This window comes from Nipponia nippon, unplaced genomic scaffold (genome assembly GCF_047370975.1).
Source record: "Nipponia nippon isolate SJK-2023a ecotype South Korea unplaced genomic scaffold, ASM4737097v1 scaffold_45, whole genome shotgun sequence".
In the NCBI taxonomy this organism is placed as follows: domain Eukaryota; kingdom Metazoa; phylum Chordata; class Aves; order Pelecaniformes; family Threskiornithidae; genus Nipponia; species Nipponia nippon.
The window spans coordinates 915,912-984,289 of NW_028262364.1; the positions used below are offsets into that span (position 1 = coordinate 915,912).

The following is a 68,378-nucleotide window of genomic DNA, read 5'->3' on the forward strand; positions in this document are numbered from 1 at the left end:
CACAAGTCCTGCCAGCAAACCTGCTCCAGTGTGGACTCCTCTTTACGGGGTCAGAGGACCTATGAGAAGCCTGCTCCAGCATGGGCTCTCCAGGGGGTCACAGCCTCCTTCAGGCCCATCCACCTGCTCCAGCGTTATCCTCCACAGGCTGTAGGTGGATATCTGCTCCACCGTTATCCTCCATGGGCTGCAGGGGAACAGCCTGCCTCTCCATGGACTTCACCACAGACTGCAGGGGAATCTCTGCCCCAGCTCCTGGAGGACCTCCTCCCCCTCCTTCTTCACTGACCTTGGTGTCTGCAGAGTTGCTTCGCTCACATATTCTCACTCCTCTCCTCCAGCTGCTGTTGCACAGCAGGTTTTTTCCCCTGTCTGAAAGATGTTATCCCAGAGGCACTAGCAACATTGCTGATTGGCTCAGCCTTGGCCAGTGGCGGGTCCATCTTGGAGCCAGCTGGCATTGGCCCTCTCAGACATGAGAGAACCTAGCAGGTTCTCCCAGAAGACACCTCTGTGGCTTCCCTGCTACCAAAACCTCGTCAGACAAACCCAGTAGAGAGGGTGCAAAGAAGATGGAGCCAGGCTCTTCTCAGAGGTGCCCAGTGACAGGACCACAGGTGATGAGCACTGGCTGAAGCCCAGGAGCCTGTGTCTGAAACTTCAGGAAACACTTTTTTTACTGGTTAGGGTGACCGAGCACTGGCATGCATTGCTCAGAGAGGTTGTGGCTTCTCCCTCCTTGGAGATATTGAAAAGGCGTATGGAGAGCGTTTAGGAGGAAGAGAATTGGAAGCAAGCAGTGCAGCCCACCTGGCTGGGAAGGTGGTTACAAGTGAAGAGTGGAGCAAGTTGGGAGAGAGGGAGGGAAAGAGAAAGACAGAGCACATCCTCAGCCAGGGAAGCCCTTGGGTGACCAGCCAAGGATTGTAGGGCTGGGAGCAGCTGGGCCCCTTCCTGTCAATGTGAACCCAGGCAACCCCACCAGTTTGCCCCAGGCCAACATCACTTCCTTGCATTAGACCCATCCAGGACTTGAGCTGCGCCTTCTGCTGGCACTGACACATTCTTGCCCCAGAAAACCTGGGGCCTCTCAAGACCAGCACTCAGAAGAAGCTTCTGTGAGGCAACGAGTATGGCATTAGCCAGGAAATGAAAAGGGAGCATCCTGGAAAACAACCACCCAGCCCATGTCATTAGCCGGGATGTTTTCCGTTCGTCATGAGCACCTTGGAAAATTGCCACTTGCGTAGAAGCTACGTGTGGGCCTGGGGCAGGTCAGGGCCACCATAAAAGCCAGCCCAGCTCCTCGCTCCCTCATCCCCTTCTGTCACCTCTTTCTCCTCAGGAACCAGGTGAGTCTGAAGCTCTTGCCCCATCTCCTCTTCTCTTCCTGCAGATGTGTGGTCCCCCATCCTATGCTAGGTTGTCATGAGGGGTTGAAGACAGGTGAAGGTCTGACTCCGAGAGTGATTGGCTGAGTGAGCTCTTAATTGAAGAAGTAGGCAGCAGCCTCTTTGGGCTTAGTGACACTTTGACCATGCCTGGGTGAGGCCAAGAAACCCTTCTGCGTCACTGCTTCGTTTCTACCTCCTGGCTCAGCAGGCGCCTTTGAAATGCTCGTGGTAGGGAGATGGACTCCTGGCAGACTGCTCCTCACATGTGCCTGTGCTCTGATTCCTCCCTGTACTCTCCCCCAGGTGCACCTCCACCCTCAGGACATGTCCTGCTACAACCAGTGTCTGCCCTGCCAGCCCTGTGGTCCAACTCCGCTGGCCAACAGCTGCAATGAGCCCTGTGTCAGGCAGTGCCAGAACTCCACCGTCGTCCTTGAGCCTCCTGCTGTGGTGGTGACCTTGCCCGGACCCATCCTCAGCTCCTTCCCACAGAACACCGTTGTGGGATCCTCCACCTCCGCTGCTGTTGGCAGCATCCTCAGCTCTCAGGGAGTGCCCATCACCTCTGGGTGCTGTGACCTCTCTGGCATTTCCAGCCGCAACTGTGGCCAAAGGTGCCCCCCCTGCTAAAGCCACTGGTGACAATCCAGAGAAGGAGCAAGGAATCCGGGCCTAGATTCTGGACTGAGGACAGAGCTCCTGGCCATCGATTTTGGAGAAGCTGAGCATGCAGTGCTGCCCTTCCGGAGGAGGTGCAGCTGGGCCTCTCTGAAAACATGGAGTAACTTGCTTGCCTTCCACTCTCTCCCATCTCTTTCCTCTCTTCTGTTCTTCTGTTCTTCAGTTCTTCTTCTGACCCATCTCCCTCCATGGGAGACACCGATGGATGCCCTGTGGGATCTCCACTGTGGGTGATGGGCACAGACTTTCGGCAGCTGCCAGTGATCTCCCACCACCACCAGCTTCCTCTCTAAGGGAACTCATTTCCTTCTTGACAGGCATTGAAGTTTTCTGCATCACAGCCTCTGCCTCCACATATTCCTCTTATTGGTGGACGTTGCCTTGAGTTGCCAAGGAAGAAAGGTATTGCCTTGGCTGTCGGGGGGTAAGGTGAGGGAACAAGCAAACACAGGGCAGTGGGTCCCTTCCCATCCCTGTCTCTTGCAGCTGAGGAAGACATCCTCAGCTCCTCCACAGCCAGTGGCCATCAGGCCCTGCATTCTGGCATCTCTCCTCAGATGCCCCTTGGCCTCAGAGCATGTCCTGCAGATGGGGAGCCCAACCACTGCTGTCCCTCAGTGGGGAGCTTGGTGCTGCCGGAGGCTCTGAGAGGTATGCAATCTCCCTTGTGCAGAAGGGAGATTGGCCTGCTTTGGATAGCCCTGTGCTGGGAAAAGCAGCTCAGTCAGAAGATGGCCCCAAAGGATGCAGGAGTTGGGTTGGTGTGATGGAAAAGCCTTTACAACAGCCCCAGATCTTCTCCTCCTCATCCTCCCACCTGTCTCCAGAATGAAGGGGCATGGCCCAAGGGCAAGGGTAGCAAGGAGAGGTCACCGCTCCACCCTTCACCCCCCAAACAGTTCCCTGCACAGCCCAGCAATAACACCGATGGGCAGGGCTAAGGCACCTCCCACTTTGATGTGGAACTCTGCCTGCTCAGGCCACACAGCAGGGCCCTCGTGCCTCCCTCACACCCCCCCAGCTCCCACCACACAGGGCACCCCAAGGACAGCAGCCAGTGCCCAAGCCCCCACGGCTGCTCGCTGGTGCCTGGCCTTCCCCCAGGCATGAAGCAGCTTTCCCCAAGGCCAGCTCTTCTCCCGGCAGGGCCTGTTGACCACCTCTGCCTGGTGGTCTGCTCCCCCACTGAGATCTTGGATAGAGCTGTGCAGCGTGGTGCCACTGCAGAAGAAATGAGGCAGGGCTGGGGGAAGTCCACGAGGGAGAGAATGAGGGCTCCAAGGATGGACAGAGTGCACTAGGAAGAGCACGTCCTCCACATCCCAGCACACAGCCACGCACCAGCTGGAGGGTGCACAGGGTGGTTCTGACTATGCTCCAAAATTGTTAGAATCATGCAATTCCAGGAAGGACTCTTGCCAGATGGCATGTTGTTGATGTTTTTCATCTTACTTTGGACTCTGACCTCTGAGGGACACATCCTGGAACAGCTGTTCTAAGAGACAGGCCTGCAGCAATACCTGAAGAAGCAATGTGCAGGAGAGAAAGACATCAAGCTAAGAGCAAGGAACCATTGCCCAAACAGCCCCCGCCTCCTGCATTGCCCATTTCCTCTCCAAAGCCATGTGCAGAACAACCACAGAAGCCATAGTGAAAAGGAGGGAAGCTGAGATCCCCCATTCCAAGTCCCTGCTCAGAGCAGGTCTCGTTACATCAGGCTGGTCAGCGCTGTGTCTGTCAAGGCTTGAAAACTTCCAAGGCCGGAGCCTGCACAACATCTGTGGACAGTGCATTCCAGTACTTGAGAATATTCAGGGTCAAAAAAAGGTTAGAAATCAATGGAGTTTCTACTAGCTAAGTAGAATTTCCCAGCTTCCAAATTGCATCTGGAGCCCTGCGACTGCCCTGGAGGCTGCCACTGGACTCACTCCCACATGTCAGTACCTTTCCTCCGTACCAAGGAGCCCCAAACTGAACACAGGACCCCAGGCACGGTCTCATGAGTGAATCAAGAGAGGAGAAGGATCACTTCCCTGGGTCTGCTGGCTGCACTTTTGCTAAGAGGTCGCAGAGTGCAGCTGGTCTGCCTTGCCCCAAGGGCACACTGCTGACTCACCTTCAGCCACTGGCCACCAGGCATCCCCTGCCTTCCCAGCTGTCTCACCTATAACCTCTGCCTCCAACACGGTCCAAGCTACATCAGGAGATGAAAGGTGCCTGTCCCCAGAGGAACGCGTTGCTCTTGCCTCAGGCCTTTGGAGAAAAGTCCTTTTTTCTTCTGTCCTACCTGGATGGTCAATTCTGGTGGGAACTGCAGCACGGACTCCTTCTGCGTGTGATCTGTAGAGCCAGAAAGGTATTTCAACTTTGCCTGCCTCCGTATCCATCTAGCTATCACTTCAGCAGCTTTCTCACTGGACTCATTCTCCGTCTCACTTTCTATAAGCTCCCAAAGACTGATCCATGTCTCTGAACAGTCTGATATTGCAGGCTTGACATTCAGCCGATTCCGAGATGCAAGGCAAGAAAAGGATTTTCCCTCCTTGGGCTAATTTGGTCAGGGAATAAATCACAGGAGCAATGAGGCCTCCAGCCAAGAGCCATTCCCTCCAACAACAACCCCCAGTGGATGCTGAGGGAAGCATAGGAGCAAGACAAGCAGGTAGGATACTTCTGCTGAGTATCCACTCCTGTGTCCCAAGTCCATGGGCATGGGCTTGCCTGAAGAAGTCGCACCCATACACATCTCAACAGCTTTCCTCACTGGCACACAAGCTGGGGAGGCACAGACCAAGCCTAACCATTACCCACAGCATGATGTTGCCCTCTGCTTTACAGACAGGCTCCATCCATCCCTTCGGGTATCCACATGGAGAACCCCTGGCTGCTTGTGCTGCCCTGAGCTCCAAAGGCACCATCACAGAGGCAAGCATGCAGTCTGGCCATTTGGAAGCCCATTTGAGGAATGGCTGGAGAAGGGATCCTTTGCCAGTTCAAGACAGGGGCCTCTGCCTTTGCAGAAACCGGGTTTCTCTCTCTGCTTCTGAAGCTCAAGAGACTTTGAACTCAGACTTTGAACATCTGAGTCAGCTAGTAGAGCTGTGCAGGCTTCCTGGGGACCAGCTGGACAGAAAACTCTCTGGCAACATAGCAATTCTCCTCCTGGCTGTCTCTGAGAGGCGATCTTGGCAAATGTGTCTTTACAAGGTGTGTACAAGCTTTCATCCTATCTCCAGGACTTCTCCTGCACACCAAAATGCTCTCCATTTGGTGTGGAGGGAAATCCTCTACAACAGCCTACTAGCATAGCTCTGGAACCTATGGAGAAAACCTGAAGGTTTTGGCCACATCTGCTTCCTCATCTCATGTCTGTGTTGAACTCCAGCTCCTGACTGTGCGGGATGGCTTCCGAGTACCGGAATAGATCCCCTTGGGGGAAACGATGGAGAAGCTTGGAAGAAGCCCGATTCCGATGACAAAGCTTGATGCTGGTGCCAGTACTGATGCTGCTGACAATGCCTGGTGGCAGGGGAACCTCCCCGGGGCCCATGGCCGGGCAGGGCTGGGTGGGGCAAGGTGGTCCCGGTGAGCAGAGCAGCAGACCCCCACGGCAGGCATGGCTGCGGCTGTCATCAAATCATAGAATCATAGAATGGTTTGGGTTGGAAGGGACCTCGAAAGACCATCTAGTCCAACGCCCCTGCCATGGGCAGGGACATCTCTCACTCGAGCCGGTTGCTCAAAGCCCCATCCAACCTGACCTTGAGCACTTCCAATGATGGGGCATCCACAACTTCTCTGGGCAATCCGTTCCAGTGTCTTACCACCCTTATTGTAAAAAATTTCTTCCTTCTGTCCAACCTAAATCTACCCTCTTTCAGTTTAAAACCGTGTCGTGGTTTAAAAGTAGCCAGCAACTGAGCACCACAGAGGTGCTAGCTCCCTCCCCCAGTGGGATGCTGTAGTGAGAGGACAAGGGGTAATGGTCCATCACAGCAGCAACTGCTGAGCTCACCAGCCAACGATGCAAAATCCTGACACATGCCCATGCTTTTTCCACACACGGTACACATCTATGATGGCTGCCTGGTGGCTAACAACAGCAGCAGCAGCTTTAGCCTAAGCAATGCTGCAGCTGCTTTCTGAGAAGCTTTCTACCAAGCCCATCTGGCTGGCACCTTGCTTCCTGATGCTGCGCTTGCAGAGCACAGCCAGGAGCTGGACTCCTTCCAAGGGAGGCAGGTCACAGGTGGGGGGAGCTGAACGGGAGCTTTCCAGGCCAGGTGAGGACCCTTGGAAAATGCCAGTCCTTCTGGGAGGCTCTCAGGGCACCAGGCTTGTCCTCCTGGTGCCTGTGCAGTGCTGGGCACACCCTCCTGCCAGGACTCCTGTGGCTCTGGAGGCTGCTCCAGTGCTAAAAGCAGATGAGGAGACAGACTTCTCAGCAGTGCTGCTCCATGTGCTCTAATGAGCCAGGTTAACTGACGGATGCCAGGGCTTGGCTCAGGCGGTTTGAAGTCTTCTCCTGATGCCACCTGCTACTTAATATTGGTTTGGCTTTTGAAGAGAGGGTATTTATCTTAAGGCAACTTCATCAGGCCAGCTTCCTTTCTGGCGTCCCGGCCTCAGCCTTTGCAGCTGCAGGGCATGTGGCTCACCCCAGACGCACCACCCTTGGCTCCCGTGTGAGCGTGTCAGGGCAGCACCTCTCCCTGCATTGAAGCTGGAACAGGTCCCAGACCTCCACAACCACCCTACGCTGATCAGCAGGGATGGGCTGCATCTTGTCAGACTTTGGGATTCCTTTGAGTTGTTAGGTGGGAACCCCTGGAGCTGCAGCAAGAGCTTTGTCTCTCATGCACAGACTTTGCAGGTGGCTGGGCTGAATGTTCAAACAAGACCCTGTGGCTTGGGCCCCAGTACACCTTCTCTCTTTCCTGCAATGAGAACACAATCGATTAAACTACTTCTGTCCAACCCCCAAAAGCCCCAAAGCCCTCTGCTGTCATGAAATCCACCATGGATGGCTGGTGCCTGATTTACCTTCTTAGCACTGGGCTTTCAAGGACTTGTGGAAAGTTGTCAGGGGCACAGAGGCAGAGAGGTGGCCGGTGCAGTCCAGGTTTTCAGCGTGTGGGGAGAGGCTGTGCTTCCTCATGTGCATATGCATCTGGCTGTGCCTGTGGGCGTATTTGTGCCTGGGTGCTTGCATTTGTATGTTCATCTGCAAATGCACATGTGAGAGTGAGTGTCTGCCGGGGTGTGTGTGAACAAGTGCATTTCTGTGTGTGTCTGTGCATGTGGTTGTGTACACGCACAGTTTTGCAGGTGAGCAAGTAAGTGTGTGTGGTGTCGGTGCGCACGTGTGTGTATGGGCATCTGTCTGTGCAGACGTGCCTGTGTATGTCTGTGTGCTTGTACATGAGCATGTGCATATGTATCTACATGCAAGTGTGAGTGTGCAAGTGTGTAGAAGCACATGCAACTGCTGGAAGGGATCAGCCTGGAAGCACAGCCCATGTCTGCCTTCCTCTCCTTCTGCTCTCTCCTCTCCCTCCCACCTCCTTGTTGCCTTCTGATCCCCTTTGGCCTACCCACGCCATTCTAGGGGGGATCTGCTGCACCCTTCCCTCCTCAGTGCAAGCCAAGGGACGCCCTGCAGCAACTCTGCTACAGCCAAAGGGCACCACATCTCGACTCTCGCTGGTGCTCTCTTCATGCTGGCACTCCACTCGGAGTGACTTTGTTTTCGTCCTTTGTGTCATGGAAGTTCTGCTGCAGCCCAGCCTCTTTCTTTGTGGTGTCCTTCCCTCTGTGGACACTCTCCCAAGCGCTCAGTGAGCAAGGTGTTAGTCTAGGGTGATCAGAATGGAGGCAAAATGGAGTTCTTCACCTTTCCGTACTCTGGTACGGGGAGTGTGGGACACAGTGCTGTGGGCCCTTGGAAGGCCCAGCTGAGATGAAGTTAATTTTCCCCATAGACCTCATACTGCTGTGCTTTGTACTGATAGCTGGAAGGGTGTTGGTAACACACCAGTGTTATGGCTGCTGCTGAGCAGTGCTCGTTCAGCATCACGGCTGTATCTTGGGAGAGGATGTAGCCAGGACAGCTGACCCAGACTGACCAAAGGGATATTCCATACCGTATGACGTCCACGCAGTGATAAAAGCTACGATAATGGGGGAGGGGAGGGCATTCGTTGTTTTACAGTGTTGGTCGTCCCGAGCAACAGCTATGTGTGCTGGGGCCCTGCTTCCCAGGGGTTGGCTGGACATCGCTGCTGATGGGAAGTAGAGAATAAAATCTTTTTGTCTTCCTTTTGCTTTTCTGCACCTGGCCTTTACCAATGCTTTCATTAAACTGTCCGTATCTCCACCCACGAGCCTTTCATTATATTTCCTCTCCCCTGTCCAGCCGAGGAGAGGGAGTGATAGAGCAGCTTTGGTGGTCTCCTGGCGTCCAGCCAGGGTCAACCCACCACAAAGGCACTGTTCCTGGGAAGTGAGGAAGGCTGCTCCAGAGCCAGTGGCCTGCCTTGCTTTGTCTCTCCCTAGAAATGCCTGTCCAGGAATTTGGTCTGGCCAGCGGAAACCAGGGCAGTTACCACCATGCAGAGCGCCTGGGCCTTTGGCAATTGGGGCTGTTCTGTGTGATTTGCTTTGCCCCTCAGGCACAGACTTTGCACTTGGACTGGCTGAGCATCTGGAGAGAACCTGATGGCTTGACTCAAAGCCCGTTTTTCGCTTGATTGACTAGAGCAAAGAAGCCCACAAATCTCTACTAAAATGTGCTCTAGGGGCCTCTGAATGCGGCTGGCGAGTGCTTGATGTACTTAATTAGTCCTGGGCTCACAGGATTTTACTCACACTGGTTATGCAGGGCTGAGAGCAAGCCCCTGGCATCCTGATTCCCAGCAGGCTCTGCCCTACAGTCAGGATCAGCCATCTCCAGAGCCACCAGCACTGGCAGGTTTCAGAAAGAGGAGCTTGCCCTGCAGATGCCTGGGTGCACAGGGGAAGCAGTGCTGCCAGGGCAGAGCTGAGGGCCCCTGCACCCAGGATCAGCCTTGCACAGACACATCCCCGCCCTCCCCGGCCTTGTTGCACGGCCAAGGAAGCTCCCTGCACCAGGGGGTCTTGCCCAGCACAGAGGTACAAGGCACTGTCAGAGACCTCGACTTCCTCCAGGCTGTATTTCCCCGCGGTGTTCAGCAACGCGGTGAGACGGCCGCTCTGCTTGGAGCCAGCTGCTGCCTGACACGAGACCAGCTGGAGAGTCTGGCCTTTTGTCTGCTGGTACCAGAGCAAACCCCCAGAGCTGGAGGTCTGCTATGTGCGGGTTGTTTGGATGGTGTCTCTCGGCTTCACTGTGACTTGTCCTCCTTGCTGGGTGACGGTGCTCTGCCCCACGGTGCCTGGAAGAAAGCAAGGGTCAGCAGCTGTGCAGGGAAGGGGTCTGGGAAGCAAACCAGGAGTGGATGCAAAACCCTGGTGGAGAAGGCTCCCTGTCCCTTGCCCTGCAGTAAATTCCTGAGGCGTGGGGACAGGCAGGTGGAGAGTTGTTTTGGGCAGGAGCTCAGAGCTCTCAGCCCCGTGTGGACCCTGAGGAGAGCTGTGCTCGCTCCCTGCTCCTGCTCCCTGCTCCTTCTCCTCCCGCCCAGAGAACCAGGGAACAGCCTGTCATGCCTAACATGAGTGTGTGTGCTGGCACCAGCTCCCCTCCAGCTTGTTGAGGTGCCCGTGGAGCTAGGGCAAAAAGATCCATCCTGCTTCCCCAGCCCTGTCATCTCAGAGGGCTCCTAGCTCCCTGAGCATACACACAGCTGAGCTTGAAAAGAGGGAGCCCTGGCTGTTTTGTGAACCAAGAGAAAACTGGAAGCTATGGCAGGTATGTGCCAGGCAGGAGACAGAATGGGACAGCCTATGAATGTCAATGGGATGAGAGCTTTATAGTCCCTGGGGCAGCTTTGACAAACTCTGCTACTTTGCATTGGAAAGGGAGAAATGTGGGGCTGCAGAGACAGCTCAGGTCTCCTATGGTGACATCCTGTGGATCAGAAGAGAGAGGCAGGGAGAGGTGGACTGAAGGGGAGAGAAAAGCAGGAGAAGGGCTGTGAGGTCTCTCTCCTCTCTCCTTTTGTACAGCAAGAGCGTCTTGAGAGAAGGTGTGCAAAACCACAAATGTGAGGTGACATTTCCCAGCACTTTCCTGTAATTTAAGAGTAGTTCCCTGCATGATCCTGATAAGGCTGGCAAGGGTTTCCTGGGGAAAAGAAGAAGTATGCATTTCTAGGAAGCCAGGACTTACCCAGCAGTTGTCCCAGGAAAGCGGTGAGGACGAGATATCCGAGGTGCATGGCGAGACCGACCCACCTGTTTGTTGAGTGAGAGAGAGTCAGAAAACCACCTCCCAGCCCCGAGGTAACAGAGCTGCCAGAAACGACTCTCTTCCTCTCAAAGGAAGAAGCGGGGAAGAGAAGTGATCTGTTCTTCCTGTGCCTGAAAGGCTCCTCCTGGGTTTCTCCCTCCTCCAGCAGCAACACCTGTGGCTCCCTCAGCCAAAGCCTTTCTCAACATTTCCACAAGGAGGGCTCCTGGGGGCTCCGGGGGTCCCAGTCTTGGGAAGAGGCTGTTCCCAAGCAGCTCACAGTGGAGTCCTCACCTCCCCAGCTACAAGCCCCTGCTCTTCTGCACACCCGCTGCTGGGCCATTTCGGAGGTCAGGGGTTTCTTCCCCAACGAGCTTTCATAGCTTCTCCTGGGGGCCTCAGCTCTCTGGGGATGTTGCTCTTTCTTCTGGGAACAGAAGTCTCTTCTGTTTCACTCCCTTCTCCCCTTTCTTTCCTCAGCTGCCTGGGAACAATGTCCCTCCCTGAAAACCCCCCAAATAGGAGAGGAACCCTGCTGTGCAACAGCCCAGGGGTTCTGGCTGTGTCTTGTTCTGCTGGGATAATCCACCGTGCGAGAGAGGAACCTGGCTCCAGCGCTGCTGTTAGATGCCACAAACGCAGAGATGACAAGGCCAACCTGCTCCTACTCTAGGGGAAAGGGTGAGGGGTGTTGTGGTTTAACCCCAGCCAGCAACTAAGCACCACCCAGCCGCTCGCTCACTCCCCCCCCAGTGGGGTGGGGGACACAATTGGAAGGGTGAAAGTCAGAAAACTCGTGGGTTGAGATAAGAACAGTTTAATAATTGAAGTAAAATGAAATAGAATGGTGGTAGTAGTAGTAGTAGTAGTAGTAGTAGTAGTAGTAGTAGCTGTAGTAATAATAATAATAATAATAATAATAATAATAATAATAATAATAATAATAATAATAATAATAATAATATAATACAAGAATAATATGCAAAGCAAGGGATACACGACACAATTGCTCACCACCCACTGACTGATGCCCAGCCCGTTCCTGAGCAGCGATCACTCCCCCCCTGCCCAACTCGCCCCAGTTATATACTGAGCATGACATCATACGGTATGGAATAGCCCTTTGGCCAGTCTGGGTCAGCTGTCCTTCCTGTGCCCCCTCCCAGCTTCTTGTGCGCCGGGCAGAGCATGGGAACCTGAAAAGTCCTTGACTGGTGTAAGCACTGCTTAACAACAACTAACACATCAGTGTGTTATCAACATTATTCTCATACTAAATCCAAGACACAGCACTATACCAGAGACTAAGAAGAAAATTAACTCTATCCCAGCTGAAACCAGGACAAGGGGTCAGCAGGGATGAGGGATCAGTGGGTCACCCCCACTCCCGGGGAGCACATGGGGCACCCATTGGAGTGCTGCACTGTGAGAGGTGGGGATAGGGTAGCCCTGCGCCCCGGAGCTGAAAGGGCATGTGAAGGGGTGGGGGTACGGCGGGTGGGGACCCCTACTCCCCTGCCCTTTCCACATGAACTCCAGAGGGATCCCATGCACCAGTCATGGCAGAGGTAACAAACTGCTCATTATCGTTAAATCAACCTGACCTGAGTAGGCACAGATCTGTGCTGCGCTGAGCTGTAGATGTCACTTTGCAAACTTGGCAGCATTGCCACAAACACGTCCTTTTCTTGATCCAGGTGTGAAGCACCCTGTTCTCATATAAATGTCTTTTTGCTCAACGGTACAAATTAGGAGTGGTTTATTCCGAAGAAAATCCTACAAAAACTGAACAGACGACAATGCCAGCGAGTCTCAGCACAGGCAGGATTTGCACTAGGTGCTAAACCCCAACCTGAGCTCCACCTCATGCTCCATAACTCGGGGTTCCCAGCATCTGAAGGGCATCACGTCACCCGTGCTGTCCACTTTTACCTTCTTGTGCGATCTCCAATTAATGGTATTTTAATCAACACTCTGTGGAGCAAGAGTCCCATTCCTACTGGGATCTAGCTACAATCACGCTCCACCCTCATCATGAAAAAAAACACAATTCCAAATTTCTAATAGGAATTTCTGCTCCTCCAGGTTGTGTGCATTGCCTTTCTCTCTATTACTGTGCTCAAGAAGAGTTGGGCTCCATCTGGCTCTTCATCCTCCAGCCAAGTGTCAGAAGCATCAAAAAGCTCTCTCTTAAGCTTCTCTTTGGAAGGCTGAAGAAGGCCAGTTCTCTCAGACCCTCCTCATGCCTCGTGTTCCAGAAACACAGAGCTGGTAAAATTGGAAGGGACCTCTGGAGGTCAGTGGGTCCAAACCCCACCTCAAGAAGGGTGCCCTAGAGCTGGTTGCAAAGGACCACATCCGGGTGGATTTTGAGTATCTCCAAGGATGGAGACTCCACAACCTCTCTGGGCATCCTGTGCCCGTAGTCTCTCACCCTCACAGTGAAAAAGGGTTTCCTGGTGTTCAGACAGAGCCTCCTTTGTTTCAGTTTCTGCCAAATACCTCTTGTCCTGTCACTGGACCCCATGGGGAAGAGCCTGGCTCCGCCTCCTTCACAGCCTCCTGCAGGTATTTGTACACGTTGATGAGATCTCCCCTGAGACTTCTTTTGCCTTTGCTGAACAGGCCCAGCTCTCTCAGCCTTTCTCCAAACCAGGGATGCTCCAGTGTGTTCATCCTCTAAGGGGCTCCTCACTTGACTCTCTCCAGTACGGCAATATTTGGTAATATCAGCCTGTGACATGTTTTTCCTTCCCCAGTTGCTGGCACTCAGACCTTGCTTACACCCCAGTCCCTCCAGCTGCTGGCACTCAGACCAACAGGCCCTGTGACCAGTCACCCCTTCTCCAGTTGCTGATACTGCTAGCACACCCCCTGGCCCATCCAGTTGCTGGCACCCAGCCCTACAATCCCTATGGCCATTGCTTGTTTGCTCACATCTCTCTCTCACACCAGTCTCTCCAGTTACTGGCACTCACAGATGGGAAGTTGCACAGAAGGGTGGTTAGGAAAGGATTTGATAAGAAGGCAGGGGGGACTGTTGCGATCAGGCACAGGGCTCATCCCAACAAGTGCACTGACCAGCCCCTGATTAGGTGCAGGTACCTCTTTTCATCCTTCCTCCTCTCTGTTGCCTCCCCTTGCTCCTCCCCAGGCCCCTCTTTCCCCCCACCTTTGACCCTGCCCCTAAGCGGTCCTTAACAGCTCTTGCCTAGTCCTGCAGGATCCCCCTCAAACATCCATCATCCTCCTGTGCCTCTTGTCACTTCCTGCCACTTACAAAGCTCAGCCTGTCCCACTTCAAAGCTACACCTGCACGTTCCTAATGGCCCATCAATTAGCAGCTGCAGAGCTCTGGTCTCCCTCCTTGTCTCCCTTATCACTTACTCAGAGATGGGTGTCCTGGTGTGCTTTCTTTATCACTTGCCCTTTTACTTCTGCTGCCCTTTGAAAGGAAAAGGCACTTGATCTGACAGCCTCAGTGAACCAGCCACTCTCACCTTCCTCATGCCCTGACAGCGGCCTCTGCTCAAGTTCCTCAGGTGAGCGCGTTCCTCAAGGTGCTGAAAGGCTCCTGGCCCCAGAGACAACTGGGTCTTTTGAGTCAAGGCTCTGGGGGGAAGCCCCATGTTGAGCTCAGTCTTTGAAGTGTCTCCCTGCAACCCCTGCAGCAACACTAAGCCATGGCAGTCACTTTTCAGGATGCCCGAGAAGTCACAAACATGAAGGAAAGGGAAAGCTTGGCCAAATGAGCAATCAGTTTCAGATGTAACGTGGGTATGCAAAAGAACTCGGGTCACTTGGAATGTGTGGAATGAGATGGTCTGCACTCCCAAATTCCAGCTTCTTTATTTTTGACCCACCCCATCTGTCCTGCATTTCCTGCAAGACCCTGAAACCTCTCTCACAGGTCTTTGTGCAAATCCCAGCATAAGGATGGAGCTGAAGTGCAAACCATCGCTTTCTTACCCATCCAGGTTGGCATGGGGCTTCTCATCCACCTGCCAGTACCTCACAGAGACACTTGTCGCCAGGTGCCTCACTCTCTTTGCCTCCTTCTCTTTCCTTCTGGCCCATCTCTCCTTTGGACATATTCCTCATCCCCTCGCTTCCACAAAGCCTGAACTTTCTTTGTCACCTCAGAAGGTCTCACTGCCAACACCTGCTGTTGTGGCCTACTGAGGTGACATCACTCCAGTCCTTAGAACATGTTGGCCTGCACATCCCGGGAATGCAGCTACCAGCAGTTTTAGTGTTGGGCAGAGAACCCAGAAGGACTCAGGGCCAGAGGCAGTCCCCCAGGCCAAGCACTGCTGAGTCCTCAGAGCCATGAAAAGCAGGCAGACGGCTCAAGCAGTGGAATATGAACTCTGGTCCAGTGCCTGCCTGATGGGTCTCGCTCACCTGCTGAGGCTGTCACTGATCCTCAGGTGCAGGGCTAGGAGGACATTTTCCTTCCTTGGGCTTCTCTGGCTAGGAGGTAAAGCCACAGGAGCAGTCATGGCTCCCACCATGAGCCCCCTTCTCCAACACTGCTCATTGCTGGACACTGAGGGAAGAGTAAGAGCTGGACAAGCAGCTGGGCTACGTCTCCTGAATACTCACTGCTGTGTCCCGTTCAGTTTCAGTGGCTCAGGGTCGTTCCTGAGTCTGCTGTGGCAATGCGGCCTCGTGGCAAGGAAGGCCAACAGCATCCTGGGCTGCAGTAGGAAGAGCGTTGCCAGCAGGACAAGGGACCTGACCCTTCCTCTCTACTCAGCGCCGGTGAGGCCACGTCTGGAGTGCTGGCTCCAGTTCTGGGCTCCCCAGAAACTGTGACCCTTACTGTGTTGCAGGTTTGCAAGGGCTAAAGGCTGGTTTTACAGCACTGGGTCGTCCTTTTTGGGGCAGTGAGGCCACAGCTGGGCTTCTCACCGCCCTCCCAGTCAGAAGGTGCTTGAGCATCCTCTCAGGCAGACATACCCTGGTGTCGAAGCGCTGCCTCTCAGCTCCAGGTCTCATGGCCAAAGACGCCTGGGGCACCTGAGAATTCCTGTAGGAGCCTGAAGGAAGAGATCAAGCAGCCTGCTGTCAGGCAATAGGAGGCTGCAGGCTCTTCTCCTGCTTTTGGCTCCTCCTGGACATTACAACCAGCGCAACCAGCCCCCAGCAAGGGAGCAGTGTCCATGCTGAACTTCTCCTGCCATTCAGTGCTCAGCCAGAGACAGGGGCCTGCACCCACCTTTCTCGAGGATGGAGACAGACCCCCTTGAAGCCTCCGACATGCTCCCTGTCCCCATAGGGGATTCCTCTCCCCACTTAAACCTCTCAACTCTGAGCCACTGTGGCACTGAGCACTTGAAGGCCTGTGACCTCGACATCCCCTTCTCCTGTCAGTCTGGAGCCTGAACTCCTGACTCCACGGGATGACTTTGTGACGCGAGCAGGATCCTTTTGAAAGCTCCGGGAAAGCCTGTAGCTGGAGGACTCCGTTTTAAACAGTATATCCGAGCTCTTACAAAGTAACCAAATGTGAATCCCCTTCTGGATGGTCTTTCCTAAGTCAAGCTTTGCATTAGCAACTCAGCCCTGGAGTCCCTGAGTTTCCAGAGCAGAGGAAAGCACCTGCTCAGGGCTCCCTTAGCTGAGCCAGTGGGGAAAGGCAGCAGGCCGAGCAGAGGCCCTGTATGCTCCATGCCAGCAGTGGCCGGTCCCTGCAGCAGGACCGAGGGCTGCCCGGCTGCCCGGGGGCAGGAGGAGCTCTGCTGCCCGCCTCCCTGTGCAGAGCAGAAAGGCGCTGCTCCTCTCCGGGAGCCAGCTGGGGCGGCGGCTGCACTCACTCCTGCCCGGGCACCGCCGGACACCGCCACCGCTCCACTCGCGATTCCTGCCTGCCGCCGCCTCTGCCAGTGTGGCAGGGGATTTCTGTCTGCGTGCCGCTGGGAGTGCGGGCATTTCCTAATTGCGCCATTCCTAATTGTCTACTTCAAAAGCCCAGAGAGCCTGTTAGCGGTAATAGCAGCCTTGGGTGGAGATCGTGGTGCAGGTCCTTGGGAAGGGCAAAACCACTGGGCATCTGTCCCCTCTGAGACGCCTTTCTGAGACACTGCTGGCAGGCCTTTCCAGCCAGGCCAGAGGATGCCACGTTACCCAGAAGGCTCGGAGCCCTTTGTGGGGAAGCAAGAGAGCCCTGCGGGAAACCCCCTACTCCCCTCCCTGCCTGGCACAGACCGTCTGGGTCTGCGTTGGCAGCGCTGCCCGAGGGGGGCTCTTTGGTGCCTTCAGGAGCACGGATCCGCAGCAGCCCTCAAGGAGAAGAGGTGCTGAGCCCCGGCACTGGCTCCAAGGAGGACCTGGCGGTGGCGGTGGCGGTGGCGGTCGGGCGGGGGAAGCGTCCCGGGGCCCGGGGCCCGGGGCCGGGCGGGGCCGGGCGGGGCCGGGCGGGGCGAGGCGGGGCCGGCGGGCGGAGCGGCAGCGCCCCCTGGCGGGCCCGGCCGGGGCTGTCCCCCCGCCCCCGCCGGGCCCGCCCGGCCCCGCCCGCGCCGGTTCGTGCCCGGCCGCAGCCCCGGCTCCTCTCCCCGTGGCTCTCATGGCGCAGTAATACACCGCCGCGTCCCCGCGCCGGGGCCGGGCGAGCCTCAGGGCGCTGGACCGGCGGTCTGTTGCCACCGACATCCGCCCCGGCGGGTTCTCCACTGCTTTCTCTCCAGTGACACCTGTTACAATGTGATGCGGTGCCTGGTCTGGAAGCTGACGGTACCACTGAACACTCCTGGTCCCCTGAAAGTTAGGGAGTGAGCAGTTGATGCTGATGGCGGTGCCCTCGGAGGTCTCTGCCGACGGCTCCTGCTGCACCTGGGCTCTGCCCGCAGCCACTGCCGAGAAAGGAGAAGGAAAGGCCAAAGATCACCAAAGGTCGCCGAGCTCCGATGCCTGTTTTCCCCGTTGGACGGTCAGGAAGAGTGGCCGTGAGACACAGGCAGAGCAGAACGGTTGGGTATAAAGGAAAGAAAGAAGGAAAGCAAGAAAGAAGGAAAGCAAGAAAGCAAACAAGCAAGCAAGAAAGCAAGAAAGCAGGCAAGCAAGCAAGAAAGTAGCAAGAGGGAAGGAACCACTAAATATTTTGTATGGAAAGACACAGAGGAAAGGAAGGAAATGGGAAGGGCTGATGAAGGAAGAGAGCGATGTGTTTGCTGAGGGAATGTGGGATGGCAGCAGAGGGAGGGAGGGACGGGAGGGTGGCTCGGGGGCAGAGGTCCGTGAAGAAGCCAGAGGGGACGGCAGTCTCGAGGGACCTGCGGGGGCCACCCCAGGCTCAGCCCCGGCCCCGCGCAGCCCCCGGCCCGGTCCCCCCCAGCCCCGCCAGCCCCGCGCACCCAGCAGCACCGCGGCCAGCCCCGCCAGCCCTGCGCCCCGCCACCGCCGCATCCCGCCGCTGCGCCGCCCGCGCCTCGCTGCCCCCCGCCAGCCCCGGCTCTCGGCTCCGGCCCGGGCGCCTCCTTTCCGCCGCCTCCTCCCTCCCCCTCCCCTCCCCTCCCCTCCCCTCCCCTCCCCTCCCCTCCCCTCCCCTCCCCTCCCCTCTCCGCCGCCGCCAGCTCCGTCCCGGGGCTGAGCCCTGCGCCGCCGCCGCTCGTGGGCTCGCCCGGCCTCTGACGGCGCAGGGGCTCTGCACGCCCACCGCTTTGCCTCCTGCCAAATGCACTCTCCCCGGCCTCCAGCAAGGACGCCCCAGCCACAAGAAGCCTGCCCAGCGCCACCTGCAGCCTGGGGCAGCCCCAGGGCCTTGGCCCAGCACATGGAGCAGCTTCCCAGAGCTGTCTCCGAGCTGCGGGGCTGGAAAGAGCAGCCACTGCTTTCCTGCGGATGGCAATGAGCAGCTTGAGAGCCTCCCTTCAGCTGCCTCTCTGCAGTCCCAGCACGATGCTGAAAAGTTGTGTTGTGGCAGAGGGGGTGTGAAGACAAATGTGAGGGACCTCCAGAGGTCATCTAGATCAACCTCCAATCGGAACAGATCCTATTAGATAAGGTTGCTCAAGGTCACATTCAGTCCAACCTTGAACAGCTCCCGGGATGGAGATTGCACAGCCTCCCTGGGAAACCCGGTCCAGGTCTTCTGATTTCTTTTAGCCTACTGCTTAATCAGATTTTTGCATGTTCTAGTTGCTGTCCTTTGCCTCTGCTTCTTGAAGGGACTCCGTGTCGGCTGGACCAGAGTCTAGGTCCATCGTCTCTGTCTCCTCTGAACAAGTAGTTGGAGAAAGCAAGAAGGTCTCCCCTGAGCCTTCCCTTCTCCAAGATGAGCAGGCCCAATTGTCTTGGCTCTTCTCGCATTGCCAGACCCCTGTCCACCTTGGTGACCTTTGTTGGTCTCGCTTCAGTATGTTGATAGCCTCCTTGGACAGGGGAGCCCCAGCCTGGATGCAGTACTGCAGATGTGGTCTCACGAGGGCCAGAGGGGCAGGGTCACTTTCCTGGACCTGCTATCAGCGCTTTGGCTACCACAGCTCAGGATGCAGTTGGCTGCCTTTGCTGCAAGGGCAGGCTGCTGTTCCATGTGTCTCCTAAAGCCATGCATCCTTTCCTGTGGCTCTGCTCCCTAGGCAGCGAGTCCCCAGCCTGCATGACCAAATGGGCTGGCTCCTCCTCCAAGTGCAAACCCTTGTCCTTGCTCTTTTTGACCTGCATGACGTTCCAGGCAGCTAGTTTCTTCATGGTCACTAGTCTTTGAGCCTGGTAGTCCAGCCAATTTTCCACCCCGCCTTGTCATCCTCTTCATAAGCCCATTCACCACCAGTTTGTTCCTAAAGGAAGTATGGGAAGAGGGTGTCAAAACTCCTTCTGAACTCCAGGTACACAGGTCCCCTGCCCTTCTCTTCTCCACAGTGCCCATAAGCACGGAGGCTGGCCCTCAGCTACACTAGAGCCTCAGCTCAGAAGCAGCTGCATGGAGAGGGGAATCAGCCCTGCCTGAGCTCCCCCAGAAGGCCTCCCTGGCAGGGATCGCACTAAGGTCGCTATGGGGAAGGGCTCAAGTCCTCAGCTGCATTGTCCCAAGTTGTGTCATTGCCACAAAGGCTGAGGAGAAGGCTGAGGTACTTAGTGCCTTCTTTGCCTCAGTCTTTAATAGTCAGACTAGCTATCCTCAGGGTATTCAGGCCCCTGAGCCAGGACGTGGGGATGGGAAGCAGAACGAAGCCCCAGTAATCCAAGAGGTAACAGTTGGCGACCTGCTCCTCCACCTGAATGCCCACAAGTCTATGGGGCCAGATGGGATCCACCCGAGGATACTGAGGGAGCTGGCGGAGTTGCTCACCAAGCCACTTTCCATCATTTACCAGCAGTCCTGGTCAGCCGGGGAGGTTCCTGATGCCTGAAAGTTAGCAAATGTGACACCCATCTACAAGAAGGGTCGGAAGGAGGATCCTGCGTACTACAGGCCGGTTAGCCTGACCTCGGTGCCGGGGAAGGTCCTGGAGCAGATCGTCTTGAGTGCCATCACGCAGCCCGTGCAGGATGACCAGGGGATCAGGCCCTGCCAGCATGGGTTCATGAAGGGAAGGTCCTGCTTGACCAACCTGATCTCCTTCTATGACAAGGTGACCCGCTTGGTGGAGGAGGGGAAGGCTGTGGGTGTTGTCTACCTGGACTTTAGTAAGGCCTTTGACACTGTCTCCCACAGCATTCTGCTGGGGAAACTGGCTGCTCATGGCTTGGATAAGTGCACTCTTCACTGGGTAACAAACTGGCTGAATGGCCAAGCCCAGAGAGTGGTGGTGAATGGAGTCAAATCCAGGTGGCGACCAGTCATGCGTGGTGTTCCCTAGGGCTCAGTGTTGGGGCCAGTTCTGTTTAATATCTTCATTGAGTGCACCCTCAGTAAGTTTGCAGATGACACCAAGCTGGGTGGAAGTGTCGATCTGCCTGAAGGCAGGAAGGCTCCACAGAGGGACCTGGCCAGGCTGGATGGATGTGCTGAGGCCAACTGCATGAGATTCAACAAGGCTCAGTGCCGGGTCCTGCACTTGGGTCACAACAACCCCAGGCAATGCTACAGGCTGCAGGAGGAGTGGCTGGAGAGCTGCTTGGTGGAAAAGGACCTGGGGGTGTTGGCTGACAGCTGGCTGAACGTGAGCCAGCAGCGTGCTCAGGTGGCCAAGAGGGCCAATGGCATCCTGGCCTGTATCAAGAATAGTGTGGCCAGCAGGACCAGGGAGGTGAGAGTGCCCCTGTACTCGGCACTGGTGAGGCCGCACCTCAAGTACTGTGTTCAGTTTTGGGCCCCTCACTCCAAGAAGGACATCGAGGTGCTGGAGTATTTCCAAAGAAGGACAGCGAGGCTGATGAAGGGTCTGGAGCACAAGTCTTACGAGGAGAGGCTGAGGGAGCTGGGGTTGTTTCGTTTGGAGAAGAGAAGGCTGAGAGGAGACCTTATCACTCTCTACAACTACCTGAAAGGAGGCTGTAGTGAGGTGGGGGTCGGTCTCTTCTCCCAAGTAACAAGTGATATGACAAGAGGAAATGGGCTCAAGTTGTGCCAGGGGAAATTTAGATTAGATACTAGGAAAAATTTCTTCATGGAGAGAGTGGTTGGGCATTGGAACAGACTGCCCAGGGAAGTGATGCAACCACGGTCCCTGGAAGCATTCAAAAACTGTGTGGATGTGGTGCTTAGGGACATGGTTTAGAGGTGAACATGGCAGCTAGGTTAACAGGCTGGACTCGATGATCTCCGAGGTCCTTTCCAACCTTAATGATTCTATGACTCTATGATTCTAAGCTGGACCAGAGCCCAGGCAGACAAACAATCAGGAGGGCAGATGTGCTAAAAAACTTTCAAAATGCACACAGCTCTTCTTGGGGAAAAGGTCTCTTTGGGACACCCCTGTGGGACATCAGCAGGCGTTGGGGGATGCGGTCTCAAATCCAATGTCCCTTCCCTCCCAGGGGCAGTTGCTGGGCACTCGGACCTAGATTGCAATGCAGGGCATGAAGGTCCTTGTGGACTGAAGTCCAAGGCAGGCATCAGCTCTTTGGCTTTCCCTGTGCAAGCCACAGGGTCTGGCCTTCCGCTCACAGCACAGCCACATCAGGCTTCATGTTCCTTCCATTTGGGACCTGTTTGGTCCAAGAGCTCAGCCCCTGCCTGACACAGCACCAGGCCAATGAACCATACAAGTACATTTGGCATTGATAAGGACATGAGAGGGGGCTGTGTTCCAACCCAGGCACCACCGACACTGCACTGCAAACAGATCCACTCAGGGATGGCCAGCACATGGTCAGCAGGATTCCTTAGCCTTTCTCCTTGCCCACAAAGCCAACCCCATCCTTCTGAACTCTCTACGACTGGGGAGAGCAACTGAGTCCTGGCCTGGAGAGGCAGGCAGGGGGCACTGCCAGCCGTGCTGAGGCACTCCCACTATTGTTACACTGAACTAAAAGAAAGGATCCAAGCTGGAGGGAAGCTGTTCTTGCTGGGGTCTGGAATTGACAGCAGCGGAGCCTGAGCTCTGGAGGGGCAGGAAAAGGAGGTGTCAGGAGGCAGGGGCTGCATTTCAGTGCCTCTTCCCTCGACAGATCTCTAGCAGGCTGGTGCCATCACCATTCAGCTGCCCCAGGCATGCCCATGGCATTGCTTGTGTGCTCACAGACTGCACAGAAAAGGGATGAGTCAAAACAAGCCAGAAATTTTTCCTGAGGGCAGTGTTCAGCAGGATGGGGTCAAAACCTGGCAGCACAACACACACACCTGGGGAGGAAAGAAGTGATCATCAGGGTGAGCTGAGGAGGGAGGGAAAGAGATGGATGTGGCATGTCCTCATGCCTGGCAGCTTTGGGCATCCAGCTGAGGATTGCTGGAGCCTCTTCCTTGAGAACACCACTTCAAACTGCCCCACCAGAGTCACCCAGGCTGAGGTCACTTGCCTGCCCTGAAGCCGTCCAGAACTTGAGCTGAGTCGTCTGCCAGCACTGCTGCACTCCTGCCCTAGAAATCCTGGGGCCTTTCCTCCCTGTGCTTGGAAGAAGCCTTCATTGGGGAATGGGCATGGCCCAAATCTGGAAATGAAAAGGCAGCAGTGCTGGAAACCAAAGCACAGCCCATATCATGAGCTGTGATGCTTTGCATTCAAGATGAGCTTGTCAGAAAATTGTTACCTCTGCAAAGGGTGCCTCTGCTCCTGCGGCAATGGAGGGCAGGTATAAAAGCCAGCCCAGGTTCCTGCTCTCTCATCCACTTCTCCTGCCTCCTTCTCCTTGGGAACCAGGTGAGTGCAGAAGCACCTGGGAGGCCAGCAGGCATGGGGAGGAGTAGCAGGGAAAAGTCGCCCATGCTACTGAATGCATCAAACATGGAAATTGGAGCTAAGCATGTGGGAGCTGAGGGAAACGGTGGAAACAGTTCAATGTGATTGGCAAAGTCCCCAAACTGCAGCGCTGTGAAATGCTGGCTGGGGAGCAACAACTTCTAAAGGGCACTTGTTTTCCCCTTCCCATTTTCATTTCAGAACAGATGAATCATGTTCTCCAAGCTCTTCTTTCTGCACACTGACAGCGAAGGGAGCCCGTGTGACCACTTCCGAAGGAGGAGGCATCAACATGGCAGATACACTTCTATGAGCAGTGTGGGATTGATGACACCTGAGTGTAGAGCTCTCCAAGTGAGATGACTGAGTCCAGACTGAACGTCTACTCCTCCCTTCTGGAAGCAGTGGTGCTTCTGGAGCTGATTCACCAACCTCCTGCATCCACCTGCTGACAGCCAGATGCAGGGCAAGGAAGGGCTCCTCCCTTCTTGGGCTGCTATGGCCACCTGGCAAAACCATAAGAGCAGTTGTGCCTCCTGCCACAAGCTTTGTTCTCCAGCTGTGGCCATCAGTGGAGGCAGAGGGAAAGGGAACAAGCAAACAAGCTGATAGGTCACTTGCCCTGAGTACTCACTCCAGTGTCCCAGCTCTTTTAAGCAGAGGGCATTTACAAGCCTGGCTTGGCTTGTTTAGGGTGCAGACACCAAGTCAGCTTTCTTGGACTCTTTTCATCATCAAAAACCCTGGATATAGATGCAGCCATGAAAGTCACGGTGGCACGTGCTTCAGAGCAGCAGAGGCTGAGGAGGCAGAGGCCCAGCCTCACCACAGCCCCCAGGTGCCACCGCTGGGCAGGCTGAGCTCAGAGCTACAGGCAAGCAGTGGCAGGGAGGGAACCGCTCCGCACAGCACCCCCACCTTTCTGCGCAGTGCTGCAAGCTGTGGGCACCAGTGTGGGCTCAGTGCACAGAAATAGGCAGCGCTGTCCTGGAGCTCGGCATCCCGCACTTGCAGAAGCACCTGGGAGGTCTCCACAGACAGCACGGAGGAGAACCTCCCTGAATCCACCCGAGGGTTCCGTTTGTCCACCCGCAGCAGCATCTGAGGGGAGTGGGTCTGGCGCTGCTGGTACCAGAGGATGTAGGGATTGCTATAGCTGGTGGTGAAATTGCAGTGCAGAGTTGCCTTGTGTCCCACCTGGATGGTCATTGCTGGTGGGAACTGGAGCACAGAGTCCTTTTGGCCATGACCTGTAAAGCCAGAAAGAGCTTTCAGCTTTGCTTGCCTGTCTACCTGTCCGTCTACCACTTCATCAGCTTTTCCTAGCCTCTGCCAGGCTGAGCTCTTTGTCCCTGCACATTTCTTGCTGCAGCTTCTTGCCACTCCTCACCCCCCCCATCATCCTGCTTTGCAGCCATTCCCACTGCTCTTTCAGTCCACTGATTCTCTCCCTATCTGCCTCTGAGCTGTGTTAACTGCTCGTCTCTCCTTCAGCAGCAGCAGATGGGAGCTGTTCCTCTCCCTCCTCTCACCGTATCTTCTTGCTCTAACAGTTCCTCCATATGGCACACCGCATCCTCTGCCCTTGCCCTGCCCTTGTACGGCATTTCAGCTCTTCTTGCACCCAGTTAGCCTTCTCTGTTTGTCCCCCAAGGTTTACGACCATCCCTACAGAGATTGGCAGCATTGTATCCAATACATCTAAGAGAGACGCTCCTCCTATATGCTGCATCGCTCCATTCCCTGCATCTTTCCCTCTTTCAGGTTTCACCTCTATTAGCAGGACATGCAGGAATGCTCAGGACCTGCAAATTGAAGGTGAGATCTTATTCCTCCTCTGATGCCCATTACTCCTGACATCTCCCAGATTATAACCCGTACCCGCCCGCAGCCCCTGCTCTCCCTACAGAAACACTCCCAGATCCCCCAGGGAGTCAGCACTCACGTCTGCCCGCTTCCCCACCACCAGCTGCGCAAACTCTTGCCTCATTCTCCCCAGCCTGAAAGTCGCATCTCACCAAAGTCTGCCAGTGCCACCAGAGCTGCCAGGAAAATCAGGACCATGTCACGCTGTTCCTTCATGGGGTGCCCAGGGACCTGCCAGCAGGAGGGACCTGATGCTTGTAAATTCACCTCTTCTTCTGCCTCTGCCAGATCAAAGAGGCCTCCAAAGCACAGCCCAGAGGGTGGAGCAAACCCCTCTCCCTGCTGCTCCAAGGACTGCAAACCTGCCAGCACTTCCCTTGCAATACAACTCCAGCTGCCACAACGGTCCCCAGCTGGGGCAGGGAAGAGGCCTGAGCCTTTCCTCTCTGCCTCTGAAGCCTGTGAACATGGACTTTCACAGCTGTCTCAGCTCCTACAGCCTCCCTGGGGCCACGCTGGGCCCAGGACCTCATGCCCAGAGGCCTCCTTCCAGCTCTCGCTCACCTCAGACCTTCAGCCCCGCAGGCCAACTTAGCACATCTCTTGGTGCCTCACTCCTGAGCTCTGACCTTGACTCGCACCTCTGCCTTGCAGCAAGTGCCCAGCTCAAGCTTCTCTCCTGTCTCCTGCACTTCACTCCAACACCAAAGGCTCTCAGGCTGAGGTTAAGGGCAATCCTCTGCAACAAGCTCCATGTCCCGAACACTACCCGCTGTGGGATACACTTGAAGGTGCCTGTGACAATCAGTATCTCCTCCTCACGGTGGTGCCGAGGCAGAACTGCTGGCTCTGCAGGATGCCTGTCCAACACCAGCAGGAGCGCCTTGGAAGTGGGCTGTGGAGCTGGAGGGTTCAGTTTGTAATTGTGTATCTGAGCCTGCTTACAAAGTTCCCAGTGAAAAGGGGCTTTAGAGTGTAACTATAAAGGTTGTAACTCTTATACAAAAGTCTTGAAGTAAGGAGTCTTGCAATCTCTCAGCAAAGGACAGTTCCTGATAAGAACAGAAACTTGTCCTAAAAACCAGCTGAAACCGACCCTGCAGTTTGGACAAGAGTCAAGGAGCAGCTGAGTCTGCACAAGAACAAGGGGTTACTAGCGGTGACGAAGAAGAGTCATCAGCCTTCATCCCCACGACCCCCTGCGACCACCACCAGAAGGCACCGCGCAAGCGCAGTTGTGAGGGGTTTATGGAAATGACCTCTTGGGGCTAATTTTAATACGAAGCGGGACAGGTCATGCATATGTATAGACGTATTGGGAAACCTTATGTATATGTAACACTTTATTGTATAAATCCAAGATAAGCCACCGCGTGTGCGCGCACGACTTTGGCGGGATGACCCCCCGTGCTGCCCAGCGCTGAATAAACATACCTACTTTACAACCTAACGGGTTGTGGAGTCTGTTTCCGCACGTCACCAGCAAGAAACCACTTCTGGTGGTGGTTTCAAAGCAAGGGCTTGGATTAGTGCTGAATGGGTTGGGTGTTTGTGTCCTGCCAGGGCCTGGCTATGTGCGTGGGGTGAAAGAGATGCCCAGCCGCTGCTGGTGGAGCAGCAGCAGTGGCTGGTCCCTGCGGCAGGACCGAGGGCTGCCCGGCTTCCCGGGGGCAAGAGGAGCTCTGCTGCCCGCCTCCCTGTGCAGAGCAGAAAGGCGCTGCTCCTCTCCGGGAGCCAGAGGGGCCGGCGGCTGCACTCGCTCCTGCCCGGGCACCGCCGGACACCGCCACCGCTCCACTCGCGATTCCTGCCCGCCACTGCCTCCGCCAGTGTGGCAGGGGATTTCTGTCTGCGTGCCGCTGGGAGTGCGGGCATTTCCTAATTGCCCCATTCCTAATTGTCTACTTCAAAAGCCCAGAGAGCCTGTTAGCGGTAATAGCAGCCTTGGGTGGAGATCGTGGTGCAGGTCCTTGGGAAGGGCAAAACCACTGGGCATCTGTCTCCTCTGAGACGCCTTTCTGAGACACTGCTGGCAGGCCTTTCCAGCCAGGCCAGAGGATGCCACGTTACCCAGAAGGCTCGGAGCCCTTTGTGGGGAAGCAAGAGAGCCCTGCGGGAAACCCCCTACTCCCCTCCCTGCCTGGCACAGACCGTCTGGGTCTGCGTTGGCAGCGCTGCCCGAGGGGGGCTCTTTGGTGCCTTCAGGAGCACGGATCCGCAGCAGCCCTCAAGGAGAAGAGGTGCTGAGCCCCGGCACTGGCTCCAAGGAGGACCTGGCGGTGGCGGTGGCGGTCGGGCGGGGGAAGCGTCCCGGGGCCCGGGGCCGGGCGGGGCCGGGCGGGGCCGGGCGGGGCGAGGCGGGGCCGGCGGGCGGAGCGGCAGCGCCCCCTGGCGGGCCCGGCCGGGGCTGTCCCCCCGCCCCCGCCGGGCCCGCCCGGCCCCGCCCGCGCCGGTTCGTGCCCGGCCGCAGCCCCGGCTCCTCTCCCCGTGCCTCCCACGGCGCAGTAATACACCGCCGCGTCCCCGCGCCGGGGCCGGGCGAGCCTCAGGGCGCTGGACCGGCGGTCTGCCGACACCCACAGCCGCCCCGGCGGGTTCTCCACTGCTTTCTCTCCAGTGACACCTGTTACAATGTGATGCGGTGCCTGGTCTGGAAGCTGACGGTACCAGTGGATGGAGTCGGTGTTTTTTATGTTGGGGTGTGAGCAGTTGATGCTGATGGCGGTGTCCTCGGAGGTCTCTGCCGACGGCTCCTGCTGCACCTGGGCTCTGCCCGCAGCCACTGCCGAGAAAGGAGAAGGAAAGGCCAAAGATCACCAAAGGTTACCCAGCTCAGATTTTCCCCAAGAAATGGTTAGGAAGAGTGGCAGTGAGAGAGCGCTGGACTGGAACGGCTGGGGAGATGTGCCCGTGACCAGGGATGGAGAATGATCGTGGTGTGAGTGTGAGGAGTGAAGGGAGAAGGTTGTGGAGAATGTTAAACTGATGCATGCAGAAATGGGATGAAAGTGATATTCACGGACGGATGGATGAAGAGGGGACGAGGAAACAGGAGAATGCATGTGTGACAGTGAATTATGGAGAGCTGAATTCGGGAAAAGAATAAATGCTGAATGCGCAGGGGGATGAGTGGATGTGTGGAATAATGGAGAGGTGCAGGAAGGCGAACTTGTGCCTACAGGTATGAAGGAAGCAGAGGGAGAGATGAGAGAGGGATCTCAGGGAGCAGGAAGATGGGGTAGAATTGGTAGGGGCCTGGAGGGACGGGTAAAAAGAGGGGTGGACAGGCGAAGGAAGAGAGGAAGATTAGGCAGGGAGAGTGGGTGTTACAGTGAAAGAGGGCTGAAATCAGGGCAATAACAACTGCAGAATGCACAGAAAAGAGTGGGTGCATGGAAAAGCAGGGCTACGTGCAAGCACACTGGTAATGGTAGAGACTATGGGAACGAAGGAGACTAGCTGGAGTGGACACAAGAGAGCTGGGAAAGGGGAATGAGAGATGGCAGAGAGGCAGGGAGAGGGAAAGACACGTTGAAGAAGGAGAGGGACGAGTTGGCGCTGGGCTCCCTGGGGAACAGCCCGGGCCCAGCCCCGCCCCCCCCCCAGCCCTGCCAGCCCCGCGCACCCAGCAGCACCGCGGCCAGCCCCGCCAGCCCTGCGCCCCGCCACCGCCGCATCCCGCCGCTGCGCCGCCCGCGCCTCGCTGCCCCCCGCCAGCCCCGGCTCTCGGGGAACAGCCCGGGCGCCTCCTCTCCTCCGCCTCCTCCCCTCCCCTGCCCTCCCCTGCCCTCCCCTGCCCTCCCCTCCCCTCCCCTCCCCTCCCCTCCCCTCCCCTCTCCTCTCCTCTCCTCCGCCTCCTCCCCTCCCCTCCCCTCCCCTCCCCTCCCCTCCCCTCCCCTCCCCTCCCCTCCCCTCCCCTCCCCTCCCCTCTCCTCTCCTCTCCGCCGCCGCCAGCTCCGTCCTGGGGCTGAGCCCTGCGCCGCCGCCGCTCGGGGGCTCGCCCGGCCTCTGACGGCGCAGGGGCTCTGCACGCCCACCGCTTTGCCTCCTGCCAAATGCACTCTCCCCGGCCTCCAGCAAGGACGCCCCAGCCACAAGAAGCCTGCCCAGCGCCACCTGCAGCCTGGGGCAGCCCCAGGGCCGTGGCCCAGCACATGGAGCAGCTTCCCAGAGCTGTCTCCGAGCTGCGGGGCTGGAAAGAGCAGCCACTGCTTTCCTGCGGATGGCAATGAGCAGCTTGAGAGCCTCCCTTCAGCTGCCTCTCTGCAGTCCCAGCACGATGCTGAAAAGTTGTGTTGTGGCAGAGGGGGTGTGAGGACAAATGTGCCCATGGGCGTGCGGGGGTCAGGGAGGGCAGTGGTGAGGGGGAAATCACAGAGTCAGAATGCAGATGAGAAAGGACCTCCAGAGGTCATCTATATCAGCCCCCACTCAGAACGGTTCCCATTAGATCAGGCCACTCCAGGATGGAGATTGCAGGAACTCCCAGGGGAATCCATTCCAGTTCCCATTATTTCTTTTGGCCTGTTGCTTAACTACAACTCCCCATGTTCCAGCCGCTGTTCATTGCCACTACTCCTGTCGCAGAGCACTCCCACAGTCTAGTCCATCTTCTCTCTTTCCTTTGAACAAGTAGTTCCTGGACCTGCTGGGAACAATGTGCCCAACAGAGATCAGCGTACCGCCTGTTCCCTGTGGTCGAGAGTCATCCCCAAACTTGCAGGAAGTGCCAACCTTCCCACTGGTCCTGGCGTTCATGAAAACGTTCAAGAGTATTTTTCCTACTGCTGATCCCCGAGCCCACTCTTGGCTGCCAGCTGGGCTTTGCACCCCTGCTCACAACTCTTTGAGCCTGGCAGTCCAGCCACGTTTCCACTGACCTTAGCATCCTCTTCCTGAACCCGTTTGTCACCAGTTGCATCATAGAGGAAGTAGGGGAGAGGATGCCACTGCAGGTGTGGCCCACCAGTGCTGAATAAAGGGGAGCAGTCACCCTGCTTGACCTCTTGGCAATACTTCTAAGTCTAAGGGAGCCGAGGATGCCATTGGACTTCTTTGACACAAGGGTATGTTGCTGTCTCATGGCCAACTTGGTGTCCACCAGAACCCCTACGTTGGTTTCTGCGAAGATCTTTTCTAGCTGGGTGACCCCAAGCTGCCCTGGCGCATGCCGTTGATCTTCCCCAGGAGCAGGAATTTCCACTTCCCCTTCTTGAACTTCATGAGGTTCCTATCAGCCCATTTCTCCAGCTTGGCGAGGTCCCTCTGGACGGTGGCCTGACCCGCTGGTGTATCAGCCACTCCTCCCGGTTTGGTCTTGTCTACAAATCTGCTGAGGGTGCACTTGGTCCCATCGTCCGGATCATTAATGAAGGTGTTAAACAGGACCCAGTATTGATCTATGGAGTACACCACTAGTCACTGGCCTCCAGTTAGGCTTTACGCTGCTGATCACCACCCTCTGGGCCTGGCCTTTCAGACAGTTTTCAAGCCCTCACTCTCTGCTCATCCAGCCCTTCCATCCACAGCTTCTCTATGAGAATCCTATGGATGAGAGCATCAAAGGCCTTACTGAAGCTGAGCTAGACAAGATCCACTGCTCTCCCCTCATCTCCCAAGCCATCATTTCAGCATAGAAGCTTATTGAGTTGATCAGGCGTGACTTCCCCTTGGGGAAACCATCCTGACTACTCCTCTTGACTTCCTCATCCTTAACATGCCTGCATTAGGCAGGCTTTCCAGGATTAGCTGCTCCATCGCCTTCCCAAGGTGAGGCTGAAAAGCCCCTAGTTCCCTGGGTTCTCCTTCTTGCCCTTCTTGAAAACAGGAGGGACGTTTGCTTTCCTCCAGTGCTCAGGCACCTCTCCCAATCACCAGGAGCAGCTGAAGAGAATCAGGAGTGACCTGGCAATGACATGAGCCAGCTCCCTCAACACTTGTGGGTGCATCCCATCAGGGCCCACAGACTTCTGTATGTGCAGTTTGCTTCAGCATTCCCACACCTCATCTCCTTCCACCAAAGGTAGGTCTCCCTTGCTCCAGAGTTTCCCTCTGCTCTGCACTTGCGATTCCTGAAGGCCAGTCTTGCTAGTAAGGACTGAGGCAAAGATGGCCTTCAGCACCTCAACTTGTTCTGTATCCTGTGTCACCAAGGCCCCCATCTCATTCAGCAGTGCTCCTCCATTTTCCCTATGCTTCCTTTTGTCACCTGTGTCCTTAGAGAAGCCCTTCCTATTGCCTTTGACATCCCTCACGAGACTTACTTCCAGCTGGGCTTTATCTTTCCTGACCTCATTGGACATTGGCTCTGTATTCCTCCCAGGTTGCTTGTCCTTGCTTCCACCTTCTGTATGCTTCCTTTTTGTGTTTGAGTTTGACCAGGAGCTCCTTCTTCATTCACGCAGGCCTCCCGGCATGCTTTCCGGACTTCCTCCTCGTTGGGACGGGCTGCTCTTGAGCTTGGAGGAGGAGATCCTTGAATATGAATCAGCTGTCTTGGGCCCCTCTTCCCTCTAGGGCCTTATCCCAGGGGACTCTTCCAACTAGATCTTTGAAGAAGCCAAAGCGTGCCTTCCTGAAGGCCAGGGTTGTGAGCTTGCTATTCACCCTCCTCACTGCCCTCAGGATCCTCAACTCCACCATCTCATGGTCATAGCAGCCAAGGCTGCTTTTGCTCTTCACATCCCCAATGAGCCCTTCCTTCTTGGTGTGCATGAGGTCCAGCAGAGCACCTGTCCTCACTGCCTCCATGTTCCTTGTATTCAGTACCTATTTGGTCCAAGGTCTCAGTCCCTGCCTGACACAGCACCAGGCCAATGAGTACATTTGGCATTGGCTTGGACACGAGGTGGGTGTGCGTCCCACCCCAGACACCACCAACACTGCGCTGGAAACAGATCCACTCAGGAACGGCCAGCACATGGTCGGCAGGAGTCCTCAGCATTTCTCCTTGCCCATAAAGCAAACGCCAGCTTTTTGTACTCTCTAACACTGGGGAGAGCAGCTGTGTCCTGGCCTGGAGAGGCCAGGAGCGGGGACCGCCAGCCAAACTGAGGCATTCCCAATGTAGTTACACTGGATTAAAGTAAGGATCCAAACTGGAGTGAAACCATCCTTGTTGTGGCCTGAAATCAGCAGTAAAACAGTGTGAGCCTTGCAGAGGCAGCAAAAGGAGGGCTGAAGGCACAGAAGGTTGCATTTCAGTGCCTGCGCTGTGGGCAGTTCTCTGCCGGGTTTGTTCTGCTGCTGTTCAGCTGCACTCAGGCTCCTTCTGGCCCTGGCTGCTTTGTGGAGCTCATGGACAGAGCAGTGGAGAGTGACCCTGCCGTGAGCAGCGCATTCCCTTGCGATGAGGGACACACAATCATGCACATGCTCACGCGCACCATCCTGGAATCATGCAAATCTCTGCACCCAGAAACACTTGCAGAAATGCAGCATGCAGACAAGTGCAGGCTAGCAAACACAAGCATGAACAGGACCGACTCTGCACTCAACTGGGGACACCCTGGGGATAGCCCCGGCAGGGATCCTGGGGAGCATTCAAGGGAAGGAGGAGCCCCTAAATGTGCTAATGGTGGTGTTTGGGTAGCCAGGGAGACTGCCCAGAGGGGAGTTGTATTGGGAGCTTTGAAGAAAACCTTGTGTTCAAGGAGTCAGTGATCCTGGGCAAGCCATATCTGCTGTCTGGGGCCTCGCGCTAAAGGCTTGAGAGGCCCCTACCTTAGCACGAGTAGCTGCTGCAAGGGAACCTGCTGGAGTGCCCTGTGCCAGCCTGTGCTGCACGTGGGTGTACGTTACAGCAGAAATAACCTTCCAGTGTTTCAGGTGATGTATTATTTCTTTTTTTTTCTTTTTTTTGGCAACACAAAAGAAAAGGCAGCATGGCATGGGAGGGAAGCAGAAGCTCTCCCTGGACAGGATCTGCGCAGTGCATCTTGGGAAAATCTGCCTGGGTCCATGTGATGCTGCACAAATGCAGGCTTCCCAGCACCAGAAGGGATGTAAGGTTTACTTGCTATCTCTGTTCCTCTTTTGATTCTACCTTACTAAACCAGCCATTTTATTATGTGGTTTGCTGTCAAGTCTTTCTTTCTGAGATCTGAAAAGGACCCTGCACCACATCTTCCTCCAGGCCCCCTCCCTGGTGTAGAACAGGAGCAGGCAAAACCAGCCAGCAGAATTTTTCTGGGAGCAGTGTTAGGTGGGATACGGTCAAGCCCAGGCGCTGGGCCAATTCTCGGCAACAGGGCCACCAAGAGCCCCAAAGGAGTGACCCAGGCTGACATCATTTGCCTTTACTGGACTCCTCCAGCAGGTGAGCTGAGTCCTCTGCCCACGCTGATGTGTTTTGCTCTGGAAATGCTTGGGCCGCTCATCCTGTCACGCAAAAGGTGCCTTCCCTGGGGAATGTGCCTGGCGTAAAGCAGGAAACGAAAAGACAGCAATTCAGGAAGCTGAAACACAGCCCATCGCATTAGCTGGGATGCTGTGCATTCAAGATGAGCTTGTCAGAAAATAATGACCGCTGCAAGGGCTGCCTCTGGCAGCCTGGGGCAGTAAAGGTCCATGATAAAAGGCAGCCCAGCTCCTCGCTCTCTCCTCCACTTCTCTTGCCTTCTTCTCCTTGGGAGTCAGGTGAGTCTGAAGACCCTTCTCCTTCTCTGCTTTCCCTAAAAGGAGGTCTCACCTTAATGGACCTCTCAGCTGACACCAGCTTTGTTCTATGCCAGATGGTGGGGCTCTGTCATGAGAGAGGGAAGTGGGGAGAAGGTTAGACATGGAGGGAAGCTGGGACTGTACAGAGATGGCTTCTGGAGGGAGAGGCTAGGCAGCCCCTGAGTGGCTGTCATGACATCTGGTGGCTGTTTTTGGGCCCTGGCAGGATGAGGCCAAGAAGCCCTCATCCATCTCTGCACAGCCTTCACCTCCTGGCCCTGCTTGTTCTTTCGCTCCCTCATGGTGTAGTGACAAGCTGCTCCTCACACATCCCCATGTTTTGCTTCCTCTCTGCCCTCTCTCCCAGGTGCACCTCGGACCCCAAGACATGTCATGCTACGACCAGTGCCTGCCATGCCGGCCCTGTGGACCAACCCCGCTGGCCAACAGCTGCAATGAGCCCTGTGTCAGGCAGTGCCAGAACTCCACCGTCGTCATCGAGCCTCCTGCTGTGGTGGTGACCCTGCCCGGACCCATCCTCAGCTCCTTCCCGCAGAACAATGTTGTGGGATCCTCCACCTCCGCTGCTGCTGGCAGCATCCTCAGCTCTCAGGGAGTGCCCATCACCTCTGGGTGCTGTGACCTCTCCTGCATTACCAGTCACTACTGTGGCAGCAGATGCCCCCCCTGCTAAAAGTGCTTGCAACGGCCTCAGATAAGGACCCGCAAAAGCTCAGAGCATGATGCTGGACAGACGATCAAAGTTTGCGCCGTTGTTTGAAGAGCAGCTGACCATCTCTGGCTTGCCGTGCAAGGGCAGACTGGAAGGGACCAGCCTGGGTTCTCGGAAAACATGGCCAATGTCTACCTTTCCTCTCTTCCTCTCACCCTTTTGCTCACTTACCTTTGTTGTCTTGTGCTCCCCTCAAAGCCTTCTGCGAGGACACCAGAAACCAGCCTTGAATGACCTGCTTGCCTGTCTGCCTTTGCCAGGCACGTCAACAGATGCCCTGTAGGAACTCTGCCAAAGGAAAAGGGCAACAGATTCTTGGCTTCTCCTGCTCCTCCCCACACTGGTGGCCTCCACTTGCAGTGACCTCGTTTCCCTCTTTACACTCATTAAAGAATTGCTGCCACCCCGTCTTTGTCCCGTGGATTGTCTTTCCATCTGCATACTGACTGCTGAGGGAGAAAGCCATTGCTTTGGGGGAAATTAGGAGGGGACACAGGGGGACCCTTCCTCACTCCTAGAGGCATTGGAGGGTGGGACACACTGCAGCGAGTCCTCTGAAAGAGGCGCTGCCTCTTGAAGCTGAGGAAGACATCCCTCCTTACTCCAGAGCCAACGGCCATCAATCCTTGCCTTGCTGCCTGCCTCTCTGCTCAGAAATACCCGCTTGGCCCTGCAGCATGTCATGTGAACAGGAATCCTGACAACTGCTGTCCTCCAGAGAGGAGCCGTGGGCATGTGTGAGTCATAGAATCATAGAATCGTCAAGGTTGGAAAAGACTCTTAAAATCATTGAGTCAAACCGTTAACCTGTCACTGCCAAGGCCATCTTTACCATGTCTTTGAGCACTGTATCCATCCGTTCTTTAAATACCTCCAGGGATGGAGACTCTACCACTTCCCTGGGCAGCCTGTTCCAATGCTTGACCACCCTTTTGGTGAAGAAGTTTTTCCTAATGTTTAACCTAAACCTCCCCTGGCGCAGCTTGAGGCCGTTTCCTCTCGTCCTATCACTTGTTACTAGGGAGAAGAGACCAACCCCCATCTCGCTACAACCTCCTTTCAGGTAGTTCTAGAGAGCAATAAGGTCACCCCTCAGCCTCCTCTTCTCCAGACTAAACAATCCCAGCTCCCTTAGCCGCTCCTTATAAGACTTGTGCTCCAGACCCTTCACCAACTTAGTTGCCCTCCTCTGGACATGCTTCAGCACCTCAATGTCCTTCTAGTAGTGAGGGGCCCAAAACTGAACCCAGTACTCGAGGTGAGGCCTCACCAGTGCCGAGTACGGGGGCACTATCACCTCCCTGGTCCTGCTGGCCACACTATTCTTGATACAGGCCAGGATGCCATTGGCCCCCTTGGCCACCTGAGCACACTGCTGGCTCATGTTCAGGCGGCTGTCAACCAACACCCCCAGGTCCTTTTCTGCCAGGCAGCTCTCCAGCCACTCCTCCCCCAGCCTGTAGCGTTGCATGGGGTTGTTGTGACCCAAGTGCAGGACCCGGCACTTAGACTTGTTGAATCTCATGCAGTTGGCCCCGGCCCATCGATCCAGCCTGTCCAGGTCCCTTTGTAGGTCTTTCCTAACCTCCAGCAGATCAACACTTCCACCCCACTTGGTGTCATCTGCAAACTTACTGAGGGTGCGCTTGATCCCCTCATCCAGGTAATCAATGAAGATATTGAACAGGACCGGCCCCAACACTGAGCCCTGAGGAATGCCACTCGTGACCGGCCGAGTCCCTGGAGTCCCCAGGCAGGTCAGCAGTCCCACAAGCTCTTGGGGAAGAGTGCTCCTCTTGCTCTTGGGTGGAGCTGTGCTGGGCACGGAGGCTCGGAAGACTACGTTGCCAAAGGCTGGCAGGAATTAGGAATGGGTAAATAGCTTTAGGGATGGCCCACAGGCCCTACTGCACCTGCCCCTTCCCTCCATCAGCCGCTTTAGGGGCCATGGGGTGTAGACCTTGGTACAGGCAGCAGGGCCAGCTTCCCCGTGCAGCCCTCTCACCCTTCAGCACAGCATCTGGCATGGCCCACCTCTTGCCTACATGTGTGGAGCTGAGGGGCTCACAAGTCAGGAGTGGAATCAGCTACAGCAGGCCACACACTGGACTCCCCTGTCCCTGTGAACCCAGCACCCCCTTGGGGGAAGGCAGGCCCCGATGCATATTGTGAGTGTGTGTGTGAATCGATTCAAATCTTGTAGTAAATCCTATTTAATCACTTTGGAAATGCGAAGATAACCAATGATTAATTGGTGCTAAAGTCCTGTGATTCTCTCTTTAACTGTGAATAACCCTTAAACTGCTGCTAGGCAGATGTGATCCTTAGACATTACCCGTTGATAAAGTCTAAGGCGAAGTATGGGTCCAGCCCCACCTAGGCTGCTCTCTGAGGGGGTCCATTCTGAACCTTGGGACTCCACGGGAGGGCCTCCTTTACCCCCTTGTCTTTTCAGTCTCTGTATACATCATTCTAATTCTCTTCTGCCTCGATTGTTTTTCCTTATATACATTCCATTCATTGAATAAGTAATAGAGTGAACCTTGCCATTGAACTTTGTTGAATGACACTTTTAGAAATTTCTATTAAAATCGCTTTTTGCAAATATCCGGGACAGTAATTCTTTAAGCGACCTAACCACTCATCCGTGACAGCAGGTCAGAACTACACAGAGATTTTTGACTCCTGGGGTTATCTTCCCAATGGTGCTCTCTTTCCTGAAAGCACCATAGCCTGTTTAAAACACAATGCTACGGATATTGCTTTCCAGAGGAAACAACTGCAGCATCTCCCCCCCTCCATGGCCTATGGACACCACATCACCGTAACAAGGGATTACCTTCTGAACAGATTTCAAAACTCTGTTCTAACAATCGAGGACAGAATGGTCAGATGCTGATGCGTTTGGTCAAATATGAAGATGGAGGTTTCCCCATGACCACAGCTACGCAAAATATGTTTCCAAAGACCCAGACCAGCACCGCTTTTAGCGCTTTTCAGAAATGTGTTCTGTAAGGAAAACTTACAACCCAAGGGCAAGGCTGAGTGTGTGCTCTTGAAGCTCAGCCCAGCCCAGCCTGCCCCAACATGTTGTTGACATGGACCCTACAGAGAGTAAAGTCTCAAGATTTGAGGAATCTAACCACCCCATGGCGGGGGGTGAGGGTGGACTAGATGACCTTTTAAAGGTCCGTTCCAACCTAAACCGTCATATGATTCCATAATTCAATGAATATTTTTGTTTCAATAGTAAACATTTCAGGGTGCGCCAGCGGGTTTTGGGGATCTTCCTCTTATTAGGTGGTGTGTGGGATGCTTCTCAGCCTTCCTCAGTCACTTGCAGTTTTTCCCAGAGAACCTGATTGTTGTCCCAGGACAGAAGATGGCACATTCATCACAGGTTGCCAGAAAAACATTCCAGTCTCTAGGTGTTCTCAGGCTAGATGGGCTGCAAGACTGAAGGATACATTGGATTAAATCAAGCAGGCTGGACCCCTTCATGCCACCTCCTCTGTACACAAAGCGTCTCTGGTTTTCCTACGAAGAAATATGCTTGTGCTGCCCTAGTTGACCTTGGAGCACTTGCACATTCTTCCAGTAGCATGGGTGCCCACTATCAGGCACTTCCTGAACAACATGGCTGGAGTCCTCAGGAGTCTCCAGGGACGTCTCCACCTCTGTCTTGTTTTGCATTGGAAAAGCAGCAGTTATTTTCCTCTCTTCCTGACCACTCTGCTTCTTGTGCACCAAGTGCTTCCGAAGAGCAGCTCTATAGGCGTTGGCTTTCTTGTAGGCCATCAAACGTGGTTTCTGGAGAATGTCCCTCCTTTCAGCATCCCAAGAGTAGACTGTGCCAGCCCTCATGCCTTCCCTGGGTAATGGCAGCACCTGTAGCTGCTCCAGCTGCTTTGCAGGCACCAGATAATTTTTTTCCACAGAGCCCATCCCTGCTTTACCAGAAGCCCCATGCTGAGCAGAGGATCAGGCTGCCATCCAGAGGGACCTCAAGAGGTGGAGAAATGCGCTGACAGGAACCTCCTGCCCTTCAACAAGCAGAAGGGCCAAGTCCTGCACCTGAGGAGGAACAAGCCCATGCATCAGGATGTGCTGGGGACTGCCCAGCTCTTTAAAGCCGCTTTGCAGAAAAAGACCTGGCTTGTCCTGCTGGACACCAAGCTGACAATGAGCCAGCAATGTGCCCTCGCCTCAAAGAAAGCCAGCAGTGTTGTGGGCTGCATGGGGAGGAGTGTTGCCAGAAGGGGGAGGAAGATGATTGTTCCCGTCTCCTGGGCATTGGTGAGGCCACTCCTGGACTACTGGTTCCAGTTCTAGACTCCCCAGTAGAAGGCAGCTATGGAAGTAGTGGAGAGAACCCAGTGAAGGGGCACAAAGATGATGAATGAAGGGGAGCATCTCTGCTAGGAGGAAAGGCTGCGAGAGCTGGGTCTGTTCAGCACAGAGAAGAGAGGTCTCGGGGGGGATCTTATCAACATGTATAAACACCGGAAGGGAGGGTGTGGTTGGGTGACCCTGGCTGGATGCCGGACGCCCACCAAGCCGCTCTGTCACTCCCCTCCCTCAGCTGGACAGGGGAGAGAAAATATAACAAACGGCTCGTGGGTCGAGATACGGACAGGGAGAGATCACTCAGCAATTACTGTCATGGGCAAAAGAAACTCGACCTGGGGAAATTAATTTACTTTATTACCAATCAAATCAGAGTAGGATAATGAGAAATCAAACCAAATATTAAAGCACCTTCCCCCCACCCCTCCCTTCTTCCTGGGCTTAACTTCACTCCCAATTTTCTCTGCCTCCTTCCCCCAAGAAGCACAGGGGGATGGGAAATGGCGGTTGCAGTCAGTTCATAACGCTTCCTCTCTGCCACTCCTTCCTCCTCATGCTCTTCCCCTGCTTCACTGTGAGGTCCCTCCCACGGGAGACAGTCCTCCACGAACTTCTCCAATGTAAGTCCTTTCCAAGGGCTGCAGTTCTTCATGAAATGCTCCAGCGTGAGTCCTTTCCACAGGGTGCAGCCCTTCAGGAACAGACTGCTCCACCTTGGGTCCCCCATGGGGTCACAAGTCCTGCCAGCAAACCTGCTCCAGAGTGGACTCCTCTTTACGGGGTCATAGGTCCTACCAGGAGCCTGCTCCAGCACGGGCTCTCCAGGGGGTCACAGCCTCCTTCAGGCCCATCCACCTGCTCCAGCATGGGGTCCTCCACAGGCTGTAGGTGGATATCTGCTCCACCGTTATCCTCCATGGGCTGCAGGGGAACAGCCTGCCTCTCCATGGACTTCACCACAGACTGCAGGGGAATCTCTGCCCCAGCTCCTGGAGGACCTCCTCCCCCTCCTTCTTCACTGACCTTGGTGTCTGCAGAGTTGCTTCTCTCACATATTCTCACTCCTCTCCTCCAGCTGCTGTTGCACAGCAGGTTTTTTCCCCTTTCTGAAAGATGTTATCCCAGAGGCACTAGCAACATTGCTGATTGGCTCAGCCTTGGCCAGCGGCGGGTCCATCTTGGAGCCAGCTGGCATTGGCTCTCTCAGACATGGGGGAAGCTTCTAGCAGGTTCTCCCAGAAGACACCTCTGTGGCTTCCCTGCTACCAAAACCTTGCCAGACAAACCCAGGCCACAGGCAATGGGCAGCGGCTGAAGCCCAGGAGCCTGTGTCTGAAACTTCAGGAAACACTTTTTTTACTGGTTAGGGTGACCGAGCACTGGCATGCATTGCTCAGAGAGGTTGTGGCTTCTCCCTCCTTGGAGATATTGAAAAGGCGTATGGAGAGCGTTTAGGAGGAAGAGAATTGGAAGCAAGCAGTGCAGCCCACCTGGCTGGGAAGGTGGTTACAAGTGAAGAGTGGAGCAAGTTGGGAGGGAGGGAGGGAAAGAGAAAGACAGGGCACATCCTCAGCCAGGGAAGCCCTTGGGTGACCAGCCAAGGATTGTAGGGCTGGGAGCAGCTGGGCCCCTTCCTGTCAATGTGACCCCAGGCAACCCCACCAGTTTGCCCCAGGCCAACATCACTTCCTTGCATTAGACCCATCCAGGACTTGAGCTGCATCTTCTGCTGGCACTGACACATTCCTGCCCCAGAAAACCTGGGGGCTCTCAAGACCAGCACTCAGAAGAAGCCTCTGTGAGGCAACGAGTATGGCATTAGCCAGGAAATGAAGGGAGCATCCTGGAAAACAACCACCCAGCCCATGTCATTAGCCGGGATGTTTTCCGTTCGTCATGAGCACCTCTAGAAAATTGCCACTTGCGTAGAAGCTACGTGTGGGCCTGGGGCAGGTCAGGGCCACCATAAAAGCCAGCCCAGCTCCTCGCTCCCTCATCCCCTTCTGTCACCTCTTTCTCCTCAGGAACCAGGTGAGTCTGAAGCTCTTGCCCCATCTCCTCTTCTCTTCCTGCAGATGTGTGGTCCCCCATCCTATGCTAGGTTGTCATGAGGGGTTGAAGACAGGTGAAGGTCTGACTCCGAGAGTGATTGGCTGAGTGAGCTCTTAATTGAAGAAGTAGGTAGCAGCCTCATTGGGCCTAGTGACACTTTGACCATGCCTGGGTGAGGCCAAGAAACCCTTCTGCCTCACTGCTTCGTTTCTACCTCCTGGCTCAGCAGGCGACTTTGAAATGCTCGTGGTAGGGAGATGGACTCCTGGCAGACTGCTCCTCACATGTGCCTGTGCTCTGATTCCTCTCTGCCCTCTCTCCCAGGTGCACCTCCACCCTCCAGACATGTCCTGCTACAACCAGTGCCTGCCCTGCCAGCCCTGCGGCCCAACCCCGCTGGCCAACAGCTGCAATGAGCCCTGTGTCAGGCAGTGCCAGAACTCCACGGTTGTCATCGAGCCCTCTCCCGTGGTGGTGATTCTTCCTGGCCCCATCCTCAGCTCCTTCCCACAGAACACCGTTGTGGGATCCTCCACCTCCGCTGCTGTTGGCAGCATCCTCAGCTCTCAGGGAGTGCCCATCACCTCTGGGTGCTGTGACCTCTCTGGCATTTCCAGCCGCTACTGTGGCAGAAGGTGCCCCCCCTGCTAAAGCCACTTGTGACAATCCAGACAAGGACCAAGGAATCCGGGCCTAGATTCTGGACTGAGGACAGAGCTCCTGGCCATCGATTTTGGAGAAGCTGAGCATGCAGTGCTGCCCTTCCGGAGGAGGTGCAGCTGGGCCTCTCTGAAAACATGGAGTAACTTGCTTGCCTTCCACTCTCTCCCATCTCTTTCCTCTCTTCTGTTCTTCTGTTCTTCTATTCTTCTGGTGACCCCTCTCCCTCCATGGGGGACACCGATGGATGCCCTGTGGGATCTCCACTGTGGGTGATGGGCACAGACTTTCGGCAGCTGCCAGTGATCTCCCACCACCACCAGCTTCCTCTCTAAGGGAACTCATTTTCCTCTTCAGAGACATTAAAGTTTTCTGCATCACAGCCTCTGCCTCCACATATTCCTCTTATTGGTGGACGTTGCCTTGAGTTGCCAAGGAAGAAAGGCATTGCCTTGGCTGTCGGGGGGTAAGGTGAGGGAACAAGCAAACACAGGGCAGTGGGTCCCTTCCAGTCCCTGTCTCTTGGAGCTGAGGAAGACGTATTCAGCTCCTCCACAGCCAGTGGCCATCAGGCCCTGCATTCTGGCATCTCTGCTCAGATACGGCCCCTTGGCCTCAGAGCATGTCCTGCAGATGGGGAGCCCAACCACTGCTACCCTGCAGTGAGGAGCTTGGTGCTGCCGGAGGCTCTGAGAGGTCAGCAGTTCACAAACTTGTGCAGAAGGAAGATCCTCCTGCTTTGGACAGCCCTGTGCTGGGAAAAGCAGCTCAGTCAGAAGATGGCCCCAAAGGATGCAGGAGTGGGGATGGTGTGATGGAAAAGCCTTTACAACAGCCCCAGATCTTCTCCTACTCATCCTTCTACCTGTCTCCAGAATGAAGGGGCATGGCCCAAGGGCAAGGGTAGCAAGGAGAGGTCACCGCTCCACCCTCCACCCCCCAAACAGTTCCCTGCACAGCCCAGCAATAACACCGATGGGCAGGGCTAAGGCACCTCCCACTTTGATGTGGAACTCTGCCTGCTCAGGCCACACAGCAGGGCCCTCGTGCCTCCCTCACACACCCCCAGCTCCCACCACTCAGGGCACCCCAAGGACAGCAGCCAGTGTCCAAGCCCCCGCGGCTGCTCGCTGGTGCCTGACCTCTGCCTGGTGGCCTGTTCCCCCATTGAGATCTTGGATAGAGCTGTACAGCGTGGTACCACTGCAGAAGAAATGAGGCAGGGCTGGGGGAAGCCCATTAGGGAGAGAATGAGGAGGGCTCCAAGGATGGACAGAGTGCACTAGGGAGAGCACGTCCTCCACATCCCAGCACACAGCCACGCACCAGCTGGAGGGTCCACAGGTGTTGTGCAGGCTCCAGCCTTGGAAATTTTCAAGCCTTGACAGACACAGCGCTGACCAGCCTGATGTAACTCCCCCTCTCAAAAAAAAGGTAGAGATCAATGGAGTTTCTACTAGCTAAGTAGAATTTCCCAGCTTCCAAATTGCATCTGGAGCCCCGCGACTGCCCTGGAGGCTGCCACTGGACTCACTCCCACATGTCAGTACCTTTCCTCCATACCAAGGAGCCCCAAACTGAACACAGGACCCCAGGCACGGTCTCATGAGTGAATCAAGAGAGGAGAAGGATCACTTCCCTGGGTCTGCTGGCTGCACTTTTGCTAAGAGGTCGCAGAGTGCAGCTGGTCTGCCTTGCCCCAAGGGCACACTGCTGACTCACCTTCAGCCACTGGCCACCAGGCATCCCCTGTAACAGCATGTCTCTGAACAGTCTGATATTGCAGGCTTGACATTCAGCCGATTCCTAGAGGCAAGGAAAGAAAGGGATTTTCCCTCCTTGGGCTAATTTGGTCAGGGAATAAATCACAGGAGCAATCACGTCTCCTGCCAAGAGCCATTCCCTCCAACAACAACCCCCAGTGGATGCTGAGGGAAGCATAGGAGCAAGACAAGCAGGTAGGATACTTCTGCTGAGTATCCACTCCTGTGTCCCAAGTCCATGGGCATGGGCTTGCCTGAAGAAGTCGCACCCATACATGTCTCAACAGCTTTCCTCACTGGCACACAGGCTGGGGAGGCACAGACCAAGCCTAACCATAACCCACAGCATGATGTTGACTCTGCTTTACAGACAGGCTCCATCCATCCCTTTGGGTATCCATGTGGAGAACCCCTGGCTGCTTGTGCTGCCCTGACCTCCAAAGGCACCATCACAGAGGCAAGCATGCAGTCTGGCCAGTTGGAAGCCCATTTGAGGAATACCTGGAGAAGGGATCCTTTGCCAGTTCAAGACAGGGGCCTCTGCCTTTGCAGAAGCCAGGTTTCTCTCTCTGCTTCTGAAGACCAAGAGCATGGACTTTGAACATCTGAGTCAGCTAGTAGAGCTGTGCAGGCTTCCTGGGGACCAGCTGGACAGAAATCTCTCTGGCATAACATAGCAATTCTCTTTCTGACTGCCTCTGAGAGGCGATCTTGGCAAATGTGTCTTTACAAGGTGTGTACAAGCTTTCACCCTGTCTCCAGGACTTCTCCTGCACACCAAAATGCTCTCCATTTGGTGTGGAGGGAAATCCTCTACAACAGCCTACTAGCATAGCTCTGGAACCTATGGAGAGAACCTGAAGGTTTTGGCCACATCTACTTCATCGTCTCATGTCTGTGTTGAACTCGAGCTCCTGACTGTGCGGGATGGCTTCTGAGTACCAGAAGGGATCCCCTTGGGGGAAACGAGGGAGAAGCTTGGAAGAAGCCAAATGCCGTTTCTGATGCCAATGCTTGATGCTGGTGCCAGTACTGATGCTGCTGACAATGCCTGGTGGCAGGGGAACCTCCCTGGGGCCTGTGGCCAGGCAGGGCTGGGTGGGGCAAGGTGGTCCCAGCGAGCAGAGCAGCAGCTCCCCATGGCAGGCCTGGCTGGGGCTGTCATAGAATCATCTAATCATAGATCATAGAATCATAGAATGGCTTGGGTTGGAAGGGACCTCAAAAGACCATCTAGTCCAACGCCCCTGCCATGGGCAGGGACATCTCTCACTCGAGCCGGTTGCTCAAAGCCCCATCCAACCTGACCTTGAGCACTTCCAATGATGGGGCATCCACAACTTCTCTGGGCAATCCGTTCCGGTGTCTTACCACCCTCATTGTAAAAACTTTCTTCCTTCTGTCCAACATAAATCTACCCTCTTCCAGTTTAAAACTGTGTCATGGTTTAACCCTAGCCAGCAACTGAGCACCACACAGACGCTAGCTCCCTCCCCCAGTGGGATAGGGGAGAAAATCTGAAGAGTGAAAGTGAGAAAACGCATAGGTTGAGATAAGAACACTTTAATAATCGAAACTAAGAAAAGTAAAACTATAATAGGAGAAGTAACAATAATAATATTAACAACAACCACAGCAACAACAACAGCATCCAAAGTAAGTGAATCACAATGCAATTGCTCACCACCCATCGACTGATGCCCAGGATGTCCCTGAGCAGCCGTCACTCCCCTCCACTCAACTCCCCCAGCTTATGTACTGAGCATGACCTCCTATGGTATGGAATAGCACTTTGGCCAGACTGGGCCAGCTGTCCTGCCTGTGCTCCCTCCCAGCTTCTTGTGCACCTGGCAGAGTGTGGGAAGCTGAAAAGTCCTTGACCAGTGTAAGCACTGCTTAGCAACAACTAAGACATCAGCGTGTTATCAACATTATTGTATTTGTAAATCCAAAACACAGCACTATACAGCGACTAGGAAGAAAATTAACTCTATCCCAGCCAAAAGCAGGACAAACCATTACCCACTGTCCTGTCCGTACTGGCACCAAGAGTACTGGATATCTTCATTTATATCTTAGACAGTTTGCAGATGACACCAAGCTGAGAGGTGCAGTTGGTACTCTTGAGGAAATGGATGCCATCCAGAGGGACTTGGACAGCCTTGAGGACTGGGCCCACATGAACCTCGTGAAGTTCAACAAGATCAAGTGCAAGGTTCTGCACTTGGTTTGAGGCAATCTCCAATATCAGTACAGACTGGGGGATGAATTGATTGAGAGCAGCCCTGCAGAGAAGGGCTTGGGGGTACCAGTGGTTGACAAATGGGATGTGAGTCAGTAATGCGTGCTTGCTGCCCAGAAACCCTGAGCTACATTCTGAGCTACATCAAAAGACGCGTGGCTAGCAAGTCAAGGGAGCTGATTCTGCCCCTCTCCTCTGCTCTCATGACACCCCACCTGGAGTACTGCATCCAGTTCAGGGCTTCCCAATAAAGACAGACATGGACCTCTTAAAGTGGGTCCTCCAGGGGTTGACCACAAAAAAGAGCCGAAGGCTGGAACACCTCTCCTGTGAAGAAAGGCTGAGAGAGTTGGGATAGTTCAGCCAGAGAGGCTGAAGAGAAGGCTCCAGGGAGACCTCATTGTGGTCTTTCAGTATGGAAAGGCAGCTTCTAAGAAAGACGGAGAAAGACTTTTTACCAGGGCCTGTAGTGAGAGGACAAGGAGTAATGGTCCATCAGAGCAGCAACTGCTGAGCTCACCAGCCAACGATGGAAAATCCTGACACACGCCCATGCTTTTTCCACACACGGTACACATCTATGATGGCTGCCTGGTGGCTAACAACAGCAGCAGCTGCTTTAGCCTAAGCAATGCTGCAGCTGCTTTCTGAGAAGCTTTCTACCAAGCCCATCTGGCTGGCACCTTGCTTCCTGATGCTGCGCTTGCAGAGCACAGCCAGGAGCTGGACTCCTTCCAAGGGAGGCAGGTCACAGGTGGGGGGAGCTGAACGGGAGCTTTCCAGGCCAGGTGAGGACCCTTGGAAAATGCCAGTCCTTCTGGGAGGCTCTCAGGGCACCAGGCTTGTCCTCCTGGTGCCTGTGCAGTGCTGGGCACACCCTCCTGCCAGGACTCCTGTGGCTCTGGAGGCTGCTCCAGTGCTAAAAGCAGATGAGGAGACAGACTTCTCAGCAGTGCTGCTCCATGTGCTCTAATGAGCCAGGTTAACTGACGGATGCCAGGGCTTGGCTCAGGCGGTTTGAAGTCTTCTCCTGATGCCACCTGCTACTTAATATTGGTTTGGCTTTTGAAGAGAGGGTATTTATCTTAAGGCAACTTCATCAGGCCAGCTTCCTTTCTGGCGTCCCGGCCTCAGCCTTTGCAGCTGCAGGGCATGTGGCTCACCCCAGACGCACCACCCTTGGCTCCCGTGTGAGCGTGTCAGGGCAGCACCTCTCCCTGCATTGAAGCTGGAACAGGTCCCAGACCTCCACAACCACCCTACGCTGATCAGCAGGGATGGGCTGCATCTTGTCAGACTTTGGGATTCCTTTGAGTTGTTAGGTGGGAACCCCTGGAGCTGCAGCAAGAGCTTTGTCTCTCATGCACAGACTTTGCAGGTGGCTGGGCTGAATGTTCAAACAAGACCCTGTGGCTTGGGCCCCAGTACACCTTCTCTCTTTCCTGCAATGAGAACACAATCGATTAAACTACTTCTGTCCAACCCCCAAAAGCCCCAAAGCCCTCTGCTGTCATGAAATCCACCATGGATGGCTGGTGCCTGATTTACCTTCTTGGCACTGGGCTTTCAAGGACTTGTGGAAAGTTGTCAGGGGCACAGAGGCAGAGAGGTGGCCGGTGCAGTCCAGGTTTTCAGCGTGTGGGGAGAGGCTGTGCTTCCTCATGTGCATATGCATCTGGCTGTGCCTGTGGGCGTATTTGTGCCTGGGTGCTTGCATTTGTATGTTCATCTGCAAATGCACATGTGAGAGTGAGTGTCTGCCGGGGTGTGTGTGAACAAGTGCATTTCTGTGTGTGTCTGTGCATGTGGTTGTGTACACGCACAGTTTTGCAGGTGAGCAAGTAAGTGTGTGTGGTGTCGGTGCGCACGTGTGTGTATGGGCATCTGTCTGTGCAGACGTGCCTGTGTATGTCTGTGTGCTTGTACATGAGCATGTGCATATGTATCTACATGCAAGTGTGAGTGTGCAAGTGTGTAGAAGCACATGCAACTGCTGGAAGGGATCAGCCTGGAAGCACAGCCCATGTCTGCTTTCCTCTCCTTCTGCTCTCTCCTTTCCCTCCCACCTCCTTGTTGCCTTCTGATCCCCTTTGGCCTACCCACGCCATTCTAGGGGGGATCTGCTGCACCCTTCCCTCCTCAGTGCAAGCCAAGGGACGCCCTGCAGCAACTCTGCTACAGCCAAAGGGCACCACATCTCGACTCCCTGGTGCTCTCTTCACGGTGGCACTCCACTCGGAGTGACTTTGTTTTCGTCCTTTGTGTCATGGAAGTTCTGCTGCAGCCCAGCCTCTTTCTTTGTGGTGTCCTTCCCTCTGTGGACACTCTCCCAAGTGCTCAGTGAGCAAGGTGTTAGTCTAGGGTGATCAGAATAGAGGCAAAATGGAGTTCTTCACCTTTCCGTACTCTGGTACGGGGAGTGTGGGACACAGTGCTGTGGGCCCTTGGAAGGCCCAGCTGAGATGAAGTTAATTTTCCCCATAGACCTCATACTGCTGTGCTTTGTACTGATAGCTGGAAGGGTGTTGGTAACACACCAGTGTTATGGCTGCTGCTGAGCAGTGCTCGCTCAGCATCACGGCTGTATCTTGGGAGAGGATGTAGCCAGGACAGCTGACCCAGACTGACCAAAGGGATATTCCATACCATATGACGTCCACGCAGTGATAAAAGCTACGATAATGGGGGGGGGGGGAGGGCATTCGTTGTTTTACAGTGTTGGTCGTCCCGAGCAACAGCTATGTGTGCTGGGGCCCTGCTTCCCAGGGGTTGGCTGGACATCGCTGCTGATGGGAAGTAGAGAATAAAATCTTTTTGTCTTCCTTTTGCTTTTCTGCACCTGGCCTTTACCAATGCTTTCATTAAACTGTCCGTATCTCCACCCACGAGCCTTTCATTATATTTCCTCTCCCCTGTCCAGCCGAGGAGAGGGAGTGATAGAGCAGCTTTGGCGGTCTCCTGGCGTCCAGCCAGGGTCAACCCACCACAAAGGCACTGTTCCTGGGAAGTGAGGAAGGCTGCTCCAGAGCCAGTGGCCTGCCTTGCTTTGTCTCTCCCTAGAAATGCCTGTCCAGGAATTTGGTCTGGCCAGCGGAAACCAGGGCAGTTACCACCATGCAGAGCGCCTGGGCCTTTGGCAATTGGGGCTGTTCTGTGTGGTTTGCTTTGCCCCTCAGGCACAGACTTTGCACTTGGACTGGCTGAGCATCTGGAGAGAACCTGATGGCTTGACTCAAAGCCTGTTTTTCGCTTGATTGACTAGAGCAAAGAAGCCCACAAATCTCTACTAAAATGTGCTCTAGGGGCCTCTGAATGCGGCTGGCGAGTGCTTGATGTACTTAATTAGTCCTGGGCTCACAGGATTTTACTCACACTGGTTATGCAGGGCTGAGAGCAAGCCCCTGGCATCCTGATTCCCAGCAGGCTCTGCCCTACAGTCAGGATCAGCCATCTCCAGAGCCACCAGCACTGGCAGGTTTCAGAAAGAGGAGCTTGCCCTGCAGATGCCTGGGTGCACAGGGCAAGCAGTGCTGCCAGGGCAGAGCTGAGGGCCCCTGCACCCAGGATCAGCCTTGCACAGACACATCCCCGCCCTCCCCGGCCTTGTTGCACGGCCAAGGAAGCTCCCTGCACCAGGGGGTCTTGCCCAGCACAGAGGTACAAGGCACTGTCAGAGACCTCGACTTCCTCCAGGCTGTATTTCCCCGTGGTGTTCAGCAACGCGGTGAGACGGCCGCTCTGCTTGGAGCCAGCTGCTGCCTGACACGAGACCAGCTGGAAAGTCTGGCCTTTTGTCTGCTGGTACCAGAGCAAACCCCCAGAGCTGGAGGTCTGCTATGTGCGGGTTGTTTGGATGGTGTCTCTCGGCTTCACTGTGACTTGTCCTCCTTGCTGGGTGACGGTGCTCTGCCCCACGGTGCCTGGAAGAAAGCAAGGGTCAGCAGCTGTGCAGGGAAGGGGTCTGGGAAGCAAACCAGGAGTGGATGCAAAACCCTGGTGGAGAAGGCTCCCTGTCCCTTGCCCTGCAGTAAATTCCTGAGGCGTGGGGACAGGCAGGTGGAGAGTTGTTTTGGGCAGGAGCTCAGAGCTCTCAGCCCCGTGTGGACCCTGAGGAGAGCTGTGCTCGCTCCCTGCTCCTGCTCCTGCTCCCTGCTCCTTCTCCTCCCGCCCAGAGAACCAGGGAACAGCCTGTCATGCCTAACATGAGTGTGTGTGCTGGCACCAGCTCCCCTCCAGCTTGTTGAGGTGCCCGTGGAGCTAGGGCAAAAAGATCCATCCTGCTTCCCCAGCCCTGTCATCTCAGAGGGCTCCTAGCTCCCTGAGCATACACACAGCTGAGCTTGAAAAGAGGGAGCCCTGGCTGTTTTGTGAACCAAGAGAAAACTGGAAGCTATGGCAGGTATGTGCCAGGCAGGAGACAGAATGGGACAGCCTATGAATGTCAATGGGATGAGAGCTTTATAGTCCCTGGGGCAGCTTTGACAAACTCTGCTACTTTGCATTGGAAAGGGAGAAATGTGGGGCTGCAGAGACAGCTCAGGTCTCCTGTGGTGACATCCTGTGGATCAGAAGAGAGAGGCAGGGAGAGGTGGACTGAAGGGGAGAGAAAAGCAGGAGAAGGGCTGTGAGGTCTCTCTCCTCTCTCCTTTTGTACAGCAAGAGCGTCTTGAGAGAAGGTGTGCAAAACCACAAATGTGAGGTGACATTTCCCAGCACTTTCCTGTAATTTAAGAGTAGTTCCCTGCATGATCCTGATAAGGCTGGCAAGGGTTTCCTGGGGAAAAGAAGAAGTATGCATTTCTAGGAAGCCAGGACTTACCCAGCAGTTGTCCCAGGAAAGCGGTGAGGACGAGATATCCGAGGTGCATGGCGAGACCGACCCACCTGTTTGTTGAGTGAGAGAGAGTCAGAAAACCACCTCCCAGCCCCGAGGTAACAGAGCTGCCAGAAACGACTCTCTTCCTCTCAAAGGAAGAAGCGGGGAAGAGAAGTGATCTGTTCTTCCTGTGCCTGAAAGGCTCCTCCTGGGTTTCTCCCTCCTCCAGCAGCAACACCTGTGGCTCCCTCAGCCAAAGCCTTTCTCAACATTTCCACAAGGAGGGCTCCTGGGGGCTCCGGGGTCCCAGTCTTGGGAAGAGGCTGTTCCCAGGCAGCTCACAGTGGAGTCCTCACCTCCCCAGCTACAAGCCCCTGCTCTTCTGCACACCCACTGCTGGGCTATTTCGGAGGTCAGGGGTTTCTTCCCCAATGAACTTTCGTAGCTTCCCCTGGGGGCCTCAGCTCTCTGGGGATGTTGCTCTTTCTTCTGGGAACAGAAGTCTCTTCTCTTTCTCTCCCTTCTCCCCTTTCTTTCCTCAGCTGCCTGGGAACAATGTCTCTCCCTGAAATCCCCCCAAATAGGAGAGGAACCCTGCTGTGCAACAGCCCAGGGGTTCTGGCTGTGTCTTGTTCTGCTGGGATAATCCACCGTGCGAGAGAGGAACCTGGCTCCAGCGCTGCTGCTAGATGCCACAAACGCAGAGATGACAAGGCCAACCTGCTCCTACTCTAGGGGAAAGGGTGAGGGGTGTTGTGGTTTAACCCCAGCCAGCAACTAAGCACCACCCAGCCGCTCGCTCACTCCCCCCCCAGTGGGGTGGGGGACACAATTGGAAGGGTGAAAGTCAGAAAACTCGTGGGTTGAGATAAGAACAGTTTAATAATTGAAGTAAAATGAAATAGAATGGTGGTAGTAGTAGTAATAATAATAATAATAATAATAATAATATAATACAAGAATAATATGCAAAGTAAGGGATACACGACACAATTGCTCACCACCCACTGACTGATGCCCAGCCCGTTCCTGAGCAGCGATCACTCCCCCCCTGCCCAACTCGCCCCAGTTATATACTGAGCATGACATCATACGGTATGGAATAGCCCTTTGGCCAGTCTGGGCCAGCTGTTCTTCCTGTGCCCCCTCCCAGCTTCTTGTGCGCCGGGCAGAGCATGGGAAGCTGAAAAGTCCTTGACTGGTGTAAGCACTGCTTAACAACAACTAACACATCAGTGTGTTATCAACATTATTCTCATACTAAATCCAAAACACAGCACTATACCAGAGACTAAGAAGAAAATTAACTCTATCCCAGCTGAAACCAGGACAAGGGGTCAGCAGGGATGAGGGATCAGTGGGTCACCCCCACTCCCGGGGAGCACATGGGGCACCCACTGGAGTGCTGCACTGTGAGGGGTGGGGATAGGGTAGCCCTGCGCCCCGGAGCTGAAAGGGCATGTGAAGGGGTGGGGGTACGGCGGGTGGGGACCCCTACTCCCCTGCCCTTTCCACATGAACTCCAGAGGGATCCCATGCACCAGTCATGGCAGAGATAACAAACTGCTCATTATCGTTAAATCAACCTGACCTGAGTAGGCACAGATCTGTGCTGCGCTGAGCTGTAGATATCACTTGGCAAACTTGGCACCATTGCCACAAACACGTCCACGTGCTAAACCCCATCTCGAGGTCCACCTCATGCTCCATAACTCGGGGTTCCCAGCATCTGAAGGGGCATCACGTCACCCGTGCTGTCCCCTTTTACCTTCTTGTGCGATCTCCAATTAATGGTATTTTAATCAACTCTCTGTGGAGCAAGAGTCCCATTCCTACTGGGATCTATCTACAGTCATGCTCCACCCTCATCATGAAAAAAAACACAATTCCAAATTTCTAATAGGAATTTCTGCTCTTCCAGATTGTGTGCATTGTCTTTCTCTCTATTACTGTGCTCAAGAAGAGTTGGGCTCCATCTGGCTCTTCATCCTCCAGCCAAGTGTCAGAAGCATCAAAAAGCTCTCTCTTAAGCTTCTCTTTGGAAGGCTGAAGAAGGCCAGTTCTCTCAGACCCTCCTCATGCCTCGTGTTCCAGAAACACAGAGCTGGTAAAATTGGAAGGGACCTCTGGAGGTCAGTGGGTCCAAACCCCACCTCAAGAAGGGTGCCCTAGAGCTGGTTGCAAAGGACCACATCCAGGTGGATTTTGAGTATCTCCAAGGATGGAGACTCCACAACCTCTCTGGGCATCCTGTGCCAGTAGTCTCTCACCCTCACAGTGAAAAAGGGTTTCCTGGTGTGCAGACAGAGCCTCCTTTGTTTCAGTTTCTGCCAAATACCTCTTGTCCTGTCACTGGACCCCATGGGGAAGAGCCTGGCTCCGCCTCCTTCACAGCCTCCTGCAGGTGTTTGTACACATTGATGAGATCTCCCCTGAGACTTCTTTTGCCTTTGCTGAACAGGCCCAGCTCTCTCAGCCTTTCTCCAAACCAGGGATGCTCCAGTGTGTTCATCCTCTAAGGGGCTCCTCACTTGACTCTCTCCAGTACGGCAATATTTGGTAATATCAGCCTGTGACATGTTTTTCCTTCCCCAGTTGCTGGCACTCAGACCTTGCTTACACCCCAGTCCCTCCAGCTGCTGGCACTCAGACCAACAGGCCCTGTGACCAGTCACCCCTTCTCCAGTTGCTGATACTGCTAGCACACCCCCTGGCCCATCCAGTTGCTGGCACCCAGCCCTACAATCCCTATGGCCATTGCTTGTTTGCTCACATCTCTCTCTCACACCAGTCTCTCCAGTTACTGGCACTCACAGATGGGAAGTTGCACAGAAGGGTGGTTAGGAAAGGATTTGATAAGAAGGCAGGGGGGACTGTTGCGATCAGGCACAGGGCTCATCCCAACAAGTGCACTGACCAGCCCCTGATTAGGTGCAGGTACCTCTTTTCATCCTTCCTCCTCTCTATTGCCTCCCCTTGCTCCTCCCCAGGCCCCTCTTTCCCCCCACCTTTGACCCTGCCCCTAAGCGGTCCTTAACAGCTCTTGCCTAGTCCTGCAGGATCCCCCTCAAACATCCATCATCCTCCTGTGCCTCTTGTCACTTCCTGCCACTTACAAAGCTCAGCCTGTCCCACTTCAAAGCTACACCTGCACGTTCCTAATGGCCCATCAATTAGCAGCTGCAGAGCTCTGGTCTCCCTCCTTGTCTCCCTTATCACTTACTCAGAGATGGGTGTCCTGGTGTGCTTTCTTTATCACTTGCCCTTTTACTTCTGCTGCCCTTTGAAAGGAAAAGGCACTTGATCTGACAGCCTCAGTGAACCAGCCACTCTCACCTTCCTCATGCCCTGACAGAGGCCTCTGCTCAAGTTCCTCAGGTGAGCGCGTTCCTCAAGGTGCTGAAAGGCTCCTGGCCCCAGAGACAACTGGGTCTTTTGAGTCAAGGCTCTGGGGGGAAGCCCCATGTTGAGCTCAGTCTTTGAAGTGTCTCCCTGCAACCCCTGCAGCAACACTAAGCCATGGCAGTCACTTTTCAGGATGCCCGAGAAGTCACAAACATGAAGGAAAGGGAAAGCTTGGCCAAATGAGCAATCAGTTTCAGATGTAACGTGGGTATGCAAAAGAACTCGGGTCACTTGGAATGTGTGGAATGAGATGGTCTGCACTCCCAAATTCCAGCTTCTTTATTTTTGACCCACCCCATCTGTCCTGCATTTCCTGCAAGACCCTGAAACCTCTCTCACAGGTCTTTGTGCAAATCCCAGCATAAGGATGGAGCTGAAGTGCAAACCATCGCTTTCTTACCCATCCAGGTTGGCATGGGGCTTCTCATCCACCTGCCAGTACCTCACAGAGACACTTGTCGCCAGGTGCCTCACTCTCTTTGCCTCCTTCTCTTTCCTTCTGGCCCATCTCTCCTTTGGACATATTCCTCATCCCCTCGCTTCCACAAAGCCTGAACTTTCTTTGTCACCTCAGAAGGTCTCACTGCCAACACCTGCTGTTGTGGCCTACTGAGGTGACATCACTCCAGTCCTAAGAACATGTTGGCCTGCACATCCCGGGAATGCAGCTACCAGCAGTTTTTGTGGTGGGCAAAGAACCCAGAAGGACTCAGGGCCAGAGGCAGTCCCCCAGGCCAAGCACTGCTGAGTCCTCAGAGCCATGAAAAGCAGGCAGATGGCTCAAGCAGTGGAATATGAACTCTGGTCCAGTGCCTGCCTGATGGGTCTTGCTCACCTGCTGAGGCTGTCACTGATCCTCAGGTGCAGGGCTAGGAGGACATTTTCCTTCCTTGGGCTTCTCTGGCTAGGAGGTAAAGCCACAGGAGCAGTCATGGCTCCCACCATGAGCCCCCTTCTCCAACACTGCTCATTGCTGGACACTGAGTAAGAGCTGGAGAAGCAGCTGGGCTACTTCTCCTGAATACTCACTGCTGTGTCCCGTTCAGTTTCAGTGGCTCAGGGTCGTTCCTGAGTCTGCTGTGGCAATGCGGCCTCGTGGCAAGGAAGGCCAACAGCATCCTGGGCTGCAGCAGGAATAGCGTTGCCAGCAGGACAAGGGACCCGATCCTTCCTCTCTACTCAGCGCCGGTGAGGCCACGTCTGGAGTGCTGGCTCCAGTTCTGGGCTCCCCAGAAACTGTGACCCTTACTGTGTTGCAGGTTTGCAAGGGCTAAAGGCTGATTTTACAGCACTGGGTCGTCCTTTTTGGGGCAGTGAGGCCACAGCTGGGCTTCTCACCGCCCTCCCAGTCAGAAGGTGCTTGAGCATCCTCTCAGGCAGACATACCCTGGTGTCGAAGCGCTGCCTCTCAGCTCCAGGTCTCATTGCCAAAGGGGCCTGGGGCACCTGAGAATTCCTGTAGGAGCCTGAAGGAAGAGATCAAGCAGTCTGCTGTCAGGCAATAGGAGGCTGCAGGCTCTTCTCCTGCTTTTGGCTCCTCCTGGACATCACAACCAGTACAACCAGCCCCCAGCAAGGGAGCAGTGTCCATGCTGAACTTCTCCTGCCATTCAGTGCCCAGCCAGAGACAGGGGCCTGCACCCACCTTTCTCGAGGATGGAGACAGACCCCTTTGAAGCCTCCGACATGCTCCCTGTCCCCACAGGGGATTCCCCTCCCCACTTAAACCTCTCAACTCTGAGCCACTGTGGCACTGAGCACTTGAAGGCCTGTGACCTCGACATCCCCTTCTCCTGTCAGTCTGGAGCCTGAACTCCTGACTCCACGGGATGACTTTGTGACGCGAGCAGGATCCTTTTGAAAGCTCCGGGAAAGCCTGTAGCTGGAGGACTCCGTTTTAAACGGTATATCCGAGCTCTTACAAAGTAACAAACTGTGAAACCCCTTCTGGTTGGTCTTTCCTAAGTCAAGCTTTGCATTAGCAACTCAGCCCTGGAGTCCCTGAGTTTCCAGAGCAGAGGAAAGCACCTGCTCAGGGCTCCCTTAGCTGAGCCAGTGGGGAAAGGCAGCAGACCGAGCAGAGGCCCTGTATGCTCCATGCCAGCAGTGGCCGGTCCAGGCAGCAGGACCGAGGGCTGCCCGGCTGCCCGGGGGCAGGAGGAGCTCGGCTGCCCACCTCCCTGTGCAGAGCAGAAAGGCGCTGCTCCTTGCCGGGAGCCAGCGGGGCCAGCGGCTGCACTCGCTCCTGCCCAGGCACCGCCGGACACCGCCACCGCTCCACTCGTGATTCCTGCCTGCCGCCGCCTCCGCCAGTGTGGCAGGGGATTTCTGTCTGCGTGCCGCTGGGAGTGCGGGCATTTCCTAATTGCCCCATTCCTAATTGTCTACTTCAAAAGCCCAGAGAGCCTGTTAGCGGTAATAGCAGCCTTGGGTGGAGATCGTGGTGCAGGTCCTTGGGAAGGGCAAAACCACTGGGCATCTGTCCCCTCTGAGATGCCTTTCTGAGACACTGCTGGCAGGCCTTTCCAGCCAGGCCAGAGGATGCCACGTTACCCAGAAGGCTCGGAGCCCTCTGTGGGGAAGCAAGAGAGCCCTGCGGGAAACCCCCTACTCCCCTCCCTGCCTGGCACAGACCGTCTGGGTCTGCGTTGGCAGCGCTGCCCGAGGGGGGCTCTTTGGTGCCTTCAGGAGCACGGATCCGCAGCAGCCCTCAAGGAGAAGAGGTGCTGAGCCCCGGCACTGGCTCCAAGGAGGACCTGGCGGTGGCGGTGGCGGTCGGGCGGGGGAAGCGTCCCGGGGCCCGGGGCCGGGCGGGGCCGGGCGGGGCCGGGCGGGGCGAGGCGGGGCCGGCGAGCGGAGCGGCAGCGCCCCCTGGCGGGCCCGGCCGGGGCTGTCCCCCCGCCCCCGCCGGGCCCGCCCGGCCCCGCCCGCGCCGGTTCGTGCCCGGCCGCAGCCCCGGCTCCTCTCCCCGTGCCTCCCACGGCGCAGTAATACACCGCCGCGTCCCCGCGCCGGGGCCGGGCGAGCCTCAGGGCGCTGGACCGGCGGTCTGCCGACACACACAGCCGCCCCGGCGGGTTCTCCACTGCTTTCTCTCCAGTGACACCTGTTACAATGTGATGCGGTGCCTGGTCTGGAAGCTGACGGTACCAGTGGATGGAGTCGGTGTTTTTTATGTTGGGGTGTGAGCAGTTGATGCTGATGGCGGTGCCCTCGGAGGTCTCTGCCGACGGCTCCTGCTGCACCTGGGCTCTGCCCGCAGCCACTGCCGAGGAGAAAAGAAGAATCACTTTGCTTCAGGAGCAAATGTCATGCTGCAGGTGGCAGAAGACAGCAGTGGAGAGACGATGGGGATATGGTCCAAAAACCATTCACGGTCTGAAAACAATGGACGGAGAGATGATTTCTCCAAGGGACAAGAATGGATGAGGGATATTTGCGACAGTCAGAATGAGGAAAAGGAGAAGGGAATGAGGAAAAGAGATTGGGTGGGAGAAATGGATGGATGGATGCACGGATGAAAGATTGTAAGAAATGGAGTAACAGAGTAAGGCAGGCAAGCTGGGAAGGAACGAGCACATTGGGAGCAAAAGGGATGACTGCAGAAGGGAGGAGAGAGAGAAACTGAGGCTCATGAAGGCAAGTTGTGGGCCCAGCCCCGACCCCGCGCAGCCCCCGGCCCGGCCCCCCCCCCAGCCCCACCAGCCCCGCGCACCCAGCAGCACCGCGGCCAGCCCCGCCAGCCCTGCGCCCCGCCACCGCCGCATCCCGCTGCTGCGCCGCCCGCGCCTCGCTGCCCCCCGCCAGCCCCGGCTCTCGGCTCCGGCCCGGGAGCCTCCTCTCCGCTGCCTCGTCCCCTGCCCTGCCCTGCCCTGCCCTGCCCTGCCCTGCCCTCTCCTCTCCTCTCCTCTCCTCTCCTCTCCTCTCCTCTCCTCTCCTCTCCTCCGCTGCCAGCTCCGCCCCGGGGCTGAGCCCTGCACCGCCATGGGCGTGCGGGGGTCAGGGAGGGCAGGGGCAGAGTCAGAATGCAGGTGAGAAGGGACCTCCAGAGGTCATCTAGATCAATCCTGTGTTCGGAACAGGTCCCATTAGATCAGGTTACTCAAGGTCTCATTCAGTCCAAGTTAAACAGTTCCCAGGAGGGAGATTGCACAGCCTCGTTTGCAAACCCGTTCCAGTTCTTTTTACTTCTTTTATCCTGTTGCTTAATTGGATTTTTCCATGTTCCAGCTGTTGTTCATTTCATCTACTTCTTGAAGGGACTCCGTGTCAGCTGGACCAGAGTCTAGGTCCATCTTCCCTGTCTCCTCTGAACAAGTAATTGTAGAAAGTAAGAAGGTCTCCCCTGAGCCATCTCTTGTCCAAGAGGAGAAGACCCAGTTCTCTCAACATCTCCTTGCATGTCATGTTTGTCAGCCCCCTAATCGACTTGGTGGCCTTTGTTGGGCTCGCCTCAATATGTCAATATCTGTGCTGGAGTGGGGAGCCCCAGCCTCGATGCAGGACACCAGAGGAAGTCTCAAATGGGACTGAGGGGCATGGTCACCTTCCTGGACCTGCTGGCAACACTTTGGCTACCACAGTTCAGCATGCAGTTGCCCTATTTTACTGCAAGGGCACACTGTGGTCTCATGTGCAGCTGGGTGTCTACTAAAACCACACATCTTTTTCCTGTGGATCAAAACCTTCCCTTTGCTCTTTTTGGCCTTCATGAAGTTCCAGTCAGCCCATTTCTCTATGTTTACAACTCTTTGAGTCTGGTAGTCCAGCCAAGTTCCCACCCACCTTGTCATCCTCCAACTGAAACCTTTCATCTCCAGTTTGGTCATAAAGGCACTATGGGAGAGGATGTCAAACTTCTGAACTCCAGGTACACACATCCCCTGCCTTTTTGTTGCCCAGAGTGTCCATTACCTCATGAGAAAGCAAGGTGGTCGGCCCTTGGCTACACTAGAGCCTCAGCTCAGAAGCAGCTGCATGGAGAGGGGAATCAGCCCTGCCTGAGCTCTCCCAGCTGAGCTCCCTGGCACTGATCTCACTGGGGACACTAAAGGGAAGGGGGGAAGCCCTCGACTGCATTGCCCCCAAGTTGGACCTGAGCCCAGGCAGACAAACATTCAGGAGGGGAGATGGGCTCAGGAGCTTTGCAAACTGTGCATAGCCCTTGTTTGAACACCATGGGAGACCATCAGGCTTTGGATAAGGTGGCCTCAAGCCCGATGTCCCTTCCCTCCCAGGGGCAGGTGCTGGGCACTCAGACCTAGATTGCAATGCAGGGCATGAAGGTCCTTGTGGGCGGAAGACCAAAGCAGTCATCAGTTCTTTGGCTTTCCCTGTGCAAGCCACAAGCTCTGTCCTTCCTCTCACATAACAGTGACATCAGGCTCCGTGTTCCTTTCGCTCAGGACCTGTTTGGTGCGAGGTCTCAGTCCCTCCCTGACACAGCCAATGGGCTGCACAAGTACATTTGGCATTGATGTGGACACGAGAGGGGGCTGTGTCCCAACCCAGACACCACTGAGACTATGGGAAGCAGATGGCCAGCACTTGGTCAGCAGGATTCCTCAGCCTTTCTCCCTGCCCATACAGCCAACCCCATCCTTTTGAACTCTTTAGCACTGGGGAGAGCTGCCATGTCCTGGCCTGGAGAGGCAGGCAGTAGGCACTGCCAGCCGTGCTGAGGCACTCCCACTATTGTAGACACTGAATTAAACTATGGATCCAAATTGATGTGAAACCACATCTGCTGTGGCCCGAAATCAGCAGCAATGGAGTGTGAGCTTTGGAGGGGCAGGAAAAGGAGGTGTCAGGAGGCAGGGGCTGCATTTCAGTGCCTCTTCCCTCAACAGATCTCTAGCAGGCTGGTGCCATCACTGTTCAAGTGCACTCAGGCTTCTTCTGACTCTGGGAACCTGCTGCTCTGTGGCCATCATGAAGAGAGCAGTGGAGAGTGTCCCTGCCATGAGCAGCACATTCCCTCGTGATGAGGGACACACAAGGTGTCACACACATGCACACGCTCAGATATGGGTGTGGAATCACGCACAGTTTTCTTCTCCCACGTGCATCCACACAAACACAGCTACACACAAGTGCACACAAGACAGGAACACGACCAATCGTGGGCTCTGCTGAGGACAGCCAGGGACAACCATGGCAGGACTAGAGCATTGCGGGGAATGCAGGCCCCAGGCATGCCCATGGCATTGCTTGTGTGCTCACAGACTGCACAGAAAGGGCACGAGTCAAAACAAGCCAGAAATTTTTCCTAAGGGCAATGTTGGGCAGGATGGGGTCAAAACCTGGCAGCACAATGCACACACCTGGGGAGGCAACAACAAGTGACCATTGGGACGGGAAAGAGAGGGACAGGGAACTTCCACATGCACAGGAGAAGCTGGGTGTCCAGCTGAGGATTGCTGGAGCCTCTTCCTGAGAAAGACACTTGAAACAGCCCCACCAGAGTCACCCAGGCTGAGGTCACTTGCCTGCCCTGAAGCCGTCCAGAACTTGAGCTGAGTCGTCTGCCAGCACTGCTGCATTCCTGCCCTAGAAATCCTGGGGCCTTTCATCCCTGTACTCAGAAGAAGCCTTCATTGGGGAATGGGCATGGCCCAAATCTGGAAATGAAAAGGCAGCAGTGCTGGAAACCAAAGCGCAGCCCATATCATTAACTGCGATGCTTTGCATTGAAGAGGAGCTTGTCAGAAAATTGTTACCTCTGCAAAGGGTGCCTCTGCTCCTGCGGCAATGGAGGGCAGGTATAAAAGCCAGCCCAAGTCTCTGCTCTCTCATCCACTTCTCCTGCCTCCTTCTTCTTGGGAACCAGGTGAGTCTGAAGTCCCTTCCCTTCCTCTTCCAAAGTGAGATCTCTCCTCGATGGACATCTCAGGTGATATTGTCTTTGTCCTGGGCTGGGCCGTGGAGCTCCTTGTCATGGCAGAGGGTTGTGGGGAGAAGGTGTGCTAGAGAGAGGCTGGGATGTGGCTGAGGGGGCTTTTGGTTGAAGAACTAGCAGACAGTCAGCCTGGGTTAGGCTGTTCTTTGTAGGAAAATGAAGACCGTGTGTCTCCTGGCACAGTTTCTAGCTCACCATCAGTAGTGGCCTCGGCTGCTCCTCACCCACGCCTGTGCTCTGCTTCTTCCTTGTCCTCTTGCCCAGGTGCACCTGCAACCCAGAGACATGTCCTGCTACAACCCGTGCCTGCCATGCCGGCCCTGTGGCCCGACCCCGCTGGCCAACAGCTGCAATGAGCCCTGTGTCAGGCAGTGCCAGAACTCCACCGTCGTCATTGAGCCTCCTGCTGTGGTGGTGACCCTGCCCGGACCCATCCTCAGCTCCTTCCCACAGAACACCGTTGTGGGATCCTCCACCTCCGCTGCTGTTGGCAGCATCCTCAACTCTCAGGGAGTGCCCATCACCTCTGGGTGCTGTGACCTCTCTGGCATTTCCAGTCGCTACTATGGCAGAAGGTGCCTCCCCTGAAAAAGATGCTGGGAAAGCCTCAGGGAGACGCCTCAAGGAACTCAGAACATGGTGCTGGGCAGAAGACTGAGGTTTTGGATGTGTTTTAAGAATAGCTGAATGGCTTTGCCTTTCTCTCCCTTTTCTTTGTTTGCTTCGGTTCCCCTTGGCAGCAAGGTGCCATCAAGGCCAGCCTGGTGGGGACCATCTGTCTCCTCTCCCTCTATGGGGCAGGCAGACAGACAGACATCATGCAGGAACTTCTGCACAGCAAAGGGCCTCAGACTCTCAGCTGCCCCTGGGACTCTCTGCACTGGCAGCCCCCACTTGAAGTTTTCCTCTTTTGACTCATTAAAGTTCTGCTGCATTCAAGCCTGGCCTCCATGTGCTCCTTCCCTCTCTGGACACTCCCCAAGCTGCCAGGGGAGAAGGGTGCTGGTCAGGGGTGGAAGGGGGTGAGGGCACAAGGAGACCCTTCTCCATTCACAGAGGCATGGGAGGTTTTCACACCCTGCAGCGGCTTCCTCTTTTGGGCACCATGCCTTGGAGCTGAGGAAGTCACCCCTGGCTGCTCTGCTGCCAGTGAGCATCAGGCCTTGCCTTGCCGTGTCTCTGCCCACAAATGCCCAGAAAGGCAGGAGGCCCTGAGGGGTCAGCAGCGCCATGAGCTCTTGAGGAAGGGCGTTCCTCTTGCTATGGCTGGAGCTGCACTGGGGTGGCAGGGAGGGGTTTGTGGGGCTCTGGGAGATGATTTGCTTGGCAGAATGGCAAAAGTGGTATAGCAGGGAAGAGCCTTTGGGATGGCCCATAGCTGCTACTCCTCCTTCATTTCCCCTCCACCACCCAACGCAGAGGCCATGGCCAGCAGGCATGGGCGGGAGTAGCAGGGAAAAGTCGCCCATGCTGCTGAATGTCTTGAGGCTGGAAATTGGAGCTAAGCATGTTGCAGCTGAGGGCTGTCAGCACAGAAATGGGGGCAGGAAAAGGTGTATTTCTGTGGGAGAGCAAATTGCTCTGATACAGAGCATGCAGGAGAACGTGAAGACCAACAGGGATGAGGGTGCTGGGTGCACTTCCCAAGAGAGCTGCAGGCAGGTGCAGAGCTCTTGACTGCTTCATTGGTCTCCCCAGAGTTTGTGCTCAGGAATTGGCTGCCATTCTGTGGGGAGAGGCGTCTTTTACATCTATATCTCATCCCTTCTGATCATTGGAAATGTTTCTTGGCAGCCACTACAGTCTCATATCCTATTTCCTGCATGAAAATCCAGATGGCTTGACAAAAATGTTCCAGTGAAAGAACAGAAATCCCCACAGCACTGTCCTCTACCAAGAGGGAATTATGGCTAACGATGCGTGTCTCAGAATGACTGAAGACCAAAAACTTCAGTCTCTCTTCTCCAGTGTCTTCCTTCCAAAGATGCTGGAGAGCTTCCTCAGACCAGGGGGCATATCCATCTCCTTCCACAGCTGCATGGCCCAGCTGTACTCCTTGCAGTGGCTGGGCAGAGACCAATGCTTCCTCTACACTCTCATGTCCTATGGCCACTGCTTGGCTATCTGCAACCCTCTGTGCTATGGGGCCGTCACACAACGGACTGTGTGTGTCTGGCTGGTGGCAGGGCCATGGCTGGCCAGTTCCCTGCCTCCTGCTCTGCATACAATAATCACCTCCCATTTGATATACTGTGCATCCAGGCACATCGGCCGCTTCTTCAGTCATCCGCCAGATCTCCTGGCCATGGCTTGTGCTGGCACTTCTGCCAACAAGGCTGTGATCACATTCAGTACTGGTGATGTGACCCTGGGCTGCTTCCTTTTCATCCTCACTTCTTACAGGTGCGGAGCAAAAGCCATCCTGGGGCGATGCTGGGCAGAAGGCAGGCACAGAGCTGTCTCAGCCTGTGCTTCTCATTTCACTGCTGTGGCCGGTGTGTGTTCACCTACATGGCAAGTGACCTCAAAAGAGTCACTAGACAGAGCAGTGGCTGTTCTTTACACCGCTCTTACTCCCCTGCTGAACGCCTTGATTTACACCCTAAGAAACAAGGATGTGAAAGCTCCTGGTATTTGTTCACACGCAAGAAACAACTGGCTGGGCTGTAGTGTTTGACAGTAGAAATGATGACTAGAACAGTTTCCTTTGATGAAAATGATCAAAAGCTTGACTGATCAAAATGGGGCAAGTCTTCTGTGAATGGGATCTGCACAGTGTCCTGTGCCCTGTGGAAAGGGCAACACTTTTCTACCGTGGGAGTGACGGAGCACGGGAATATGTTGCGGAGTCTCCCTCCTTAGAGATATTCAAAAAGCACCTAGACACGGTCCTGGGCAAATGGCTCGAGGTGGCCCTGCTTGAGCAGGGGGGTTGGACCAGATGACCTCCAGGGGTCCCTTCCAACCTCAAACACTCTCTGGTTCTTGCATTCTGTGAGAGCTGCTGCTGTAGAGCAGCTCAGGGTTCCCAGCACCTGAAGGGATGTAAGGTTATCTGTACTATCCTCTCCTGCTTTTCTAGTCTTAGTGCTAATAAATGGCATTTTGAGCAATGCTTTGAAGAGCCTGAGTGCCTTTCTTACTGGGATCAGGCAGTACCCTTGCTGGTGCCCCAGCCTCAGTGTTTGCAGCCTGTGGGGAGTGTGGCTTGTCCCAGGCACACCACTCCCTGCAGCCATGTGAATGCATCACTGAGGAACCGCTCCCTTTGCAGAGCTGGACCTGGTCCCACACCCCCATGTCTTCTTAAGGAGATCACTGAGGACAGCTGGGAGCATCTAAGGCTGGAGGAATACTTTTCACTTTTCATGGGGGAATTCTTCCTGTCTGCAGCAATATGGACGTTCTCTAGTTTTTATGTCACCCTTTATACACACAGACCTGGGGCATGGAGAGCCTCCATGTCTGGCAAGCCCGTGGCAGATTTCACTCCACTGTGGTTTCTCTCTCTTTTCGAGCGAGAAAACAGCTGACTGAACCACTGTCAACCTCTTGAGCTCACTAAAGCTGATGGTGCCTGATTCCTTGCCTTAACTGGAGGGTCTGAAGGACTTGGCTAGAGTCATCCTGGGAGGCTGAGAGCTGGCATCAGGCATCCTGGTTCTCAGTGGTGTGTGTGCACGTTCATGCTCACATACATGTTCATCTGGCTGTGGTCACGTGTGCTTTTGCATGTCTGTGTGTGTGTGTCTGGAGTAATGCACATGTAAGTGTGAGCGTGCACAAATGTGTTTGTGTGTCTTTGGCCACATCTCTTCATGGGTGTGTATGTGTTTTAGCACATGCATGTGCCTTCATGCAGGTGAGTATGGACAGGTGTGATGTTGGTTGGCATATATGTAGGAGTGTGGCAGGGTGTGTGTGGATATGTGCTTTTATGCGTGCACATAAATCTGTTTATAGATTTTTTTAAAATCTGTGTAGGAGCACGCATATGTGTAAGCATGTGTGAATATCTGTGCGCACATGTTGGCATGGGGGGTGGCTGTGCCTCTGTCTGCACATGGACACCTTTGGCAACGTGTGTGCACACACCTCTTTGTAAGTGCACACGTATGACTTACTCTTTGGGTGCATGCAAGCTCAGACATGTGGTTGTGCTCGTGTGTGAGATTGTGTGTGCACACATATCTGTATGTGTGCATGCCTGTGAGTGTGCGTACCTACCCCTGTGTGCATACAGGTGTGCGTGTGTGTGCAGCCATGAGGGTACGCCAAAGGTCTTGCTAAAGTCCAGGTACACCACAGCCAGTGCCCCTCCCCTTCCCCACAGCGCCAGTCACCTCCTCATAGCAAGCAGTGACGTTGGTCAGGCATGATTTGCCTTCAGCAAACCCATGTGAGCGGCTCCCAACCCCCTTCTTGCCTTTCATGAGTTTAGAGAGGGCTTCTGAGAGTATTTGCTCCATCTTCCTTCCAGGGACTGAGCAGAGACTGTCCAGTCAGCTCTCTGAATACCCTTGGATGCATCATCCAATGAAGTTGTGTATGTCCAAATGGTAGTAAGAGTTCCTTACTTCTTTCTTGTGTTGTGAGTGCTGTTTCATTCCCAGAGAGTCTGCTGGGAGGCTCAGAGATGCGATGGGCCTGAGGAGAAGCCATACCAATAAAAACTGAGGAGAGATAGGCATCAAGTACGCCAGCCTTTTCCCTAGCATTTCTCACCAGGTCCCCTTCCTCACCGATCAATAAGCCCGCATCTACTTAGCCTTCCTTTGGCTGCCAGTAGACTTGCAGATACCTCTCTTGAGTCCCTTCACCTCTCTTGCAAGTTTCCACTCCGGCTGTGCTTTGGGTTTTCCTGACTCACCTTTCCACATCCTGGAGTGACCACCCACGTGCTCTCAGGAAGCTGTCCTTGAAGGTTAGCCAGCTCTCCTGGGACCCTGTGTGCCCCGGGGCAGTTTCCCATGACATCCTGCCAGGTAAGTAGGTCCCTGACGACACTAAGATGTGCTCTTCTGAAGTGCGGGGCAGTAATCCTCCTGGTTGTCTTGGTCAGTCCTCTGAGGATCTTAAGCTCTGCAGTCTCATGGTCATTGCAGGGGAGGCTCCCCTGGAACTTTACATTGTCCAACACTTCTTCCTTAACTGTGAACAGCAGGTCCAACAGAGACTCTCCCCTAGTCCATTCCTGGATTGCCTGCATCAAAACTTAGTCTTCCGTACACCCCAGAAATGTCCTGGTTTACTCGTGCCCAGCCATTTTCTTCCTGCAGCAGACACTGAGGTGGTAAAAGGCACCCATGAGTACCAGGGCCTGTGACTGTGAGGCTTTCCCCAGCTGCCTGAAGAAGGCATCATCTGCCTCCTCTTCTTGAGCAGGAGGTGTGTAGCAGACACGTAACTCCACCACCACCTGTGCCACAGGGGAAGTGCGAGAGCCTCCTGGGGCATGCTGTCCCCCATGCGTACTGCTTCTACCCTTTGTACCAATCCTGCTCTTCAGACCATGGTAGACCTCTGCCTCCATACCTACTTTAAATTCCTCCTTCCCAGTTTAGCACGCATTTGCAAAGACATTCCTGCCTCACCTTGTCAAACACATTGCACCAGTAGGACCAGTCAGACCCTCCAAGAGGGTCCTGTGGGGACAGAAACCACAGATGCTGAGTGCTGCCGCAGCCCTGCTCCTGCAATGCACACTGCCCAAATGAGCTCTCAATGGAAAGGGATTCTCTTCTGACTTCAGTGCCATGCTTTGTATCACAGGCTTAGTAAATATAGGTAATTAAGGTGTTGTGAGGGAAAGGGAATAAGATCCCTTCAGTGGATATGTCTTTTCAGCCCTGTGGGACCAACTCAGGTTCCAAAGACATCCTCGTGCAGAGGCTCTTTCAGCCCAAACTCGCTGCCCTGGAGGGAAGGACCTCACAGAATGGTCTTTGTTCTCAGCAAAATTCATAGAATCATAGATTCATAGATTCATAGAATGGTTTGGGTTGGAAGGGACCTTGAAAGATCATCTTGTCCAACCCACCTGCCATAGGCAGGGACATCCATCACTGCATCAGGATGCTCAAAGCTCCATCCAACCTGACCTTGAACACTTCTAATGATGAGGCATCCACAACTTCTCTGGGAAACATTTTCAGTGTCTCACCAGCCTCATTCTATAAAACGTCTTGCTTATATCTCATCTAAATCTACCCTGCTTTAGTTTAAAACCATTGTCCCTTGTCCTGCCACTACAGGCCCTGGTAAAAAGTCTCTCTCCATCTTTCTTAGAAGCCCTGTATACTGCAAGGCCGCAAGAAGGTCTCTGCAGGGGCTTCTTTTCCCCAGGCTAAACAGCGCCAACTCTCTCAGCCTTTCTTCACAGGAGAGGTGTTCCAGTCCTCTGATCACTTCATGGCCCTCCTCTGGACTCAGTCTAATGGACTCTGCTGACTCTTCCCACAGTCAGTGAAGAGACATCAGCTCACACACAGGACTTATCCCATCCCAAAGCAGATGTGCACAGTAAACGGGACAAATCATCTTTCTGGAGACACTGATCCTGCAATTGACCACTTGTGGCCTCTGAGCTCCCCAGCTAGCATAAGCTCACAGCAGGGCCTGCATAGCTGCTCACGTGTTCATGGCTTCATCATGCCATCAGAAGTGAATCCACAGGCTGTCCGACCAGCCCCTACAAGCACCTCCATCCCATGCCTAAACCCCATATCCCTGTCCAGGCTGCTCTAGGACAGATGGATGGCAGGCAGAGGACTTCTGTGCCAGCAAATGAGCTCAACCTGGGCACATCACTCTCATCAGCTGCATCTCCCCCTCACACCAGGTGCAGATCAGTTTTCTCTCAACCACACTGAACCCTTGGACACAGGACTTGCAGAAGATGACTCTCTCAATTCCAAAACATGTGCGGTAGCCGTGGACAGCGTAGACCGCCTCTCTTGGGGTGTGAGTCTTCTCAACTAACTCTAGATGCCTAGAGGTCCAGATGGGTGTGCCTGTGTGTGTGTGTGTGTGTTGTTTAAGCCAGCTGTCCAGTTTATCTTGCGAGGTCAACAGAAGAAAAATAGGTGCTTGTGCAGTGCCTCAGTTGTGTGAGGCAGCATCTTTTGAACAGGCTGAACTGAGGCTTGACAGCACCTATTTCTCTCCACTGACAATCAGTGGAGCAAAGATGAGTAGGTCACCTGGAGACACCTGCTCTGGAGGCAGAGGAGATCAATTTCCCCCTACTGAAGTCTTGTCTGACTTTGCACTTAGATCTTTACTTAGATCTTCACTTCAATGAGGCCTGAAGACATAGGCCTTAACTGCGGTTAGAGGCTCAGAAATGAGGTAGGTGAATCCCTTACCTTACTCTCTCTGTAGTCTTGTGTCCATGGTTGCCTTTAGTTCTCTCCCACCCTGGAGGTTTCAAGACCATGTCAGTATCCAGCACCAAATACTTGACACTTCCAGTCTCTTGGGACGTGGCTATTTCAGACATCCTCTGCATGTCAGCAAATGGCTACACAGAGAGCACTGGGTTCCTGACAAGGTCCATATACCACAGCTGCAGGCAGGAGGCAAACACCCAGCCTGACAGCCACTTGAGCGCATTGCATTGCTGTTCTTTAATTGGCCTGTGTGAAGAGAGAGCATTATCTGCCTGCGACAATTCCATGAGATCCCCCAGAGATCAAACTCCCTGTGGCACACAGAGGGAAAACAGAAAACCATCTCCTCAGTGCGGCCAGTTTGAACTTCAGTGTGGTAATGAGGTGGGTGTGGGGATGATTTCGTGCTAATGATGCTGGTGACTCTCTGATGTATGCTCTCACTGTATGGAGCTAATCTGCAGAGACTTTACACTGTGTGTGCACACAAAGCTCCCCTTTGTGGAAGTACAGCGGTGGCCATGAGGGGGAAAGAAAATCGGGAGCACAAGCTGTCAATACCTACCAGGTGGATGGAGAGGAAACAGGTTCAGGCAATTGTGTACAGGCTGAAGTGAGTCGGCAAGCTGAGAGCTGCTCATCCGCACTTCTCCTGACATCACTGCATCCAGAGCTCCTCCAACAAATCAGCCTCTTCCCAACGTTCTCCCTCAGCCAAGGGGACCATGGCTTCATCTGGAGGATGGTGCATGAAGAGAGGTCATTTAGACCATTTCCATTGGCTGAGCTGGTGAGTGAAGCCTGCCCAAGACATAAAGCA

The 68,378-nt window shown here is 54.9% G+C and overlaps 4 protein-coding genes and 3 pseudogenes across 4 annotated transcripts; 4 read left to right on the top strand and 3 right to left on the bottom strand.

The window, feature by feature from the left end:
- The first annotated feature begins 1,718 nt into the window (after positions 1 to 1,718).
- On the top strand, positions 1,719 to 2,024 carry LOC148052679 (feather keratin Cos2-3 pseudogene; annotated as a pseudogene).
- A 14,602-nt stretch (positions 2,025 to 16,626) lies between these two features.
- LOC148052680 (uncharacterized) lies at positions 16,627 to 17,884 on the bottom strand. Its single transcript, XM_087778631.1, has 2 exons — positions 17,799 to 17,884; positions 16,627 to 17,297 (listed from the first exon to the last, which is right to left on the bottom strand). The coding sequence occupies exons 1-2, from the start codon at positions 17,848 to 17,850 to the stop codon at positions 16,627 to 16,629; spliced, it is 723 nt and encodes a 240-aa protein (XP_087634757.1). The 5' UTR covers positions 17,851 to 17,884.
- An 8,910-nt stretch (positions 17,885 to 26,794) lies between these two features.
- On the bottom strand, positions 26,795 to 28,270 carry LOC148052681 (uncharacterized). Its single transcript, XM_087778632.1, has 2 exons — positions 28,219 to 28,270; positions 26,795 to 27,375 (listed from the first exon to the last, which is right to left on the bottom strand). The coding sequence occupies exons 1-2, from the start codon at positions 28,268 to 28,270 to the stop codon at positions 26,795 to 26,797; spliced, it is 633 nt and encodes a 210-aa protein (XP_087634758.1).
- Positions 28,271 to 33,161: 4,891 nt separating this feature from the next.
- LOC104011774 (feather keratin Cos2-3) lies at positions 33,162 to 33,945 on the top strand. Its single transcript, XM_087778679.1, has 2 exons — positions 33,162 to 33,230; positions 33,619 to 33,945. Exons 1-2 carry the CDS (start codon positions 33,162 to 33,164, stop codon positions 33,943 to 33,945), a joined length of 396 nt encoding a protein of 131 aa, XP_087634805.1.
- Positions 33,946 to 40,728: 6,783 nt separating this feature from the next.
- On the top strand, positions 40,729 to 41,034 carry LOC148052682 (feather keratin Cos2-3 pseudogene; annotated as a pseudogene).
- A 14,919-nt stretch (positions 41,035 to 55,953) lies between these two features.
- Positions 55,954 to 57,036, bottom strand: LOC148052683 (uncharacterized). Its single transcript, XM_087778635.1, has 2 exons — positions 56,985 to 57,036; positions 55,954 to 56,534 (listed from the first exon to the last, which is right to left on the bottom strand). Exons 1-2 carry the CDS (start codon positions 57,034 to 57,036, stop codon positions 55,954 to 55,956), a joined length of 633 nt encoding a protein of 210 aa, XP_087634761.1.
- Positions 57,037 to 59,948: 2,912 nt separating this feature from the next.
- Positions 59,949 to 60,755, top strand: LOC148052684 (feather keratin Cos2-3 pseudogene; annotated as a pseudogene).
- Positions 60,756 to 68,378: the final 7,623 nt, after the last annotated feature.

Excerpts from the sequence above, each read along its gene's own strand:
- LOC148052681 (XM_087778632.1), bottom strand. The coding sequence starts at position 28,270 with ATGCGGCGGTGGCGGGGCGCAGGGCTGGCGGGGCTGGCCGCGGTGCTG. Across the intron at positions 27,376-28,218 it reads GCTGGCCGCGGTGCTGCTGG|TGGCTGCGGGCAGAGCCCAG; the intron begins GTGCGCGGGGCT and ends CTTTCTCGGCAG.
- LOC148052683 (XM_087778635.1), bottom strand. The coding sequence starts at position 57,036 with ATGCGGCGGTGGCGGGGCGCAGGGCTGGCGGGGCTGGCCGCGGTGCTG. Across the intron at positions 56,535-56,984 it reads GCTGGCCGCGGTGCTGCTGG|TGGCTGCGGGCAGAGCCCAG; the intron begins GTGCGCGGGGCT and ends TCTCCTCGGCAG.
- LOC148052680 (XM_087778631.1), bottom strand. The coding sequence starts at position 17,850 with ATGCGGCGGTGGCGGGGCGCAGGGCTGGCGGGGCTGGCCGCGGTGCTG. Across the intron at positions 17,298-17,798 it reads GCTGGCCGCGGTGCTGCTGG|TGGCTGCGGGCAGAGCCCAG; the intron begins GTGCGCGGGGCT and ends CTTTCTCGGCAG.
- LOC104011774 (XM_087778679.1), top strand. The coding sequence starts at position 33,162 with ATGATAAAAGGCAGCCCAGCTCCTCGCTCTCTCCTCCACTTCTCTTGC. Across the intron at positions 33,231-33,618 it reads TTCTTCTCCTTGGGAGTCAG|GTGCACCTCGGACCCCAAGA; the intron begins GTGAGTCTGAAG and ends CCTCTCTCCCAG.